The sequence below is a fragment of the Neltuma alba genome, unplaced genomic scaffold (assembly GCF_004799145.2).
Source record: "Neltuma alba isolate B1F8T4 unplaced genomic scaffold, ASM479914v2 tig00010352_pilon, whole genome shotgun sequence".
NCBI lineage: Eukaryota > Viridiplantae > Streptophyta > Magnoliopsida > Fabales > Fabaceae > Neltuma > Neltuma alba.
The window spans coordinates 34,136-106,224 of record NW_021635261.1 but is presented as its reverse complement, the minus strand read 5'-3'; the positions used below and the strand labels follow the sequence as shown (position 1 = coordinate 106,224).

The window sequence follows — 72,089 nt, the reverse complement described above, 5'->3', positions numbered from 1 at the left end:
TAATCTCCCAAAAGGGGATTGAGGTTGGTAAGGCTAAAATTAAAGTTATTTCCTTACTCCCTTACCCCACCTGTCTTAAAGATTTAAGATCCTTCTCAGGGCATGCAGGGTTTTACCAGTAATTTATTAAATATTTTAGTAAAGTTGCCCTACCCCTTTCTATTTTGTTGAAAAAAGATGTGGAATTTAACTTTGATGACAATTGTAGACATGCCTTTGATACTCTTAAATCTATGCTTGTTTCACCTCCAATTTTAACTGTACCTAATTGGGATTTACACTTTGAACTATCATGTGATGCTTCTAATTTTGCAATGGGTGCCATGCTTGGTCAAAATGAGGAGAAGCAATCAAGAGTCATAGCTTATGCCTCTAAAACACTTGATCCAGCTCAAGTTAACTACACCACCACCGAGAAGGAGATGTTTGCTATTGTGTTTACCTTAGTTAAGTCTAGGCAATATCTAATCAATTCTCGAGTTGTTGTGTTTACAGATCAAACAGCTGTCTGTTGTCTACTCAAGAAGCCACAATCCATGCCAAGATTGATAAGGTGGGCTTTGCTTCTGTAAGAGTTTGATATTGAGGACACAAGGGGAGTAGACTCTTCTGAACTCACTTGTGATTCTTTTCCTGATTTCACTTTATGCACTTTGGTTGTTAAAAGAGTCTTGGTATGTTGATATTGTCCATTATCTCATAACTGGACTCACCCCTCCTTTTATGTCTAGATTTCAGGCATAGAAGCTTTGAAGCGAGTACCAACCCTACATATGGGGTGCACCTCATCTGTGGAGAATGTATAGTGACCAAGTTATTAGGAAGTACGTGCCGAATGAAGATTTCAAACCTATCATTTCAGCTTGCCATTTCATGGTTTGTGGGGGTCATTTTAGTGCAAGGAGAATGTTTAGGAAAATCTTAGATTCTGGATTTTATTGGCCAACCCTTTTTAAAGACTCTTTTGCATTTTGTCAGTCTTGTTACAAATGTCAACATTTTGGAGGGTTAGGAAAAATGCATGAGATGCCTCAACAACCTTTATTATTTTGCAAAATCTTTGATATTTGGGGTATTGATTTCATGGGACCCTTTCCTTCATCTTTTGGTTTTGTATATATTTTGTTAGCTGTAGACTATGTGTCCAAGTAGATAGAAGTGATGCCTTCTAGAAAAGGTGATGCCCAAGCTATTTTAGAATTTCTTAAATCAAACATTTTCTATCGGTATGGGATACCTAAGGCTGTAGTGAGTGACAGGGGTACACATTTCTGTAATAGGATTGTAAATAATCTATTTTCAAAATTTAGTGTCACTCATAAAGTCTCTACTGCCTACCATCCCCAAACCAATGGTCAAGCTGAAATTTCAAATAGAGAGGTGAAGCACATACTAGAAAATATGGTAAAGCCTTCCAAGAAAGACTGGAGTTTACATTTGGAAGAAGCATTATGGGCTTACTAGACGGCATACAAATCACCCATTGGCATGTCCCCTTACCGCTTGGTCTTTGGGTGTCACATCCAGAAATATGACATTTAGGGATAGGGATATTGCTAAATAATTAAGGGTCAAAAGTGACAAGGAGAAATAGAAGAATTTTGGTGGAAAGTAATTATTATAATTTTCCAAGCCAATTATAGAAAGTTTGACTAATTAAGGAAAATTGGTCAAGAATAATTATGGAAAAATATTTCCAAGTCTCAGAAAATTAAGAAAAAATAGGACAATGTTCCTTGAGAATTATATGGGATTATAAAATTGGTTTTATGACCAAATCACCCTTAAAGAAATTACAAAGGAATTTAAGGGCGATTTAAACTAGTTTAAGGTCTTTTATTTGGGAAAATTCCAAATAAATATTTTTAAGGAGGATAAAATCCCAAGAATATCCCTATGATATCCCAAGGAATTATAAGAGATTATGGAATTAAAGGAAGACCCTCAAGTATCTAGGATTTTTCCCAATTCTTTTGAAAAGTGAAAAAATCAATAAAGAGAAGGAAAATAGTTTTCCCTTTTTATTTAATTATTGGGAAATTGAATTTGAGCCAAAGAGGGCAATTTGAGAAGATAAAAATGAGAAGAATAATTTATGGATCTGACAAAAAATAATTACAGAGGCCAGAGCACTGTAATTATAGAAAAGAAATTAAACCCGGAGTAAAAGTGCACCCGATAAAGTATTAATCGGAGTCTTACACTTTACTTGGCCTACAAGTTGCCACTTGTCAAGCCTTTAATGGGTGGTAATTAGAGCTTTCCAAGTGTCAAGCTACCAATGGAGAGGATATTGACTTTTGAAATTAATTTCAATTGTCATTAAGTTAATTAAAGGGAAAATGCAAGACTAAGTAGGCACTTGACACCTAGCTCCTCATTAAATGTGGTAGATGAGATATTTTTGGTTCATTAATGATCTCTTCCTTCCCCCTAAATCTGATTATGGTTTGGCCAAGTGAGAAAGGTGAGGGAAAAGAGAGAGCTTGAGGTGGAAACAAGGGAGAATCAACCACTTTGGATCAAGTAAGCTTGGAGTTAAGGTTAGTAGATGATTCTATGTCATCCCTTGCTTGATTCTCTTTAAGTTGTATGGTTGAAAATCATAGTTTTCCTTCTCTTGTGATGCTGGCTGAAACATATATATTGTAGAGGAGGAAGTTTTATGGTTCAATCTTGCTAGAACATTTCAAACTATGGTAGATCCTAGTGGTTACAAGTGGTTGTAGGTTGATTTTGAAGTGTTTTCCTTGCCATGTTGCTTGAGTTTCATTTCGGCCAAAGCTAGATCTGGACCCTAGGATGAGTTTTTCAAAGGTTTGAGACTTTCATTGTGTTCAAAATGAAACATGGTGTAGGGTAAACCTAAAGCACAAGTGTTGGAAGCCATAGAATCAAAGTTGAGATTTTTGGATAATCAACCCTAAGGGTTCGGCCAGATCAAAACTAAAGGAAGGAAATTTATTTTGTTAAATCTAAGTAGATATTTGGAATCTACATGAAAAATTATGTAGGAAAAGGTCAAGAGGGAATTTTTAGGGTTTGTGAAAACCAACTCTAAAAATTCAAGAAACAAAGATGGAAGCTTTAAGGGGTTTAGGAGTTTCTTGAGTTATGTTATTGATTCTTATGTGGAATGGTTAATGAGTCTTGCTGCCATTTTTATGGATTGCCATGTTAGGGTTTGGTATTTGTGGAAGTAAGATAGGAGAACAAGAAAATCAAAGAGCATTGGATTAAGGTAGTAAGATTTAATTGACCTTAATGTTGAATGTTGCATTGATTGCTTTGCAATTTCATGTGCTATTATGTGGTTGAACTAAATGATAAGGATGATGATGATTGTGTAGCTATACTCCTTGCTTTATGTGCCTTGGCTATTGCATGTTAGAGTACTACATGTATGAGGTAAAGTAGTTCCCTATTAATAGCAAAAGGTTGGAATGCTTGTAATTGATGCATGTTAATGTTTTGGTTGATTGATCTTGCTACTGGGATTTTCAAAAATCTCATCCCCTAAATATAATGTAACATTTTAGGGCTTGTAACTCTCAAGAGCAAGCTACAGATTGGAGGCTAAATTATGGTGATACACCATAAAAATTCATGGACATTTGGTTATGTATAATTATCAATGGTTGGTGTTGTAACCCCTAAGCAGGACGTTAGTTTAGAGCCTCGTTTCATTAAGTTACCGAATGAATTTCCACATGAAATTTGGCATGCTTAAATTTCACGTCCTGAGATTCAATTTGATAGTTAACACGTTAAAAATGGCCAAGTATACGATTTTTAATGATTTTTCAAAATTAAAGTTCAGAATCTGGAAAAAGGATTTGTGCCAAATGGACAGAGGTGAATTTCACAAAAACCTGATGCTTTTTCAAATGAAATTGGTTCATAAGCTTATTTTTACTTGAAAGATGATTCAAATAGGTTTTTATAGAATTTTGAACCACTCCATTTGGATTTTTTTGGAATAAGTTATGAATTTTTGAAGTTGGGCCAAACAACTGGATTTTTACCTGATGAACAGTAAAAATCCGAAAATCAACGTTTTTCATGAATTTTGAGCCCAAGACCATCCAATGTGGTCTAAAAATGGTTTTAATTAAACCCTAATTGGATCCGATAGTAAGGTGTGACATTGGGAAAGCTTGCCATTTACCAGTGGAGCTCGAGCACAAGGCCTATTAAGGCAGTTAAGCAGTGCAACTTGAATATAGAGTCTACCAGAAAGGAAAGGAAGTTGCAATTGCAAGAGTTGGAGGAGCTTAGACTTGAAGCCTATGAAAACTCTAGACTCTACAAGGAGAAAAAAAAGTTCGTGCATGACCGGGGAATCCTACGGAAGCATTTCAAAGAGGGAGACCGAGTATTGTTGTACAAAGCCTGGTTCACTTTCAAGCAAGAAAAATTCAACACCTGATGGGACGGGCCCTACACGGTCACAAGAGTTCATAACTTTGGTATGGTTGAGCTTTTACATGAGGAGACTTGAGCCAAACTCAGTCAATGGCCATCTATTAAAGCTCTACCATGAGAATCAAAAGCCTCCTTAATTCCCAAGTTGTTTCTTTCCTTCACTCATTTACTTACTTTTGTGCTATTATTGCTCGTGATATATTCTGTGCACTGGTATGCTATTGAGTATTGGAGAAAAACCCAGTAGTATAGTTGGTTATTTTCCTGTTCAATAAGATCCCTTCTTTATTTTGGTCTCTGCTCTTTCTCATTGTGTGCTTAATTGTTATAGTGCAACAAATTGTTAAATTATCTGTTTTTGATTGATAGAGAAAGTTTGCTACTCTATTTTGTGTGTTGTGGTGCCTTATCATGTGTTTATTGAGCACCTTTTGATCTCATTTTGCACACTTAAAAGTTTCTAAAGTATCCAGCTGCTCCCTTTGTTTATGTGCTTTGGTCCTCTGCTGCTGTGTTGTTTCTGTTTAGTTTTTGGGTGTCTCTAGCTACTTTTGCAGTAGCGAACTTCATCCTTCACTGTGGCGAAGTTGCCCAACTTCTGTTTGTTGCTCTCAGTAAACTTTCATCGTGGCAAACTCCAACTTTTGCCACAGCGAAGCTCACCTAGTTTTGTGTCTTGTTCTCAGGATACTTTCGCCACGGCAAGGTCCCTTTTCTTTCCTTTCTCTTTGTCTTGGGAAGGTTTCGTCACGATGAACTCCTTCCTTTACCACAGGGAAACCCTGGATTCTGCGTAGAACGTTTTACTTAAACCCTACTTTTCAATGTTAAATTACTATTTTGCCCTTTGTAACTGCCAAACCATTTAATTTCTTTAACTCCATTTTCGTCTTTTCACTTCCTTTTAACCTTTAACCTCCCCAAACATCCCCTTCAATTACCATACTCTCAAAACCATTGAGCCCCCCCTCTCCACATTCTCCTTTTTCTTCATTCCTCTCCTTCCCTCTCCTTTACAAATTTCAACGCAGCACCCCTCTCATCTCTCTGGTCTCTCTTTTATTCCCATTCATCTCTTTTGCCTGGTTTTCCCTTTGCTGCTTCACTTAACTTTCTCTACGCAGACCTCTTTTTTGTTGTGGTAAATCCTACCTTTCTTCTTCTTATTCCTTTGCTCTTTCTTTGTTTTGATTTCATTTTCTGTTTAGGGTTTGTTAGTTATTTGTTTAGTTCCTTTGGTTAGTTGTTTAGTTAGGTTGTTTTTGCTGTCAGTTTTCAATTACGTAGCTCTTAGGCTATATAATGATTCATGGTGCATTTTGTTTTTCTGTGATTCCCTTACTCAATTTTGAAAGTTTTTGGTAAATTGAAAACCTATGAATCAATACGTAGTCATTTGCTATTGCCTAGGTTGTTAATTTTGGTTTTTCTGGGGTAGTTTTAGTTACTATCTATTTGGTCTTTGTTTAGTTTGTTTTGTTTGTTGTGTTCAAAGTATGCCTCGTACTAAGAACCCTGTGCCTGTGTCTGAATCTAATTTTGGGGATGAATATACTTTTGAGGAGCTGTATGAAAAGATTGATCAGAAACCTCTTCTTAAGGAGTGACCTTTTCCCTTAGACCCCCCAGATAACCCTTTTGTCCGCCAACTCCGAGCATCCCAATTGACTAATTTGGTCTAGGAGCATTCTATGGGCAATCACCATTTTTACACCTATGCCCGATTTCATGGTTCCATGATCATTGACTTTCACAATGTGCGTGTCCATCGTTCATTTACCGCTAAAAACATCCGCTACCATTACTGCCTTCCTTCTTGTCGCCATTCTGGTTATTCTAAATATAGAGATAACTATCCTTTTGATGATGTTGTCTAAACCTTGTGTCATGAAGGTGCCACTTGGTATCGCCCCCGCACTACAAAACAATACCTAAATCGATCTGAGTTCCGACCTGAGGCTCATTCTTAGCTGCACTTTATCTGCAATAACTTAGTACCAACCACCCACCTAGCCAACGTTCCTAAGGGCCAAGCCCTATACATCTACCTTCTCGTGACTAGCCGATCATTTGACGTAGTTGACACCATTTGCTTAGCTCTACATAATGCCATCAACACCCCCAAACTCACCAATAACATCATTTTCCCCCACCCAGTAGTCACTGACTTTTTTTGCACTACCAATGTCCTTGAGTACAACAATGACAGCTACGTTAAGCCAGTCCCCTTGTCTTGATATGACTACCTTAAACAGCCTATCATTGGACCACCTCCACCCATCCAACTTGTTTATGATGGTGGAATAGCCCATATAGCTGGTACACCAGACCTAGAAGCCCAAGAAGGTCAGGAAGATCAGGAAGCCACTAAACCTGTCACCTTGGACACCCTGGCTGATGATATCGATGAGCTGCCAGAGCATGTCCACCAGTTGCATGTCACTCCTTTGAGAGATGAAGAGGCAGAAGGACCGTGATGCTGTTTAAGATGGAGACCAGTGTTACTACCATCGTGTGGATGCTTTGATTGCTGAACAGTTGAACTTTCTCCTACTTCTGAGGAGGATGACCCTTAGAGAGGAGCTGGGACATTTAGAGTGGGCACTTCTGGTACAAGACCATCTGGGTCTAGGGCGGAGATACTGGAATGCAGCACTAGTTCTTTCTTTGTGTGCTTTGTTTCTTGTTTTTATTTTTGTTTTGAGTTAGTATTGCTGGATACTTGTTAAGCTTTTCGGTATTTTCATTACTTTGCTAGATTGGATGCTAGTTTAATTGTTTGGCTACTGATGGCCTTCTTATTTTGCTGTTATCTTTACAATTGCATTGATCCCCTCCGTTATTTTCACTTATCCTTTTTGTTTTGCCTGCAACCTGTTACCCTTCTCTCTCCTCTTTATGAATTTGATGTGTTGTGCTTCAATTTAAATTGGACTTCACAACTTCCGGTTCACTTATTGATTGGTTTGCATGTACTGGTTTAAACATTGAGGACAATATTGTGTTCAAGTGTGGGGAGGGATCTCTATTTTTAATTTCAGCAAATGCTTCATCATGCATCCATTTTGACTCTTTAGGTGCTTTAGAACTGATCAACTGTTGCATTTTTGAAGTTATTGAAGTTAACTTTCAGGGAAGTTTGAAAAATGCATTGTATTCTGTCTTTCTGCCAACTTCGATATGGCAAACTCCTTCTTTCACCGCGGCAAAGCTCTTCTTTCTCACCTATTTTCACTTCTCGGCCATACTTCACTGCGGCCAACTTATGGTTTCGCCACGACGAAGGAGGCCAGGTACCAGGTCTTCCTTCTTGGCTAATGTTCCCTGCGGCACACTCCTTCCTTCGCCGTGGCGAAGTCTAAAAAAAAAAACCTTAAATGCTTTGTAATTTCATTTTTCTTCCTTCGGAAATCCTCCTGGTTTAGATCCTTAGTACTCCTGGATTTTTAAAAAAATTATAGGAAAATTCAAATTATACTTGTGCTTTTAGAAAACTACCCATACTTTTAAATGATGGTTGAACTTAGAGTAGTCATTCCCCACTGTTTTTGACAAAGAGTAAATGAAGGTATGCTTTGAAAATAGGATTATGCGCTTTTAAACCCTGAGATTGATTAATTGAGATACTAGCCTTGTTGGAAGGATATTTGGGCTGAATTTGTTAAATTGTGTGAATCTGTTTAGTTTCATATTTCTCTAGAACTTGTTTTAGTTCTTAATTGAAGCTTGATAAATCAATATTTTGTGAACATGATAGAGGAATTCGATTCCAAACCCTTATTACCCAAACACAAGCCCAAACACCTTACCATTGCCAACCTCTTTGGACTTTCACTTTGAGTACATGAATACAAATAAATTTTAAATATTTTATTCTGTTTTAACCTTGGATTTTTGTAAAAAAAAAAGGGTGAGAAAAGCCAAAGAAAGAAATAAAATGAATAGTAAAAAAAAAAGAGGAGAAGAAGAAAAAGGAGAGTTGGTATTTCATATATATATAAAAAAATATTATTATTATTAGCTCCTTTCTTTAGGAACGTTTATGTTTATTTCATAGATAGAATAACTGTTATGCTTGTACTCAATTCCACTTTCTCTTTTATTCCATCCATTTCATGTGACCATCACTAAAATTCTTCTTGATTTGCAATTTGTGGTTCTTGTGGTGGAGATGTAGAATTATCACAAGCCTATGGTAGAGACTAGACTGAACAGACTTAGAGTGAAATAATCCCAAGACAAGTGAGTTGAGAGCTAAACACATATCCTTGAGATAAATCTCTTTTACTCAATCTTTTGGATTAAATGTCTATAGTGTTTACTTTCTTAGCATATCTTTGCTTTACCGTTGTCAATCTCCGTGGGAATTTCTTACTAATCTTCTACTATCATCTTTAAGCATATTAGTAATTCTCATTGCACTAGTATCTTTTTGAATCATTTTTTAGCTTTGTCTAGGAGTACAAATGTCTAAGTATGGGGGAATTTGATTGAGATCAAATTGTTTATACTATTTGATAACATTTTCTATGTTTTTGTTACACTTTTTGGCTTATTTTAATGATATTTGTGCCTAATTGAGATTGAGGGTCTTTGTTCTGAGTTAGTGTTATTTGAGGGTAAAATTGTCATATTTATTCATTAATTGCATTTAATTGATTTTTTAGACAATCAATACCTTAAACCATTTCTTTTTATTTCAGGACACTTAAGAAAAAGAGCCAAGAGTGAAGACTAAGGAAGTGCAGCACACAAGATGCAATAACGCCTCTACCAGGTCTCGCCATGACAAAGAAAGGATTCTCCACTTGAAGATCCTTCTCGGCCAAGGTTCATCGCGGCTAACTTCTGTCTTCACCGCGATGAAGGCACCATATCAAGCAGAAGTCTTCTCGGCTAATGCTCACTGCGGTGAACCACTCAAATCAGCAACCTAGACCTGAACCATTTTCAGAAATTTTACCTACCCACTCTCACAAATAGACCCAGTACACCCCAATACCCATTTAGAAACCCTGTTTTCATGTAAATGACATCATTCACTCATACCATAGCCTCCATCTCTATTCTCTCTCATCTTTCTCTCATCTAACCCTAATTTCTTCCATTTTCCACTATCAAACCTCCACCATGGAAAGCTCAGATTCATTCCTAGTTGAGATGCTTCAGATTTCTATGTGTGGCTAGGCGTTTTCCTTCCTCCTGAAGGTGTAGCAATGGCTGGAGTTCAATGAGCTAAGAAGGAGAGTAGTTTAATCCTAGTTCAGCTATAAATTTATGAATTTCTAGGTTTAGAATTTGTATTTTGTAGTTGAACTACTTGATTGTAGTTGTAATCAGCTTTGGATTTTCGTTTGTGTAGTGGATTGGTTATTGTAGAAACTTGAGCTTAAATATATGAAGTTTCATATATGTCAGTTGTAATCTTTTGATTCTCTCTACTCTTATATGGTTATGTTTTGATATTGAGTTGATTTTGATTACATTTGACCTGTTGCATTAATCAATCTTTCTACACACACTAAGAGCACTTATTAGGATCTTGAGAAATTCTGGACTTAAAGAGTACTTTAAGGTTTATCATTTGAAACTTAGTGATTTCTACTCCTATGTCAATTGATTTTGAATTATGACAGCCCGAGCACACTTTCAAGAGGGATTTCATCATTATTTGGTTATTGTTTACCTGCATTCATTACTCATTTCCCTAAAATCTAAAAAATATTTTATTTATCATTCATTTAATTTACTTAATGATTTTGAAAAACCAAAACCCCCTGTTTATGTTCAAGTTTGCATTGCATGACATTTGAGTTAACTTAGGTCCATTTCATTAAGGCTCCGTTTAAGTGAAACGACCCGAGGTTGCACCCTATAGTGCAATCCTTGGATAAAATTTTGATTTAACCTCTAAGGTCTGGAACAAGTTTGGAAAATCAATGGTCGTGACTTGAGGAAGACTTTGGGTAAAGGCCCTTTGTGAGTTTAGGTCGCGACCTTGCTATTTCAGGTTGCGACCTAGAGCCTTTCTGAAACCTTAAATTCCCCTCTTTTCTGGTGAAGTCGCGACCTTACTTACATCTGGTCGCGACCTGACATGAAAGTCAGAGTTTTACTTCGAGTTCACCTCTTTACCCTTACTTATTTACACCCTAATTACCATTTTGCCCTTGAACCTACCCTGAATTCAAGTTCTATTCATTCCAAGACTTAAAACCCTAGGCCTTCCTTTATAAAACCACACTTAACCCCTCTTTTCAATTTCACATCTCATGTTCACCTCTCCTTTCCCCCACAGCTATTTCTTTGCCCAAGTCGCGACTCTCCAATCTTGGATTCTTCAACAGCCGCATCTTTTCAAATTCCCTCTAAAGTCACAACTGCTCAGCCTTTTTTAACAGTTTACTCCTTCCCTAACCGTTCAGTTGTTTCTATTCTTCAGTTTTTGTGATTTCTGAGCGCCTCCACTCTGAAATCCACCTCCTGCGATTCGTGGACAAGCCTCCTCTCCACCCTTGCATTAAGTTCTTCCATCCTTCCACTCTCCCAAGATCTATTTAGTCTTCCCTTTTAATTTTTAGTTTTTCTGTTTTTCTTGTTTAGTTTTCTTTGTTTTTTTAGGGGTAGGTAGTGTGGTTTTTGTTAGGGTTTTCATTTTGGTTGAGTGGAGTATTGCTACGTGTTGAAAATGTTGTTTAACTAGTTTTTGGAGTGCTTGGGATTGCATTTTCTGCAAAAGATTTGGTCTTGAGCAAACTGGTTCGTGCTGCTTTTTCTAAACTTTCTGGGTTTAGGTCGCGACCTTGAACCTTTCTGAATTCAAAAATTTTCCTCTTTCTATTCAAGTCATGACCTGAGCTCATAGAGGAGGTTTTAAACCTCTGATTCACCTCTGTTGTTTCAAAACTACAATTTCTCAATGGATTTTGACTTTACATATTAAGGATTTGCAAGAAATGGATTTTGGGCAATTGAAAATTATGAATACTTGTGTTTTCTCATGATTTCCCTAATGGTTTTAAAATGCAAGTGTCCCAATTCAAAATCTTTGACCGTTTTGCTTAAGTGAGTCTGGCAAGGGGTAACTGTATGCTTGATGTGGGGGAGTACTTGTTTTTTGAGCTTAGTGTTGTTTTTAGTTTCTTTTTTATGGTTGTTTGTTTTGTGTGTTTACTTTGGTTGTTTGTTGCTTGCTTGCTTTACACTCAGATGCCTCACACCAAAAATCCCGAGTCTTCCGGCTCGAAAAAGCTTCACCCTTGTGAGGAGACCAGACTTTCAAGAAAGAAAGCTGTGGAATTATTTGCCAACAGGGGGTAGTTTAAGAGCAGTATTTTCCAGAAACCAAGCAATACAACTTTTATAAGCTTGCTAAGCAGAGAGGCCTTGAGGAACTTATGAAGAAGAGGAACAAGGCCAAGCTAACGTTGGTGAGAGAGTTCTACACTTGCTCTGCCATGAACGGACATATGGGGATCACTTGTAGAGCTAGTAAATTTTTTTTTAACTCGGAAGGCTGTTGAGAAGTTCTACAAGTTGCCCGATATCCCTGTTTACGAGTATTAGGGATGGAAGATGAGACTTATTGAAGTTTCCTGGTAAGAGATTTTCCAACCCATCGGGACAGGGGAAGCTGGGTGGATTATAAAGGAAAGTGGGCGGAGAGTCTTTGAGCACAAGCACATGAATGATAAAGCTAGGATTTGGCTGAACTTTATGGTTTATAATGTGATGCCATCGGCCTACATTTCTGATGTTTTTGAAGAGGGCGCACTCCTTCTACATCTCCTGATGACCAGGCAGTCAATTGACATTCCCATTATTGCCTTGGATCAGATTGATCACTGTATCAGAAATGCTCGAACTCTTATGGTGTTTCCACACTTGATTACCGATATGTGTGCAGCACATGAGATACCAACGCATAGGTCTGACACTCTCTTAGACCCGATCACGACAAGGTGCTATGCTGCCTCCAAAACAAACAGAAAGAGGAAGAGAGGAAAAAGGGTGATTGGGGAAGAACCAGAAGAGGAGGTAGCTGAGGGTGGCTCTAGTTTCAACCTTACCTCCTTGAGTGATCAGATTACCGAACTCAGTCAACAAGTGACAAACCTAAGCGAGGAGTTTGATGCATACAAAGCTATCTCTATGTCTCATGAGTTCAGAAGGTAGAGGTTTATGGAACCTCTGATGTCAGAGATGGCCAGGGCTTTTAAGGTCAACTTTCCCCAAAAGTATAAACAGGCTTTCTAGGAGAACACCAATCCTGCTACAAGTTTTTTTAGTAAGGGTCTGGGGCAATCTTCTAGTGTTGCAGCTGCTGCTCCTACTGATAGTAAGATGCGAGAAGCCAATGTCCAAGCAAGGGAAGATGTCGGGGTAGAAGAGGAAAGAAGAGTGGAGAAGGATTGAAAGCTTTGTTGCTGGAAGCCTTTTGTTTTTTGTTTTGTTTCTGTGTTTTTCTTTTCATTTTGTTGCTCAAACTGGCGAACTTAATACTTAAAAGCTATACTTTGATTTTTTTGTTTTTTACTTTTCTATAATGAATGGTTGGTTTACTGTGTTCTTATTTGTGGTTGTTGCTTTTCTTCTCCCTTTCCTTTTTGACAGTAGGGACACTGTCAAGTTTAAGTGTGGGGGGAGGATTTCATCTTGCTTTGCTGTTTCCCAGTGTTGCTTTAATTCTGTAGTTGTTGCTGAATTGGCAAAAAAAATTTTCAAAATCCAATCTTTCATCATCATTATTTGGCTTTAAATTGATTGTGGATGGTGAATTCCTGTGAATTGGATCATTTCTCTCTGTTTTGATGCTTGCTGAAAGGGATTTTTACTTGTTAAATGTTGGCCAAGCTTTGACAATTTTTGTTGGTAGTTTTTGTGACTTTGTAATATCCCAACTTTTAGGCCTAGAAGTACTAAAAATGGCTTGAATAGGATAGGCTACTAGACCCCTTTTGGGCAGAAGTCCTAAAGATGAGAAAGGAAGTCAAAGCAGTTTTAGGGACTAAACTGCAAAGTGAAAGTTTTCAGGGGCTCAAGTATAATCAAGGCTAGAGGCTCTACTAAAGTCTTAAGGGCCTAAAAAGAGAAAAGGGAGTAGATACAGGCCAAAGGTTAAGTTAGAAACCTCAAAGAGAGGATTGTATGAAGTTGAGTCTAAGCAGGGACTAAACCGTAAATTCAGAAAGTTATGACCAACAGGGGTAAAAATAGAAGAGTATACAGAGAATTCTGAGAAAATCTCAGAAAATGGGAAATAACATTCTAAGTCTCTTCTGTGAAGAGAAAAGACGAAAATACCCCTGAGGCAGATTAAATGGAATTTATGAGGTTATGGCCGGTAAGAAGTATACCATTTGAGGTAATTAATTAAAATAGCAAGAGACCTCAAAAATATATACAAAAATGATATTAAATGGTTGAAAGGTTGTACTAATTTATAAAATTAGTCCCGCAACCAAAAGGCCAGTGGAGTGGCTTTAATAAATTAAAAAGCTGATTATGCCGATAAAAGGGCATTTTAGTAAATGAATTTTTATGCAAGGCTTAAAGGAAGTGCTATGGCCTAAGAAAATTCATAGATATTCTCTAAAATTAAAGGAAATTTATGGAGTAGATAGAAGAATTTTCTGAGCTCCAGAAGGCCATAAAGAAAGCTAGAGAAACATGGGCCAAGTAAATTCAGAGGAAACTTAAGGATTAAGTTTTGATCCAACGGCTAGGATCTAATCTGCCTTCTCCTCCACCATATTTGTGACACTTGGCATCTTCTAGAAGAATGAGGTAAGGATGATGCAATGATGATGTAACAGTTAACTTGAAGTTCCAAGATTGCCCTTACTCTTTCTGTTAGCTACCAAGGGCATTTTGGTCCATTCAACCCAAAGTTTTGGCTATAAATACCCCACCTTCGAAAAGTATTTTGGAAGCTATTTTAGAGGGGAAATTCTGCCAAAATTTAGAGAGAAAAATGTAGGGGTGAAGGCCAAGAAGAAGGAACAAGATTCAAGCTTCAAGATCAAGGTATGTGATGGTTGTAACATCTGATTTGATGCCTATTTCGAATAATTTACTCTTTGTATTTGATTCTGAAATTTTGCATGATTAAAGTTCACTTTGTAAGCTTTAAATCCATGGATAGAAAACTTCATTTGGATATGTGTATGATTTATGGTGATTTTTCAAAATTAGAGTCTAAAATCTAGAAATAGTGTTTAACCTTTGGAAGAGTGTCAAATTTCGTACAATTCTGGTACTGTTCAACATAGAATTGGTTCCTGAAACTATTTTTTCTTTAAATAGAACTTAAGAAGCTTTCAGTGAGACTTGGAGCCACTCAATTTTTATTTTTCTATAATTAATTATGAATTTTCAAAGTTGAGTAAAAATTATGGAATTTCTTCGTGAACAGTACCCGCGAAGCAAAATTTTCAGATTTGATCTTCTTGAATCTAAGGCCATCTAAAGTGGTCCTAATTGACAAGAAATGGATCTTAAGGATGGTAAATGATGAGATTTATGTTAGAAAAGCTAGAAAGAAAACTCTAAAATTAAGAGAAAGAGGTTAAGTTCAAGAGAGATAATCTTCAACCTTATGTAATCTCTTGGTCCTAATAGATTGTATGATCATGTGACTATGTTTAGGACCTTGAAACATCCAAGAGGATGTTTGTTGATGTTAACCGAATGTCCACATGGTTGGAAAGTCAAGGGAATCAAAGAAAAAGTAAGAGGAAAGCTTGAGGTGCAAGGTAGTGAACTTACCTATTGTCATTGCTTGATGTTGTATGCTTGTGTGTTGCTATGTACATGTTATTTGAATGTTATTGTGACATGTTTTAGTTACTATAATTGCTATTCATGATGAGTAGATTATGTGTCCATGGCCATGCATCAAGAAGTTAGCTTTGAGCATGCTAATATGTCACTAATTAACAAGAGAATAAACAAGTTGCATGTAGGGCATTAGCATCCATCTAGCATGATTAATATGGTATTGTTTGCTACTGAGATTCTCCCGAATCTCACCCCCTCCCTAACCAACCATTTAGGTTAATCAATGATGGGCAATAATGGCATGAGAAGCAAAGAGAAGAAAGTGGAGAATTGTTCATGTTAATGAATGATATTATTATTCAATGTGTAATTCTCCTATTATGTAATTTATGTTATGGATGCCTATGATGCCATGTAATTAATTATAATATTTATGGCATGAATGAAAGTGTATGAGCATGAGTAGGAAAGAGTAAGCCCATGTTATATATGCCAAAGAAACAAAAAGAATTAAAGCAAAGAGATGCCAAGAGATAAAAAGTAGGTCCTAGAGCAGGGAGTTTGTAGCTCCAGTTTGACCTATCAAATGAATGAGTTAAGTCATGAGATTTGGCAGTAGTACACATCCCAAGCTTTAAAATGAGAGCTAGATTACCTCAATTGGATGTGTACACAAGGAGATACGAATTTCCAAAGTTAAAGCATAGAATCTGAAAGTTCCAGATTTTATGAAATGAACAGTAATATTTATTGATTAAATTGTACAAATTGGGCAAGGATAAGTCCAATTAGATATTTTTTTCATTAAAGAGTATCAAAATAGCTTTCTGTAGAATTTTAGAACACCTTAATACAATTTTTATGGAATTAGTTATGAATTTTTGAAGTTGGGCTTGCAATCTGGAAGTTAAACAATAAATAGTAACCTGAGTAATTATGTTAAAATTTTAAATCCATGGGCTTGTGTCATGATATGCTTGAACCATAATGCTTACGAATGCATACTTTGAGGGGTTAAAGGTAGGGCGTTTCAGACTTCAGGTCGCAACCTCACTACTTCAGGTCACGATTTGAGGAGTGGCTTTAGCAAGGAAGGGTTCTCTGTGATTTCAAGTTGCGACCTCGTTGATTTTAAGTCGCGACCTCAACCCCCTTTCTTGACTTGGTGTCTTTGTGTACCCAGGTGGTGACCTCACTGTCTTCAGGTCACGACCTGGCCTCTTTTGCTGTGCACCGTTACCCTTCTCTTTGCTTTTTGCATTGCTGTGTAGGAGGAACTTTTATAAGCTACCTTTTCATCTTTTTTAAGCAAACCTTTGCCTTTTTAATATACCCTCATTGCATCAAATAGTCTTTCTTGAAAACCATGTCATCCTTGGACTTTTAAGCATACTAGATTTTGAAAATGATTTTTCTGAAGACTTTATACTCATTTTTGGGATTCAAGTATGTTCTTAAGTGATTATTTTCATCTTTTTAATCCTCATCTTATGGGTTACTTTTGTGATAAGTGTCTTAATGTCTTGTGACTAATGCATATTAATTAAAACTTCTTGTATGAATAATCGAGATGTGAAACCCTTATTGGAAGGATATTTTTGAGCCTTAATTCCTATATTAAGGGATTATTCATGTCGTTTACATTCTCTAGAACTTGTTTTTCCTCTTGGTCAAAATTACGTGTGCATTTATGATTTTGAATATGATAAAGGCATTCTTTTCTATACTTTTTTACCCAAACACAACCCACAACCATCTATCTGTTGCTTAACCATTTTGAGCTCACACTTCTTTCATTTTGTCTACCATTTCGAGTGTTTTGAACAACGATGTTAATTGAGTTGATTCCGTCTCGACAATTACGATTTCCTGATCTTCATGAGTCCTAATTCTACTTTTATTCCAAAGTTTGGAAAAAAGAAAGAGAGAAAAGGATGGAAAAGTGAAGAAATACTTCTTATATATATATAAGCTATAGCAACAAAATAAAGTTAAATAAATCATTCCCTTGGTGGTAAAAGGTTGGGATTTGAACTTCCTTGTCTAAGATTAGATGATATTTAACTCATATTTCTTCAATTCTTGACACTCAAGTTCACCATTTTTTGTTCTATTTAGCCTTTCCATCATTACAACCTTAAAAAGTCCTCTTGATTCTTTTTACATGAATGCTGAATAGTAGTGGAGATTTTAGAGTCATTACAAGCTTATGGTAGAATGTTTACTGCTTGGATGATTGAGAGAAAAGAACCCCAATAAAGAGAGATGAGTGAATCAAACACTTATACCTGTGAGTAAATCTCTGCTGTTCATACATTTAGAGTCAATTGCACCTTGTATCTAATTACTTGGCATTGTTCATGTTATCATTTTTGTATTCCTAAAAGATGTTGATCGATTAGATCTTCAAATCACTTTTAAACATGCTAGTTTCTTTATTTGTAGCTGTACTTTCTTTAGAATGATTCAAATCTTTGTCTAGGAGTACAAAGGTTCAAGTGTGTGGGAGTGATAGAACTCAATCTTTATATGGTTTTCTCAAGTGTTTTGTAATGTTTTGCAACACTTTTACCCTCATTATGCATGCATTTCTATCCATTTGATTACATTGAGTCATGCATTGCATTTTTACTGTTTAAGGGGTAAAATGGGTCATTTTTCTCTCTTCAATTCTAATTGCCTTGATCTGTAATTAGTTGGTGAAGAGAGCCTTTTTAATCGTTCACTTTGGGGTTCTCACTCAAAATTAAGTCCAAGCTATGCAGTATAATGCAAACTCGGGTCGTTTCTCTTTTGGGAGCCTAAATTAATTACCTAAGTTAAACTGAATGCTATGCAAAGTAATGAAAAGGGGTTTTTGGGTTTTTTCATTTAATGAAATGTGCCAAAGTTAAATGCAATGAAAACAAATCTAAGATACTATGTTTTTGGAGTTTTTAAGATAATAATGATGTAATGGAAATGAATGATAGGATTTCTCTTGAAAATGGTTTTGATGCAATCATAGTTCACTTAAATATGGGAGTTTCACAAATCATTAGGTTTTCTTAATCAGAACCTCATTAACTCAATGAGTCCAAAGCTTTCATTAATGAACTCATTAATGAAAGCTTTGTTTAGCATCCCTAATGTGTAAAATTTGAATGATCATGCAATTGGCTTCATGTAACACACAATAAACTCAGCATCCAAACACAACCATGCAAGATAGGAGAGAATAATGATAGCTACAATAAGCATATACGCAACTACATATATTTAAGCTCATAGTTCAACATAAATCAATCCAAAAATACAAATGCTAATCAGTAACCACTGATTACAGAATTAATCAAAGCATCTAACTAAGACTTTACAACTCCTAAACCTAGGAAATCATAAATGCCTAGCTAAAAACTAAAGATTAAAACTAAAACTCCCCTTTAAAGCCTGGGAACTCATGCTACTCCACCATTTTTAAGAGTTGAGAAGCTTAGCTCATCATAGCCTTGGAATCAGCTCCAACCAGAGGTAGATCTTCAGCCATAATGATCAGGAGATGAAAGAAATGAAAGTGGATGAAGAAGAAATGCAGGAAAATGGAAGGTGAAGAAGATGGAGATGGAGGATTAGGGTTTCTGAGGGAGAGATGAGAGAAGATGATGATAGAAACGTAGGTGGTGGCTGAATAATAAGAGTCTGACCTCACCATACCCAAAATAGGGTTTCTAACCCGAAAAATGACGTGTATGGGTCGGTTCCTGGAGGTGGGTAGGTCAGATTTTCCTGAAATGGTCGGGTCTGAAATTTGCTGATACGAGGCATTCGCCGCGGCGAACCATGGCAGAGAGCTATGCTTCTGATGACGATGTTCGCCGTGGTGAACTATGGCAGAGGCTCCGTTTCGCTCTTTGTGCCTTGAGATCTTCAATTCTGGCCCCAATCTCTAGTGTCCTACAATAAAAAGCAACAAATTGAAGTATCAATTGTCCTAGAAATCAATTGAATATAATTAATAACCAATTATGACAATTTAATCCTCAAAAAGACACTAACTTAAAGTAAGGACTCTTAATCTAAATTAAGCACAATTATCATTAAAAAGGGCCAGAAAATACCACAAAATCATGGATAATGTAATGAAAAGATAATAATATCTTGAGCTCAATCAAATTCCCCCACACTTAGACCTTTGTACTCCTGGACAAATCTCAAGAATAATTCAAAGAGATACTAGCACAAAGAGAAATACTACCATGCTTAAAGATGAAAGCAAAAGATTAGTAAGAAACTCTCACAAGGTTGACATCAGTAAATAAGGATGTGCTAAGAAACTGAGCATAATGGACAATTAACTCAAAAGATTGATCAAGAAAGATCTATGTCACGGATAAGTGTTTTACTCTTAACTCACTTGTTTTGGGGTTATTTCACTCCAAGTCTACTCAATCCAATTTCTACCATAGGTTTTTAATAATTCTTCTTCTCCACCACAGGAAGCAAACTTTGTAAATCAAGAGGACTTTTAAGGGTTAGAATTTGAATGAAGGCCAAGTGAAATAAATGGAATGAGAATGAAAATGGAAATGAGTACAAGCATACAAATTATTAAGACAGAATTAATCTAAATAAAAGCAAGGGAAGAAGCTACTTAGTTTTTATTTTATAATTTTTATATCTTTATCCTTTCTTTTCTTTACTTTTTTTTTCTTTCTTTCTTTCTTTCTATTTCTTTTCTTCATCTTTTTTTTTTATATACAACTTCTTCTTCTTCTTCTCTTTTTTTTTATACTACAAATAATTGCATGCATGTACTCAAGATGAAGGTCCAAAGGGGTTTACAATGGTAAAAATGACTGGGTTTGTGTTTGGGAAACGAGGATTTGAAATCGAATGCCTCTATCATTTTTACAAAAAATTGATTCATTAAGCTTTGATTAAGAATTAAGACAAGTTCTAGAGAAATATGAAATAAGCAGATTCACTCAATTTAATAACTTTAGGCCCAAAAATCCTTCCAATAAGGCTAAAATCTCAATTAATCAATCTCAAGAGTTAACAACCACACAGTCATAATTTCAAAGCATATCATCATTTACTATCTGTCAAAAACATGAGAATAACTAGCCCAAGTTCAATCCTCATTTAAAAGCATGGAAAGTTTTCTAAAAGCACTAGTACAATTTGAACTTTTCCAATAATTTTAAAAAGGATGCAGGAGCATAAAGAATCTAAGCCAGGAAAAATTTCTAAAGACCAGTTGAAATTGCAAAGAATTTATTATTAAATTTTTTTTTAAAAGAATTGAACGGGAATCGCCGCGGCAAACTGTTGAGGTTGCCGCGACAAAGGGTGGCAGAAAGGAATCTGGAGAGAGTGTTAGCCTTCGCCGCGGCGAAACATAAGTTGGCCGCGGTGAAAGTATCCCGAGAGCTAATTAACGTGAAAGAAAGGGGGCTTCGCCGCGGCGAAGAAAAATGTTTGCCGTGGCGAAGGGTGGCAGAAACAAAAAATCCTGAGCAATTTTCACTCTTCAGCAACTAAACTCAAAATATTTACAATTCAACCAATTTATCAGTTCAAAAACACCTCAAAATCAGATAGATGCATGGATGCATGAGAAATATTTGCTAGAATCCACAATAAGTCCCTCCCCCACACTTAAACACAACATTGTCCTCAAGGTGTGAATCAATGACAGCAAATACCAAAAGAAGTGCAGGGGTGAAAATCAAACAAAGATCATAACAAACCAATTAGAAAGCATCCATCTAAACAAGTTCAAAACCAACGGAGCACAATAAAGGTTCAGAAATATCTAACCTCAGAACAACAGAACAAATGAAACAAAAGAAAACACAGAAACACATAGACTAAAAACTAAAGCTGCTGCCCAGGATCATCTACCCCGGACCCTGATGGTCCTGTACCGGATGTGCCTGCTCCGTCTATACCCATACTGCTCTGTGGCTCCTCCTCCTCAGCTGGTAAGGCAAAGTTCAACCGGTCCGCGATCAATGCATCAATACGGCGGCGGTAGCGACGATCTCGGTCATATAATGCATCACGGTCCTTTTGCCGCTTAATCTCCCGGAGGAGTGTAACGCGTAACTGGTGAACTTCCTTAGACAGCTCGTCAATGTCATCTGCAAGTGTGTCTAAGGTGACTGGCTGGGAAGGCTCAAGAGCATCTTGGCCTTCCTCGGTTGGCTCAACAGCTGCCTGGCTTGCACTAACATCGTAAACAGGGTGGATAGAAGGGTGGGGTCCAATAGTGGGCTATTTGAGGCGCTCATACCAAAAGAGGGGTGCAGATTCGAAATAGCTGTCAATATCAAATGCAGGTACCCCGCACTTGCAGAAAATGTCAGAGATAAGGTGGGGAAAAATGATGCTATTGGTGAGTTTTTTGGTGTTGACAGAATCATGGAGGGCTGATTGGATAGTTTGAGCTACATCGAAAGTTTTTCCGGTCATGAGGAGAAAAACAATAAGGGCTTGGCATTTAGGAAGGTTCTGGAGATGGGAAGTGGGCAAGATGTTATTGTAGACCAGGTGCAGCCACTGCCTCACCTCAGGCCGGAAATCAGAGCGTTTCAAGTAAAGCTCAACAGTGCGGGGACGATGCCAAGTGGCACCATCCCGGTATAGGGTCTGGACAATTTCATCATAAGGATAATTATCTCTATAATGTGAATAATGGGAATGACAAACCTCAGGAAGCCGGTAGTGGTGGGCTATGTTATATGTGGTGAAGGAATAATTCACACGGTGGTCACGGAAGAGGATGGATAACATGCCATGAAAGCGGGCATAGGTGTAGAAGTGGCGGACAAAGGCATCATTGCCCATTTCTCGTGGGTGAACCAATTCAGTCAATTGGGATTCCTGGAGTCTTTGGACAAAGGGGTGGTCTGGTGGGTCAAGAGGAAAGGGTCTCTCCTTAAGGAGGGGGCGCTTGTCTACTATCTTATAGAGGTCATCATAAGATAAGGCTTCCTTAGAATCAGAGTCAGACACGGGTAAGGGTTCAGGATTTTTGGTACGAGGCATTTTCCTGAAGCAACAAACAACAGAAATACTAAACACAAAGCAAACAACCACAACCTAAACAACCCAGAAGAAAAACCAAAATTACAACCTAAACAGTAGCAAATGGTTAGTTAATGATTCATAGGTTTTCAGAGGACCAAAAGTTTTCAAAATTAAGCAAAGAGATTAAAGAAAAACACAATGTACTATGAATCATTAGATAACCTACAGGCTACGTAACTACAAACTAACAACAAAATAACCCAACCTAACAACACAATACCAGAACAAACAAGCTAACTAACAACTAAACAAAACTAAACTAAAGGAAAGAACAAAAGAAGAGAGAAACATACCACAATGAGAGAGGGAGAGACAGGCGCCCAGCGAAGCAGAGAAAGGGAGAGAGAAAACCGAATAGATAAGGGAGGAGAGAATATAGGGGGGCGACGGTTTAAGAAGGAAGATGGAAGGGAGAGGCCGACCGGTTCAAATGGGGGGAAGAGGGGGTTGCCGCTGGGAGGAGAAAGGCCGAAGTGGAGAATGCAAAGAGTGAGAGGTCAAAAGAGGGGGATGCAGATTGAGGGGGGGTTTAACAGTTTTGGATGAATTGAAATGGGTTAAAAAGGGTTTAATGGAACGGGGGATGAAAAAGACCAAAAAGGGATTAGGAGGGAAGGGTGGGTGAGTCAGAATGGGGGGGCAAAATGGGAAAATCATGCGAAAAATCAGGGAAAAAATGAAACCTTCTAGCGTAGAAACGGCGGGTTCGCCGCGGCGAACCATGCCCGAGACGAAAAACAAAGGGGGAGAAGGACGTTTCGCCGCGGCGAAACCATCCAGAGAGAAACACACAGAGACTGGCAACCTTCACCGTGATGAAACATCACCGAGAGCAACACAAGAGAAAACGAACCACTTTGCTGCGGCGAAGGCTAGGGTTTGCCGCGACGAAGTGTCACAGAGGGCACAGAACAGTACATAAAACACTTAAACATCAGAGAAACATAACACCAAACAACAGACGAAACTGGATACTTTAAAAACTTTAAAGTACAGCAGAAGAGATTAGAAGGTGCTCAATAAATCATGATTAAGCAGTATACCACAGACAAACTTTCTCAATCAATTTGAATTAGATAATTCATTTCAAGCACCAAATCATCAAGCACAAAACAAGATAGGATAGAGATCAAAACTTCCAGGGGGTCTTATTGAATTCAAACAATAACTACACTACTTTCCTACTAAAAAGGGTTTCTCCCCCACACTTATTCAACATACAATGCACAAAACATAGCAAGCTCAATAATTAAGCAAAAGCATGTAAATGAGTGAAGGAAAGAAACCACCAGGGAGCTAAGGAGGCTTTTGGTTCTCATGGTAGAGCTTCAGTTGATGGCCATTAACTTTAAGCTTTGCTCCAGTTTCCTCATTAAGAAGCTCCACCATTCCAAAATTATGCACCTTTGTGACTGTGTAAGGCCCATCCCAACGGGTATTGAACTTTCCTTGCTTGAATGTGAATCTGGCCTTAAACATCAGTACCTTGTCTCCCTCCTTGAAATTCTTCTGTAGGAGACCCTTATCATGCACAAGTTTTGTCTTCTCCTTGTAAAGTCGAGAGTTCTCATAGGCCTCCAATCTTAACTCCTCTAATTCTTGCAGTTGCAACTTCCTCTCCATCCCAGAAGATTTCAAATCCATGTTACATTGTTTGACTGCCCAATATGCTTTATGCTCCAACTCTACTGGTAGGTGGCATGCTTTGCCAAAGACTAAGCGATACGGAGACATTCCAATTGGTGACTTATAAGCAGTTCTATAGGCCCACAATGCTTCCTCTAATCTTAGGCTCCAATCTTTCTTGGACGGTTTGACTATCTTCTCCAGTATCTGTTTCACCTCTCGATTGGACACTTCAGCTTGGCCATTGGTTTGGGGGTGATATGCAGTGGAGACTTTGTGGGTGACGCCAAATTTAGAAAACAAGTTATCTACTACCTTATTATAAAAATGTGTACCTCTATCACTCACCACAGCCCTTGGAATCCCAAACCTATAGAAAATGTTGGACTTAAGAAACTTAAAAACAGCCTGGGCATCATCTTTTCTAGTAGGTACAGCCTCTATCCATTTGGAAACGTAATCAACAGCTAGAAGAATGTATATAAAACCAAAGGACGGAGGAAAGGGACCCATGAAATCAATTCCCCAAACATCAAAAATTTCACAAAAAAGTAAAGGTTGTTGGGGCATTTCGTGTCTTTTACCTAACCCTCCAAAACGTTGACATTTGTCACAGGACGACAAAAATCATAAGAATCTTTAAAAAGGGTTGGCCAATAAAAACCAGAATCTAAAATCTTCCTAGATGTTCTCCTTGCACTGAAATGACCACCACAAACCATGGAATGGCAAGCTGCTATGATAGACTCAAACTCTTCACTAGGCACACACTTTCTTATAACCTGGTCACTACATATCTGCCATAGGTGAGGGGCATCCCAAATGTAGTGTCTCGATTCGCTTCAAAGTTTTTGTGCCTGGAATTTAGACATAAAAGGAGGGGTGAGTCCAGTTATAAGATAATTAACAATATGCGCATACCAAGGCTCTTTAACAACTAAGGCACATAATACTGAATCAGGAAAGGAATCACAGGTGAGTTCAGAAGAGTCTACTCCCCGTGTATCATCAGGTAGTATAAAACCCTTAACCTTAAAACATTATAACACCTCACAAAATCACTACTATGGTAGAAAAGGAAATCCGTTAAAATGAACTACCATAGTAGAAGGAAAATTTCATATTTTTAGAAATTGACTTTCAAACTCGGGTCAACCCGTAATCCGTTGCATGCAACTGAAATCATTCATTTATATCTACTGGGCCTCCGAGCCTCCGGCCTGGGTAACAAAACACATCACATCAGCCCATCTAAAAGATTCCCAACAAAATAATCCAGAGTTTCATAAGACATTAACAATGGCCTCCGGCCAACCAAAATAAAGAGATACATTCTCTCCAGTTTACAACAAGGCCGGGTAATCAAATATTTCAAAAGCAGTCCTAAATGTGGCAATATATACTAGCCATACATATACAAATGCTAGAGGCCTAAAGCTAACCAAGTTCAAGCCTCTGCGTCTCTTCCCGATGGCCCACGCCCGGAACCTTCACCTGAAAACATTGTAAACCACGGGGTGAGACAAAGTCCCAGTAACCAACCTTTCCAATACTAGGTACTACTAAATAGGTGCTCGTGAGGTGTCAAGTGGGGTAGTTCACAAATAATATGTAATGATAGCCACAACAATTCATGCAAGTGCAATGATGCAATCCCATCAACCAAATCCCTCACTTTGGGGGATTTTCAGGAGCCGAACCCGGCCTATCCCTCACTATGGGGGACGTAAGGAGCCATACGAGGCCTATCCCTTACTCTGGGGGACGTAAGGAGCCAAAAGGCCTATCCCTCACTATGGGGGACGTAAAGAGCCAACCATCATGCATTAATGGAGGCCTTACCACGTGGTAGTAAATATCAAAAACTCTCACCAATTCCCAAATCATGCATCATGCTCAAACCTTAATCAAATAGTAATTGAACATCTCATAAGTAACTTCATTCAGTGGCATATCCTTCACAATTTCAAGATTTCATTTATCATCAATCAAAACCCCACAAGACGGTTTTCCTTTTTATACACAACATACAGTTTGAACATAATTACTACTTGGAGCACAAAACATAACTCTACTCACAATACCACAGAAGCAAGTACTAAGGGTTGGAAAGTGGTTACCTCTCGCCTGAGCAAGGAACAACAAACCAACGATGTGGCCCCGTGCACCACCAAGACTCACAATCGGTCTACACAAGCACACAAACACACAACCATCATATATTAGCTTTCAAACTAATAATGTGGCCAAAACAACACTTGGGGACACAAAATTCCTATCTCCCATCAAAACTCTACCCAACTCAAAGGGTATAACTATCATGGCAACACTCCAAGGTCATACCAATCCATTAACACTTTAATTCCTTTCCAAACATCAATTAAAATTCATAACCTCAAGGACCCACTATAGGAATTCTACACCCAAACATCTATTTTGAACAATCGAGGTTCTAACAACAATCTAAACCGATTAAACATCCAATTAAACCCTCCTTAACATAACCCAATTCACAAAACTCAAAATCAACCTCTACATTATCATCCTCAATCCCAAATCACCTATCTCCATAAACCCTAACTCCAAAAATTCAAGATTCTTTAAATCCAAGGAAACTACACCGATTAAATACTTAAACTAACCCAATGCAATCAATTAAACTCAAAACAATCGGTCAAAAACCTTAGTTCCATCACAACTTAGAAAATCCTAGGGTTCCACCAACAATCCTCAGAAATTCTAAGAAAGAAAGTAGATTAGAGGTTAAAATCATTTACTTGAGGTAATGGATCCTTAGAAATGTCTTTTCCAAGCCTCAACACCGAAACCCTAGCAGAGCTCCTTTCTCCACCTTCAGATTTTCTAATTTTCGCACCCCACGACTCTCCGCGATTATATAGATTCGGCACCCTTCGCCGCGGCGAACCCATACCTTCGCCGCGTGTAACACCTCATGTTTAAATCAATTAACTTTCCTTGCGGAAGCATTTGGAATCACTTTTGCAGGCTACAATTGATGAAAAATCAAGTTTGAAAATTTTCATTTACGGGTTACTATTCATTGTCACCTTAAAATGTGACAAACTTCGAAAATTCATAACTAATTGTAGAAAAATTGAAATTGAGTGATTCTAAGTTCTACAGAAAGCTCTTTGGATAAAATTTTGAGGAAAAATAGTTTCTGAACTGATTGCCTTGAAATTCGAGCTCAATTTCCTTTGAAAAAGTTACTGTTCATTTGGTCATTTTCGGATTTTACTGTATTTTTGCCTAACTTTGGAAAGGCATAACTTTCTGCTTGGTTATCGGAATCGGGCAAAATACCCCTCATTTTAAAGATAAATATCAGATCTCTTTGGTTGCCAAATCTTATGACCTAAATCACTCGTTTGATAGGTCAAACTGGAGCTACAAACTCACTGCTCCAGGACTTATGTTTTATCCCTTAACATCTCTTTAATTCTTTTTATTTCTCTGGCATACATAACATGGGCTTACTTTTTCCCATTCATGCTCATATACTTTCATTCATGCCATAAACATCCTAAGCATATACATTGAATTGATGGCATTCATAACATAACTTACAACATAGGAGAATTATACATTGAATAATAATATCAATCATTAGCATTAATAATTCTCCACTTCTTCTCCTTGCTTCTCATGCCCTTAGTGCCCATCATTGATTTGACCTAAATGGTTGGTTAGGGAGAGGGTGAGATTCAGGGGAATCTCAGTAGCAAACAATACCCATAATCATGCTAGATGGATGCTAATGCACTACACGCAACTTGTTTATTCTCTTGTTAATTAGTGACATACTAGCATGCTCAAAGCTAACTTCTTGATGCATGGCCATGGAGACATAATCTACTCATCATAAATAGCAATTACAGTAGCTAAAACATGTCACAACAACATGTAAATAACATGTACACGGCAACACACAAGCATACCACATCAAGCAATGACAATAGGTAAGTTCACTACCTTGCACCTCAAGCCTTCCTCTTTCTTTTCCTTTGACTCCCTTGACTTTCCAACCATGTTAGCTTTCGGTCAATATCATCAAACATCCTCTTGGATGTTCCAAAGGTCCTAAACATAGTCATAATGATCATACAATCTATTAGGACCACTAGATTACATAAAGTTCAAAGCTAGCTCTCTTGAATCTCAACCCTTTCTCTTAGTCTTAGGGTTTTCTTTCTAGCTTTTCTAACATAAATCTCATCATTTCCCATCCTTATGATCCATTTATTGTCAATTAGGACCACTTTAGATGGCCTTAGATTCAAGAAGATCAAATCTGGAAATTTTGGTTCGCGGGTACTGTTCACACAGAATCTGCAGAATTTTTGCTCAACTTTGAAAATTCATAATTAATTCTAGAAAAATCCAAATTGAGTGGTTCCAAGTCTCACTGAAATATCCTTAAGTTAATTTTATAATAAAAATATTTTTAGAAACCAATTCTATGCCGAACAGTACCAGAATTGTACGGAACTCGACACCCTTCCAAAAGCTTAACACTGTTTCCAGATTTCAAACCCTAACTTTGAAAAATCACCATAAATCGTACACATATCCAAATGAAGTGTTCTACCCATGGATTTAAATCTCACAGAGTTTACTTTAAGCATGCAAAATTTCAGAATCAGATACGCACAGTAACTGATCCGAAATAGGCATAAAATCAGGTGCTATAACCATCACATACCTTGTTTTAGAGTTTGATTTGGCTTGGAACCACTTGGCCTTTCTTTCTCCCTCTTCTTTCTCTCTCCAGAAACCATTTTTCAAGAGCTTCCCCATGGATTCCTTATGCTTGGACGAAATGGTAGGGAGGGGAGGGGGTATTTATAGAAAAACAGACTGAATCTGGACCGTTGATCTTAAAAATACGTGGCTCGATCTGGACCGTCCATTTTCTCTTTTGATCTTACGGTGACAAGTGTCCTATGACATCATGCTTACCTCATCATGATGACATCATACTTACATCATCAAGCCACATGTCTTTAATCCGACCGCACACGTGTCTTGCATCCGACTGTACACGTGTCTTCCATCTAGCCGTACACGTAATATTTTCTTTTTCTCATCTAACCGTACACGTGTCACTTTCATGTCCTTTCATCATTTATGGCATTAAAATAGGGAGAAAATAAATGGAAATTCGTGCAAAAATATTTTCTTAATTATTTCTCCACCTATCAAACCAATCTTGCACCGTATCGGATACTTTTCGGGTCTTGACTTACCCTGTACCACCAGGACATGTTCTGACACTATTTTCTCATCTTAATAAGTACATATATGGTGCCACCTTAGAGGAGCAGAGGGAAAAATAATTAGCTCTACTGACAGGCTACTTAACCTTACTGAGTCATGCAGTAGAGATTTCACTATAACGGGTAGACAAAAGACTGTCTAAAATATTCCCATACTGCGTTCTGATTTTTATGCTGTCCATAAATATCTTCTGGTGACTTAGCATGATGACTCGTAGGTGTCATGATTATGCTTGATGACTCAGCATGATGACTCATCGGTGTCATGATTACGCTTGATGACTCAGCATGCTGACTCAGCATCGTCATGATGGCTCTTAGATATTTTCTTTGGTTTTGTCTCTCCTATTTAGGGGACAAAATTATTTAATATTTAACTAGAGCATTTTATTCAATCCAGAGCTCCAAAAATTCATCCAAAAATATCATAAAATTTCTCATATTCTAGAGAAAATCTGTGAATTTTCTCAGGTCATAACTCAACCTGTAGCCCCACTTAAAAATCATTCTTTAAAATGCTCTTTTTCGGCACAACTGGCTTTTAAGTATTCTTAAAGCCATTTTGCTGGTCTTCTGGGGATGAGACTAATTTTATAACTTTCTATAGTCTCTTAGATCATACATCCCAATTTTACCATAATTTTCTGAGGTTTTCTTATGACTCAAACAATTAAATCTACCTCTACATCTCAAATTGAGCCATAAACTTATAAATTCCTTTTAAGTTACCTCAGGGGTATTTTCGTCATCTCTCTTCACAAAAGAGCCTTAGAATATTATTTCCCATTTTCTGGGATTTTCTTAGAATTTTCTAAGTACTTTCCATTTTTACCCCTGATGGCCGTAACTTTCTGAATTTACGGTTTTACCCCTGCTTAGGCTCAACCTCATAAAACCATCTCTTTGAGGCTTCTAACTTAACCTTTGGTTTGTATCTAGCCTCTTTTCTCTTTCTGGGCCTTTGAGACTTTACTGGAGCCTCTAACTTTGATTACACTTTAGCCCATTAAAACTTTCACTTTGCAGTTTAGTCCTTGAAACTGCTTTAACTTCCTTTCTCATCTTTAGGACCTCTACTAAAAAGGGGTCTGGTAGCCTATCCCATTCAGGCTATTTCTAGTACTTATGGTCTTAAAAATTGGGATGTTACACTGCGGCGAACTAACCCCGAGAGGGATTACTCGCCTGAAAACCTGACTTCGCCGCGGCGAACTCCAATCTTCGCCACGGCGAAAGCTTCCCGAGAGGAAACTCTCGCTCGCCCAGAAAAACTTCGCCGTGGCATGCCCTTACCTTCACCGCGGTGAAACCTTCTCGAAAGGGAAGCCTCGCTCACCTGAACAACTTCGCCGCGGCGTCCCCAAGACTTCGCCGCGGCCAAACCTTCCCGAAACACAAAGCCTACCTGGAACCCCTGGTGCGCCGCGACGAACATACCCTGAGAGGGGTACGTTTACCTATTCCTCCAACATACCTCAAATCCAACCCAAGCACCAAGATCAAGATTAAATTGCTAATCTATCCTCAAAATCAACCAAAAGAGGCTATTAAAACCCGATAAAAACTTAGGATGTTACAACTCTCCCCAACTAAGGAATTTTGTCCCCAAAATTCAAGCAATCACACAAAACACCACACAAACAAACACAAACACTTACTAAGAAAACAAGCGAGGGTAATCACGTCGTATCCTTTCCTCTGTCTCCCAGGTGGCATCACCAGGACTCATGCCCTTCCAGAAGACTTTCACCAATCGAATGGTCTTATTCCTCAACTGCTTGTCCTTCACATCAAGGATCCTTTCCGGTTCAGCCTGATAAGTTAGATTGTCATCTAGCTCCACCTCTTCAGGCTCTAAGATGTGAGACAGATCAGGGTGGTACTTCTTGAGTTGGGACACATGAAACACATCATGTACGTTGGACAGGTACGGTGGCAAAGCAACTCGATAGGCTACTTCTCCAATTCTCTCTAGAATTTCAAAGGGTCCAAGAAATCTAGGAGATAACTTTCTCGCTTTAATGGACCTCCCAATACCAGTAGTGGGCGTGACTCTCAAAAACACATGGTCACCCTCACAAAATTCCAATGGTCTCCTCCTCCTATCAGCATAACTCTTTTACCGGCTCTGAGCTGTCAACAACTTCTGCTTGATGACCTCAATCTTCTCTGTGGTGGCATCTACCAAGTCTGGTCCTAAAACCATTCTTTCGCTCAGTTCTGTCCAACAAAGAGGCGATCGACACTTCTGGCCGTAGAGTGCTTCATAAGGGGCCATCTGGATACTGGCATGGTAGCTGTTGTTGTAGGCAAACTCAGCTAAGGGTAGGTGATCAATCCAACTCCCCTTGAATTCAATGGCACAAACTCTCAACATATCCTCTAGCATCTGAATTGTCCGCTCGGTCTGTCTATCGGTCTGTGGGTGATATGCCGTACTGAACTTCAACTTAGTACCCAAAGCCGCATTCACCACTTTCCAGAAGTTAGAAGTAAAGCGTGGATCTCGGTCCGAGACTATACTCGACGGAACACCATGAAGCCTGACGATTTCATCCATATACAACTTGGCCATTCTCTCCAAGATATAATTGACTTTGTAGGGTAAAAAGTGAGCAGATTTTGTCAATTGTCCACCACCACCCAAATAGCATCATACCCTTCGGGTGTCCTCGGCAAACCTACAATAAAGTCCATGGAGATGCTATCCCACTTCCACTGAGGAATTTCTAGCCCTCGTAACAAACCTCCAGGTCATTGATGCTCTATCTTGACCTTCTAGCAAGTTAAACACCGAAGTACAAAGTCAGTCACCTCCTTCTTCATGTTGGGCCACCAATACTGTTGCTTTAGGTCATGGTACATCTTGGTTGCTCCGGGGTGGATGGCGTAACGGCTTCGATGAGCCTCCTCTAGGATAGTTCTTTTAATCTCCTCATCTTGGGGAACACAAATCCGGTTCTTATACTTCAGGATACCCATATCTCCAAGTTCATAGTCCTGTACTGGGCCATCCTCCAATTCTACCTGAATCTTTGCCAACTGATCATCTTCCCATTGAGCCGCTCGTAAATCCTGATAGAATTCATAATCTCTGAGCACTGCACATAAAGTAGCCTGCTCTGATGGTACAATTGGGATCTCTAATAACTCCTCGAGCAAGAATTGTTCCTTTAAACTTATACAGAACACATGCACTGCTTTTCTACTCAGAGCATCTGCTACCACATTTGCTTTTCCAGGATTATACTTAATCTCAAAGTCATAGTCCTTCAGGAACTCCATCCAACGACGCTGCCGGTTGTTCAACTCTTTCTGATCCACCAAGTACTTCAAACTTTTATGGTCACTGAAGACTTCGAACTGGGAGCCATACAGATAATGCCTCCAAATCTTTAGTGCAAAAACTACTGCTGCTAGCTCTAAGTCATGGGTTGGGTAGTTTTCCTCATGTGGCCTCAGCTGCCTGGAAGCATATGCCACCACCTTATTGTTCTGCATTAGCACACAACCCAAACCCTTTAGTGACGCATCAGTGTAAAGAACATAAGGTACTCCGGGGATTGGAAGAGTAAGCACTGGAGCTGTAGTCAACTTGGTCTTCAGCTCTTGGAACGCCGATTCATATTTCTCCGTCCAAACAAACGGTTGATCCTTCTTGGTTAACTTAGTCAATGGCATTGCAATCTGAGAAAAGCCTTGGATGAACCGCCGATAGTAGCCAGCTAATCCCACAAAACTCCGTACCTCAGTTACCGATCTAGGGACTTCCCACTTAAGTACTGCGTCCACCTTGTTAGGATCCACTGCTACTCCCTCAGCTGACACCACATGACCCAAGAACTTCACTTCTTTTAGCCAAAACTCGCACTTTGACAGTTTAGCATACAACTGGTGATCCCTCAATATCCGTAGTGCGATGTGAAGATGCTCTCGATGTTCTTCCTCACTTCTAGAATAAATCAAGATGTCATCGATGAACACTACCACAAATCTGTCCAAATAAGGTCGGAAGATCCGATTCATGTAGTCCATAAAGACAGCTGGAGCATTTGTTAGCCCAAAAGGCATCACCAAAAACTCATAATGTCCATAACGAGTTCGAAAGGCCGTTTTTGAAATGTCTTCTGCTCGAACCCTTAACTGATGGTATCCTGATCTCAGATCAATCTTAGAGAAAACTGATGCTCCGACTAATTGGTCCAATAGGTCATCAATTCTAGGCAACGGGTACTTGTTCTTGATTGTGACCTTGTTCAATTGTCGGTAGTCGATACACAGCCTCAAGCTACCATCTTTCTTCCTCACAAACAAAACCGGCGATCCCCACGGTGACACACTTGGTCGGATAAGTCCCTTTTCTAACAATTCTTCTAGCTGCCTTTTCAACTCGACCAACTCTGAAGGAGACATTCTATAGGGAGCCTTGGAGATTGGGGTGGTTCCCAGAACCAACTCGATGGAGAACTACACTTCTCGCTCCAGAGGTAGTCCTGCAACCTCGTCCGAAAACACTTCGGGGTAGTCCCTTACCACAGCTATCTGTTCAATTCCGCCTGCCTCATCCTCACTAATTGAAAAGAAGACAATGAAGGCCTGGCACCCTTTCCTCACCGCCTTCTCTACTTGAGCAGCTGACAACAAAACTGGACCACTTGACATTTCAGCACATAAGGCACCTACCGAAATTGTCACCAACCTCCTTTTACAATCAAGGATTGCTCCATTGGCCATCAACCAGTTCATGCCAATAATCACGTCGATACCTTTCAGAGGTAGACAAAACAAATCTATTATAGAATCTTGATTCTCAAACTGAAGTGCAAGCTCTAGACACGCTCTTCCAGTTACAACAGTGACTCTAGCAGGAGTAGACACTCTTAAGTCATAAGGTAGCTCAACCACAGGCAAGCTCAACTTCTGAGCACACTCCACAGAAATAAAGGAGTGCGTAGCACCTGAGTCAAATAAAGCAGAAATAACATGTCCCTCAAGTAGAATGTTACCTCGAATCAAGTTTGGAGATGCAGAAGCCTCTTCATTTGTCATCACATAGACACGTCCTGGAACAGTAGAACGACTAGCTTGAGGTGCTGGCTGACTCTCTGGACAGTTTCTGGCAATATGTCCCCACCGGTGGCATCGAAAGCACTCCCAGCATTGTCCCGCATGCCTACCCCCACATCTGGGGCACGGTCCAGTAACACTCGGGGTGGTCACTAAAGAATCTCGACGGGAGCCCTGTCCCCCACCAGTCTGATTGTTTGGATTCTGGCGTCTTTGCATAAAGCCCCTCTGAGCATTCGCCCTCTGATTCTGCCCTTGGTTCCTGTTTCTCCCTGAGCTACTCAAGCTCCCAGAGCTGTATTGACTCCTCTTCCCCACTCCTCCTGTAGGACCAGGATAACGGGCCGCTCTAGCTTGATTCTCAGCCCTCCTTGCCTCTACCACTTCTCTTGTCCTTCTAGCTGCAACCCGCAGCTTCACACACATCTCCTCAAAGGTCTTGACCTCTAACAAGGCCAACTGCTGTTTCAACTCCGGCCTTGCACGGTTCATCAGTTGTTGAGCTAACCAGAGTGAATGATCTTCCGTCTGCCTGGGCACATACTTTGCCAAGTCTATAAACCTTGTGATAAACTGATCCTCATGCATCTCTCCCTGCTTTAAGGAATAAAACAGGAATTGCTTTTCCATTCGCAACTCTTTCGGAAAGAAGTGATCATAGAACATCCGCTTGAAGGTATCCCAGTCCAACTGAGATATATCAGAAGGTCTTGCACTATCCCACCAATGCCTTGCTTGCTCCACTAGATAGGTAACCGCCACTTGTACCTTGAGCGGGGAAAGACAAGGAACAGCAGTAAAGATTGTCTCCATCCGCTCAATCTATTTCTCTGCATCTGATGGTTCCAAACTTCCCTTGAACTGGGGAGGATCATGACGATGCACCTCTCTCCATACCTTGGTGATGTCATTCAGCAACGGAGGGTAAATCACTCCCTCTAAAGTATCTCCTCCTTGGCTAGCCGCTCGATACTCCTCCCTCTGAGGTAAATCTCCAGCTCGATCACCACCTCTAAACCCCCTTCCTCCTTCTCCTTGTGCCTCCATAGTCACCTCATTCTCTCAGTCCTCTTGATTGACCGACTCTTGGTGCTTCCTCGTGAAATCTTCTTCAAACTTCCTCAACCTTTCATCCACCTACCGCCGTCATCATCTCCCTCATTTGTCTAAGAAAGGCCTCATTCTCTTGAGGCAGTCCATTACTGGCTGGATCTGTTTGACGTGTCCGTACCATCCTTCCTCTCCCCAACTAAGGATGGAAACCCTCATTAGTAAAGAAAGAAAGGAAACACAAAAGAAACAGGGAAGGTATGTATGAAGTATGTATATTGCCACTAGGAAAAGAAACAATTTCAAAGAAACAAACCGGCTCTGATACCAATTTGTAAAACCCTTAACCTTAAAACATTATAACTCCTCACAAAATCACTATTATGGTAGAAAAGGAAATCCGTTAAAATGAACTACCATAGTAGAAGGAAAATTTCATATTTTTAGAAATTGACTTTCAAACTCGGGTCAACCCGTAATCCGTTGCATGCAATTGAAATCATTCATTTACATCTACTGGGCCTCCGAGCCTCCAGCCCAGGTAACAAAACACATCACATCAGCCCATCTAAAAGATTCCCAACAAAATAATCCAGAGTTTCATAAGACATTAACAATGGCCTCCGGCCAACCAAAATAAAGAGATACATTCTCTCCAGTTTACAACAAGGCCGGGTAATCAAATATTTCAAAAGCAGTCCTAAATGTGGCAATATATACTAGCCATACATATACAAATGCTAGAGGCCTAAAGCTAACCAAGTTCAAGCCTCTGCGTCTCTTCCCGATGGCCCACGCCCGGAACCTTCACCTGAAAACATTGTAAACCACGGGGTGAGACAAAGTCCCAGTAACCAACCTTTCCAATACTAGGTACTACTAAATAGGTGCTCGTGAGGTGTCAAGTGGGGTAGTTCACAAATAATATGTAATGATAGCCACAACAATTCGTGCAATGATGCAATCCCATCAACCAAATCCCTCACTTTGGGGGATTTTCAGGAGCCGAACCCGGCCTATCCCTCACTATGGGGGACGTAAGGAGCCATACGAGGCCTATCCCTCACTCTGGGGGACGTAAGGAGCCAAAAGGCCTATCCCTCACTATGGGGGACGTAAAGAGCCAACCATCATGCATTAATGGAGGCCTTACCACGTGGTAGTAAATATCAAAAACTCTCACCAATTCCCAAATCATGCATCATGCTCAAACCTTAATCAAATAGTAATTGAACATCTCATAAGTAACTTCATTCAGTGGCATATCCTTCACAATTTCAAGATTTCATTTATCATCAATCAAAACCCCACAAGACGGTTTTCCTTTTTATACACAACATACAGTTTGAACATAATTACTACTTGGAGCACAAAACATAACTCTACTCACAATACCACAGAAGCAAGTACTAAGGGTTGGAAAGTGGTTACCTCTCGCCTGAGCAAGGAACAACAAACCAACGATGTGGCCCCGTGCACCACCAAGACTCACAATCGGTCTACACAAGCACACAAACACACAACCATCATATATTAGCTTTCAAACTAATAATGTGGCCAAAACAACACTTGGGGACACAAAATTCCTATCTCCCATCAAAACTCTACCCAACTCAAAGGGTATAACTATCATGGCAACACTCCAAGGTCATACCAATCCATTAACACTTTAATTCCTTTCCAAACATCAATTAAAATTCATAACCTCAAGGACCCACTATAGGAATTCTACACCCAAACATCTATTTTGAACAATCGAGGTTCTAACAACAATCTAAACCGATTAAACATCCAATTAAACCCTCCTTAACATAACCCAATTCACAAAACTCAAAATCAACCTCTACATTATCATCCTCAATCCCAAATCACCTATCTCCATAAACCCTAACTCCAAAAATTCAAGATTCTTTAAATCCAAGGAAACTACACCGATTAAATACTTAAACTAACCCAATGCAATCAATTAAACTCAAAACAATCGGTCAAAAACCTTAGTTCCATCACAACTTAGAAAATCCTAGGGTTCCACCAACAATCCTCAGAAATTCTAAGAAAGAAAGTAGATTAGAGGTTAAAATCATTTACTTGAGGTAATGGATCCTTAGAAATGTCTTTTCCAAGCCTCAACACCGAAACCCTAGCAGAGCTCCTTTCTCCACCTTCAGATTTTCTAATTTTCGCACCCCACGACTCTCCGCGATTATATAGATTCGGCACCCTTCGCCGCGGCGAACCCATACCTTCGCCGCGTGTAACACCTCATGTTTAAATCAATTAACTTTCCTTGCGGAAGCATTTGGAATCACTTTTGCAGGCTACAATTGATGAAAAATCAAGTTTGAAAATTTTCATTTACGGGTTACTATTCATTGTCACCTTAAAATGTGACAAACTTCGAAAATTCATAACTAATTGTAGAAAAATTGAAATTGAGTGATTCTAAGTTCTACAGAAAGCTCTTTGGATAAAATTTTGAGGAAAAATAGTTTCTGAACTGATTGCCTTGAAATTCGAGCTCAATTTCCTTTGAAAAAGTTACTGTTCATTTGGTCATTTTCGGATTTTACTGTATTTTTGCCTAACTTTGGAAAGGCATAACTTTCTGCTTGGTTATCGGAATCGGGCAAAATACCCCTCATTTTAAAGAGAAATATCAGATCTCTTTGGTTGCCAAATCTTATGACCTAAATCACTCGTTTGATAGGTCAAACTGGAGCTACAAACTCACTGCTCCAGGACTTATGTTTTATCCCTTAACATCTCTTTAATTCTTTTTATTTCTCTGGCATACATAACATGGGCTTACTTTTTCCCATTCATGCTCATATACTTTCATTCATGCCATAAACATCCTAAGCATATACATTGAATTGATGGCATTCATAACATAACTTACAACATAGGAGAATTATACATTGAATAATAATATCAATCATTAGCATTAATAATTCTCCACTTCTTCTCCTTGCTTCTCATGCCCTTAGTGCCCATCATTGATTTGACCTAAATGGTTGGTTAGGGAGAGGGTGAGATTCAGGGGAATCTCAGTAGCAAACAATACCCATAATCATGCTAGATGGATGCTAATGCACTACACGCAACTTGTTTATTCTCTTGTTAATTAGTGACATACTAGCATGCTCAAAGCTAACTTCTTGATGCATGGCCATGGAGACATAATCTACTCATCATAAATAGCAATTACAGTAGCTAAAACATGTCACAACAACATGTAAATAACATGTACACGGCAACACACAAGCATACCACATCAAGCAATGACAATAGGTAAGTTCACTACCTTGCACCTCAAGCCTTCCTCTTTCTTTTCCTTTGACTCCCTTGACTTTCCAACCATGTTAGCTTTCGGTCAATATCATCAAACATCCTCTTGGATGTTCCAAAGGTCCTAAACATAGTCATAATGATCATACAATCTATTAGGACCACTAGATTACATAAAGTTCAAAGCTAGCTCTCTTGAATCTCAACCCTTTCTCTTAGTCTTAGGGTTTTCTTTCTAGCTTTTCTAACATAAATCTCATCATTTCCCATCCTTATGATCCATTTATTGTCAATTAGGACCACTTTAGATGGCCTTAGATTCAAGAAGATCAAATCTGGAAATTTTGGTTCGCGGGTACTGTTCACACAGAATCTGCAGAATTTTTGCTCAACTTTGAAAATTCATAATTAATTCTAGAAAAATCCAAATTGAGTGGTTCCAAGTCTCACTGAAATATCCTTAAGTTAATTTTATAATAAAAATATTTTTAGAAACCAATTCTATGCCGAACAGTACCAGAATTGTACGGAACTCGACACCCTTCCAAAAGCTTAACACTGTTTCCAGATTTCAAACCCTAACTTTGAAAAATCACCATAAATCGTACACATATCCAAATGAAGTGTTCTACCCATGGATTTAAATCTCACAGAGTTTACTTTAAGCATGCAAAATTTCAGAATCAGATACGCACAGTAACTGATCCGAAATAGGCATAAAATCAGGTGCTATAACCATCACATACCTTGTTTTAGAGTTTGATTTGGCTTGGAACCACTTGGCCTTTCTTTCTCCCTCTTCTTTCTCTCTCCAGAAACCATTTTTCAAGAGCTTCCCCATGGATTCCTTATGCTTGGACGAAATGGTAGGGAGGGGAGGGGGTATTTATAGAAAAACAGACTGAATCTGGACCGTTGATCTTAAAAATACGTGGCTCGATCTGGACCGTCCATTTTCTCTTTTGATCTTACGGTGACAAGTGTCCTATGACATCATGCTTACCTCATCATGATGACATCATACTTACATCATCAAGCCACATGTCTTTAATCCGACCGCACACGTGTCTTGCATCCGACTGTACACGTGTCTTCCATCTAGCCGTACACGTAATATTTTCTTTTTCTCATCTAACCGTACACGTGTCACTTTCATGTCCTTTCATCATTTATGGCATTAAAATAGGGAGAAAATAAATGGAAATTCGTGCAAAAATATTTTCTTAATTATTTCTCCACCTATCAAACCAATCTTGCACCGTATCGGATACTTTTCGGGTCTTGACTTACCCTGTACCACCAGGACATGTTCTGACACTATTTTCTCATCTTAATAAGTACATATATGGTGCCACCTTAGAGGAGCAGAGGGAAAAATAATTAGCTCTACTGACAGGCTACTTAACCTTACTGAGTCATGCAGTAGAGATTTCACTATAACGGGTAGACAAAAGACTGTCTAAAATATTCCCATACTGCGTTCTGATTTTTATGCTGTCCATAAATATCTTCTGGTGACTTAGCATGATGACTCGTAGGTGTCATGATTATGCTTGATGACTCAGCATGATGACTCATCGGTGTCATGATTACGCTTGATGACTCAGCATGCTGACTCAGCATCGTCATGATGGCTCTTAGATATTTTCTTTGGTTTTGTCTCTCCTATTTAGGGGACAAAATTATTTAATATTTAACTAGAGCATTTTATTCAATCCAGAGCTCCAAAAATTCATCCAAAAATATCATAAAATTTCTCATATTCTAGAGAAAATCTGTGAATTTTCTCAGGTCATAACTCAACCTGTAGCCCCACTTAAAAATCATTCTTTAAAATGCTCTTTTTCGGCACAACTGGCTTTTAAGTATTCTTAAAGCCATTTTGCTGGTCTTCTGGGGATGAGACTAATTTTATAACTTTCTATAGTCTCTTAGATCATACATCCCAATTTTACCATAATTTTCTGAGGTTTTCTTATGACTCAAACAATTAAATCTACCTCTACATCTCAAATTGAGCCATAAACTTATAAATTCCTTTTAAGTTACCTCAGGGGTATTTTCGTCATCTCTCTTCACAAAAGAGCCTTAGAATATTATTTCCCATTTTCTGGGATTTTCTTAGAATTTTCTAAGTACTTTCCATTTTTACCCCTGATGGCCGTAACTTTCTGAATTTACGGTTTTACCCCTGCTTAGGCTCAACCTCATAAAACCATCTCTTTGAGGCTTCTAACTTAACCTTTGGTTTGTATCTAGCCTCTTTTCTCTTTCTGGGCCTTTGAGACTTTACTGGAGCCTCTAACTTTGATTACACTTTAGCCCATTAAAACTTTCACTTTGCAGTTTAGTCCTTGAAACTGCTTTAACTTCCTTTCTCATCTTTAGGACCTCTACTAAAAAGGGGTCTGGTAGCCTATCCCATTCAGGCTATTTCTAGTACTTATGGTCTTAAAAATTGGGATGTTACACTGCGGCGAACTAACCCCGAGAGGGATTACTCGCCTGAAAACCTGACTTCGCCGCGGCGAACTCCAATCTTCGCCACGGCGAAAGCTTCCCGAGAGGAAACTCTCGCTCGCCCAGAAAAACTTCGCCGTGGCATGCCCTTACCTTCACCGCGGTGAAACCTTCTCGAAAGGGAAGCCTCGCTCACCTGAACAACTTCGCCGCGGCGTCCCCAAGACTTCGCCGCGGCCAAACCTTCCCGAAACACAAAGCCTACCTGGAACCCCTGGTGCGCCGCGACGAACATACCCTGAGAGGGGTACGTTTACCTATTCCTCCAACATACCTCAAATCCAACCCAAGCACCAAGATCAAGATTAAATTGCTAATCTATCCTCAAAATCAACCAAAAGAGGCTATTAAAACCCGATAAAAACTTAGGATGTTACAACTCTCCCCAACTAAGGAATTTTGTCCCCAAAATTCAAGCAATCACACAAAACACCACACAAACAAACACAAACACTTACTAAGAAAACAAGCGAGGGTAATCACGTCGTATCCTTTCCTCTGTCTCCCAGGTGGCATCACCAGGACTCATGCCCTTCCAGAAGACTTTCACCAATCGAATGGTCTTATTCCTCAACTGCTTGTCCTTCACATCAAGGATCCTTTCCGGTTCAGCCTGATAAGTTAGATTGTCATCTAGCTCCACCTCTTCAGGCTCTAAGATGTGAGACAGATCAGGGTGGTACTTCTTGAGTTGGGACACATGAAACACATCATGTACGTTGGACAGGTACGGTGGCAAAGCAACTCGATAGGCTACTTCTCCAATTCTCTCTAGAATTTCAAAGGGTCCAAGAAATCTAGGAGATAACTTTCTCGCTTTAATGGACCTCCCAATACCAGTAGTGGGCGTGACTCTCAAAAACACATGGTCACCCTCACAAAATTCCAATGGTCTCCTCCTCCTATCAGCATAACTCTTTTACCGGCTCTGAGCTGTCAACAACTTCTGCTTGATGACCTCAATCTTCTCTGTGGTGGCATCTACCAAGTCTGGTCCTAAAACCATTCTTTCGCTCAGTTCTGTCCAACAAAGAGGCGATCGACACTTCTGGCCGTAGAGTGCTTCATAAGGGGCCATCTGGATACTGGCATGGTAGCTGTTGTTGTAGGCAAACTCAGCTAAGGGTAGGTGATCAATCCAACTCCCCTTGAATTCAATGGCACAAACTCTCAACATATCCTCTAGCATCTGAATTGTCCGCTCGGTCTGTCTATCGGTCTGTGGGTGATATGCCGTACTGAACTTCAACTTAGTACCCAAAGCCGCATTCACCACTTTCCAGAAGTTAGAAGTAAAGCGTGGATCTCGGTCCGAGACTATACTCGACGGAACACCATGAAGCCTGACGATTTCATCCATATACAACTTGGCCATTCTCTCCAAGATATAATTGACTTTGTAGGGTAAAAAGTGAGCAGATTTTGTCAATTGTCCACCACCACCCAAATAGCATCATACCCTTCGGGTGTCCTCGGCAAACCTACAATAAAGTCCATGGAGATGCTATCCCACTTCCACTGAGGAATTTCTAGCCCTCGTAACAAACCTCCAGGTCATTGATGCTCTATCTTGACCTTCTAGCAAGTTAAACACCGAAGTACAAAGTCAGTCACCTCCTTCTTCATGTTGGGCCACCAATACTGTTGCTTTAGGTCATGGTACATCTTGGTTGCTCCGGGGTGGATGGCGTAACGGCTTCGATGAGCCTCCTCTAGGATAGTTCTTTTAATCTCCTCATCTTGGGGAACACAAATCCGGTTCTTATACTTCAGGATACCCATATCTCCAAGTTCATAGTCCTGTACTGGGCCATCCTCCAATTCTACCTGAATCTTTGCCAACTGATCATCTTCCCATTGAGCCGCTCGTAAATCCTGATAGAATTCATAATCTCTGAGCACTGCACATAAAGTAGCCTGCTCTGATGGTACAATTGGGATCTCTAATAACTCCTCGAGCAAGAATTGTTCCTTTAAACTTATACAGAACACATGCACTGCTTTTCTACTCAGAGCATCTGCTACCACATTTGCTTTTCCAGGATTATACTTAATCTCAAAGTCATAGTCCTTCAGGAACTCCATCCAACGACGCTGCCGGTTGTTCAACTCTTTCTGATCCACCAAGTACTTCAAACTTTTATGGTCACTGAAGACTTCGAACTGGGAGCCATACAGATAATGCCTCCAAATCTTTAGTGCAAAAACTACTGCTGCTAGCTCTAAGTCATGGGTTGGGTAGTTTTCCTCATGTGGCCTCAGCTGCCTGGAAGCATATGCCACCACCTTATTGTTCTGCATTAGCACACAACCCAAACCCTTTAGTGACGCATCAGTGTAAAGAACATAAGGTACTCCGGGGATTGGAAGAGTAAGCACTGGAGCTGTAGTCAACTTGGTCTTCAGCTCTTGGAACGCCGATTCATATTTCTCCGTCCAAACAAACGGTTGATCCTTCTTGGTTAACTTAGTCAATGGCATTGCAATCTGAGAAAAGCCTTGGATGAACCGCCGATAGTAGCCAGCTAATCCCACAAAACTCCGTACCTCAGTTACCGATCTAGGGACTTCCCACTTAAGTACTGCGTCCACCTTGTTAGGATCCACTGCTACTCCCTCAGCTGACACCACATGACCCAAGAACTTCACTTCTTTTAGCCAAAACTCGCACTTTGACAGTTTAGCATACAACTGGTGATCCCTCAATATCCGTAGTGCGATGTGAAGATGCTCTCGATGTTCTTCCTCACTTCTAGAATAAATCAAGATGTCATCGATGAACACTACCACAAATCTGTCCAAATAAGGTCGGAAGATCCGATTCATGTAGTCCATAAAGACAGCTGGAGCATTTGTTAGCCCAAAAGGCATCACCAAAAACTCATAATGTCCATAACGAGTTCGAAAGGCCGTTTTTGAAATGTCTTCTGCTCGAACCCTTAACTGATGGTATCCTGATCTCAGATCAATCTTAGAGAAAACTGATGCTCCGACTAATTGGTCCAATAGGTCATCAATTCTAGGCAACGGGTACTTGTTCTTGATTGTGACCTTGTTCAATTGTCGGTAGTCGATACACAGCCTCAAGCTACCATCTTTCTTCCTCACAAACAAAACCGGCGATCCCCACGGTGACACACTTGGTCGGATAAGTCCCTTTTCTAACAATTCTTCTAGCTGCCTTTTCAACTCGACCAACTCTGAAGGAGACATTCTATAGGGAGCCTTGGAGATTGGGGTGGTTCCCAGAACCAACTCGATGGAGAACTACACTTCTCGCTCCAGAGGTAGTCCTGCAACCTCGTCCGAAAACACTTCGGGGTAGTCCCTTACCACAGCTATCTGTTCAATTCCGCCTGCCTCATCCTCACTAATTGAAAAGAAGACAATGAAGGCCTGGCACCCTTTCCTCACCGCCTTCTCTACTTGAGCAGCTGACAACAAAACTGGACCACTTGACATTTCAGCACATAAGGCACCTACCGAAATTGTCACCAACCTCCTTTTACAATCAAGGATTGCTCCATTGGCCATCAACCAGTTCATGCCAATAATCACGTCGATACCTTTCAGAGGTAGACAAAACAAATCTATTATAGAATCTTGATTCTCAAACTGAAGTGCAAGCTCTAGACACGCTCTTCCAGTTACAACAGTGACTCTAGCAGGAGTAGACACTCTTAAGTCATAAGGTAGCTCAACCACAGGCAAGCTCAACTTCTGAGCACACTCCACAGAAATAAAGGAGTGCGTAGCACCTGAGTCAAATAAAGCAGAAATAACATGTCCCTCAAGTAGAATGTTACCTCGAATCAAGTTTGGAGATGCAGAAGCCTCTTCATTTGTCATCACATAGACACGTCCTGGAACAGTAGAACGACTAGCTTGAGGTGCTGGCTGACTCTCTGGACAGTTTCTGGCAATATGTCCCCACCGGTGGCATCGAAAGCACTCCCAGCATTGTCCCGCATGCCTACCCCCACATCTGGGGCACGGTCCAGTAACACTCGGGGTGGTCACTAAAGAATCTCGACGGGAGCCCTGTCCCCCACCAGTCTGATTGTTTGGATTCTGGCGTCTTTGCATAAAGCCCCTCTGAGCATTCGCCCTCTGATTCTGCCCTTGGTTCCTGTTTCTCCCTGAGCTACTCAAGCTCCCAGAGCTGTATTGACTCCTCTTCCCCACTCCTCCTGTAGGACCAGGATAACGGGCCGCTCTAGCTTGATTCTCAGCCCTCCTTGCCTCTACCACTTCTCTTGTCCTTCTAGCTGCAACCCGCAGCTTCACACACATCTCCTCAAAGGTCTTGACCTCTAACAAGGCCAACTGCTGTTTCAACTCCGGCCTTGCACGGTTCATCAGTTGTTGAGCTAACCAGAGTGAATGATCTTCCGTCTGCCTGGGCACATACTTTGCCAAGTCTATAAACCTTGTGATAAACTGATCCTCATGCATCTCTCCCTGCTTTAAGGAATAAAACAGGAATTGCTTTTCCATTCGCAACTCTTTCGGAAAGAAGTGATCATAGAACATCCGCTTGAAGGTATCCCAGTCCAACTGAGATATATCAGAAGGTCTTGCACTATCCCACCAATGCCTTGCTTGCTCCACTAGATAGGTAACCGCCACTTGTACCTTGAGCGGGGAAAGACAAGGAACAGCAGTAAAGATTGTCTCCATCCGCTCAATCTATTTCTCTGCATCTGATGGTTCCAAACTTCCCTTGAACTGGGGAGGATCATGACGATGCACCTCTCTCCATACCTTGGTGATGTCATTCAGCAACGGAGGGTAAATCACTCCCTCTAAAGTATCTCCTCCTTGGCTAGCCGCTCGATACTCCTCCCTCTGAGGTAAATCTCCAGCTCGATCACCACCTCTAAACCCCCTTCCTCCTTCTCCTTGTGCCTCCATAGTCACCTCATTCTCTCAGTCCTCTTGATTGACCGACTCTTGGTGCTTCCTCGTGAAATCTTCTTCAAACTTCCTCAACCTTTCATCCACTACCGCCGTCATCATCTCCCTCATTTGTCTAAGAAAGGCCTCATTCTCTTGAGGCAGTCCATTACTGGCTGGATCTGTTTGACGTGTCCGTACCATCCTTCCTCTCCCCAACTAAGGATGGAAACCCTCATTAGTAAAGAAAGAAAGGAAACACAAAAGAAACAGGGAAGGTATGTATGAAGTATGTATATTGCCACTAGGAAAAGAAACAATTTCAAAGAAACAAACCGGCTCTGATACCAATTTGTAAAACCCTTAACCTTAAAACATTATAACTCCTCACAAAATCACTATTATGGTAGAAAAGGAAATCCGTTAAAATGAACTACCATAGTAGAAGGAAAATTTCATATTTTTAGAAATTGACTTTCAAACTCGGGTCAACCCGTAATCCGTTGCATGCAATTGAAATCATTCATTTACATCTACTGGGCCTCCGAGCCTCCAGCCCAGGTAACAAAACACATCACATCAGCCCATCTAAAAGATTCCCAACAAAATAATCCAGAGTTTCATAAGACATTAACAATGGCCTCCGGCCAACCAAAATAAAGAGATACATTCTCTCCAGTTTACAACAAGGCCGGGTAATCAAATATTTCAAAAGCAGTCCTAAATGTGGCAATATATACTAGCCATACATATACAAATGCTAGAGGCCTAAAGCTAACCAAGTTCAAGCCTCTGCGTCTCTTCCCGATGGCCCACGCCCGGAACCTTCACCTGAAAACATTGTAAACCACGGGGTGAGACAAAGTCCCAGTAACCAACCTTTCCAATACTAGGTACTACTAAATAGGTGCTCGTGAGGTGTCAAGTGGGGTAGTTCACAAATAATATGTAATGATAGCCACAACAATTCGTGCAATGATGCAATCCCATCAACCAAATCCCTCACTTTGGGGGATTTTCAGGAGCCGAACCCGGCCTATCCCTCACTATAGGGGACGTAAGGAGCCATACGAGGCCTATCCCTCACTCTGGGGGACGTAAGGAGCCAAAAGGCCTATCCCTCACTATGGGGGACGTAAAGAGCCAACCATCATGCATTAATGGAGGCCTTACCACGTGGTAGTAAATATCAAAAACTCTCACCAATTCCCAAATCATGCATCATGCTCAAACCTTAATCAAATAGTAATTGAACATCTCATAAGTAACTTCATTCAGTGGCATATCCTTCACAATTTCAAGATTTCATTTATCATCAATCAAAACCCCACAAGACGGTTTTCCTTTTTATACACAACATACAGTTTGAACATAATTACTACTTGGAGCACAAAACATAACTCTACTCACAATACCACAGAAGCAAGTACTAAGGGTTGGAAAGTGGTTACCTCTCGCCTGAGCAAGGAACAACAAACCAACGATGTGGCCCCGTGCACCACCAAGACTCACAATCGGTCTACACAAGCACACAAACACACAACCATCATATATTAGCTTTCAAACTAATAATGTGGCCAAAACAACACTTGGGGACACAAAATTCCTATCTCCCATCAAAACTCTACCCAACTCAAAGGGTATAACTATCATGGCAACACTCCAAGGTCATACCAATCCATTAACACTTTAATTCCTTTCCAAACATCAATTAAAATTCATAACCTCAAGGACCCACTATAGGAATTCTACACCCAAACATCTATTTTGAACAATCGAGGTTCTAACAACAATCTAAACCGATTAAACATCCAATTAAACCCTCCTTAACATAACCCAATTCACAAAACTCAAAATCAACCTCTACATTATCATCCTCAATCCCAAATCACCTATCTCCATAAACCCTAACTCCAAAAATTCAAGATTCTTTAAATCTAAGGAAACTACACCGATTAAATACTTAAACTAACCCAATGCAATCAATTAAACTCAAAACAATCGGTCAAAAACCTCAGTTCCATCACAACTTAGAAAATCCTAGGGTTCCACCAACAATCCTCAGAAATTCCAAGAAAGAAAGTAGATTAGAGGTTAAAATCACTTACTTGAGGTAATGGATCCTTAGAAATGTCTTTCCCAAGCCTCAACACCGAAACCCTAGCAGAGCTCCTCTCTCCACCTTCAGATTTTCTAATTTTCACACCCCACGACTCTCCCACGATTATATAGATTTGGCACCCTTCGCCGCGGTGAACTAACCCCGAGAGGGATTACTCGCCTGAAAACCTGACTTCGCCACGGCAAACTCCAATCTTTGCGCGGCGAAAGCTTCTCGAGAGGAAACTCTCGCTCGCCCAGAAAAACTTCGCTGCGGCATGCCCTTACTTTCGCCACGGCGAAACCTTCTCGAAAGGGAAGCCTCGCTCACCTGAACAACTTCGCCGCGGCATCCCCAAGACTTCGCCGTGGTGAAACCTTCTCGAAACACAAAGCCTACCTGGAACCCCTGGTGCGCCGCGGCGAACATACCCTGAGAGGGGTACGTTCACCTATTCCTCTAACATACCTCAAATCCAACCCAAGCACTAAGATCAAGATTAAATTGCTAATCTATCCTCAAAATCAACCAAAAGAGGCTATTAAAACCCGATAAAAACTTAGGATGTTACAGGTAGCCTACTTAAGTGATCGGCTACATGGTTCTCTGCCCCTACTCGATCCTTTATTTCAATGTCAAATTCCTGGAGAAGTAATGCCCACCTAATCAATCTTGGCTTAGATTGTGGTTTCTTGAGAAGATAGCGAACAGCTGCATGATCAGTGAAAACAGTCACATGAGAATTCAACAAGTAAGGCCTAAACTTTTCTAAAGCGAAAACAACTGCAAATAGCTCTTTTTCTGTTGTTGTATGGTTGACTTGAGCTGCATCCAGTGTTTTTGAAGCATAGGCAATGACTCTTGAGAGCTTCTCCTCCTTCTAGCCTAATATAGCTCCTACAGCAAAATTAGAAGCGTCACATGAAATCTCAAAGGGCAAAGTCCAGTTAGGTGCAACTAGAATAGGAGGAGAAATGAGTTTAGACTTTAAATCATCAAAAGCAACTCTACAAGAATCATCAAAATCAAATTTCACATCTTTTTGTAAAAGCTTTGAGAGAGGTAAAGCAATCTTGCTAAAATCTTTTATAAACCGCCTATAAAATCCCGCGTGACCCAAGAATGATCTAATATCTTTAACACAAGCAGGATAAGGCAAAGAAGATATAACCTCAATCTTAGCTTTATCAACTTCAATTCCCTTTTTAGAAATCAAATGTCCTAGCACTATCCCTTCATTGACCATAAAATGACACTTTTCAAAGTTTAAAATCAAATTCTTTTCAATGCATCTTTCTAAAACTTTTTCAAGACTAGCAAGACAATCATCAAAAGAACCACCATAAATAGTAAAATCATCCATAAAGACTTCTATACATTCCTCTAAGAAATCACAGAATATAGCCATCATACAACGTTGGAAAGTCCCTGGAGCATTACATAACCCAAAAGGCATCCTACGATAGGCGAAGGTACCAAAAGGGCATGTGAAAGTAGTTTTATCTTGGTCCTCTGGTGCAATAGGTACTTGAAAGTACCCAGAGAAACCATCTAGAAAACAGTAATGAGATTTGCCTGCAAGTCTCTTAAGCATCTGGTCTATGAAAGGAAGAGGGAAATGATCTTTTCGTGTGGCATCATTGAGTTTTCTATAATCTATGCACACATGCCAGGAATTCTGAACTCTTGTAGGAATAAGCTCATCCCTATCATTTCTAACCACAGTAACCCCACTCTTTTTAGGCACTACATGTATTGGACTAACCCACTCACTATCAGATATGGGATAGATGATCCCAGCACTTAGAAGTTTGGTAATTTCCTTCTTAACCACATCAAGAATCAGGGGGTTTAGTCTTCTCTGGGGTTGTCTCACTAATTTGGAACCTTCACTAAGCAGGATCCTATGTGTGCAAATGGCTGGACTAATTCCCGGAATGTCCGCTAAAGTCCACCCAATAGCCCTCTTATACTCTCTCAATACAATAAGGAGTCTTTCTTCCTCAACCTTAGACAGGGAGTTAGCTATAATGATAGGTAATCGCTTATCAGACTCTAGAAAAGCATACTTCATAGTAGGGGGTAGGGGTTTCAAATCAAGAGCAGGTGGTTGCACAATAGAGGGAATCAAATTATGAAGTTCAAGAGAGAACAGATTACTCCCCTTTCCTTCAACCAGTGAGAGTTCAGATCCCATGTGGCTAGCTTTACCATCTCCAACTTTTCCAAGCATTGAACCAACATCAAGTTGATCCATCACAGCAACTGCCTTGGATGAATTCTTCTGCATACCTAAGTCATCACTGGATAACAAGTCATTCAAATATCTCATGGTATGAAAAGAATCAAAAGTAGACAAGTTAGGAGATGTAAGGGATTGAGAATAATCCTTCAACTCAAGGTGTCTCTGCATCATATGAGCAGGTGGAATCGCTGAAAGTGGACTATCTTCGTTCTCTTCAGTCAAGCATGTTCGCTGAGGGGAACCAGCTTCATCAATTGCCACTGCAGTATCAGCCTCCAATATGCTAGAATCACCTAAAACATCAACAGAAAACCTTTCTCCAAGAGAATCAACACTGACAATAGAAGGGATGGAACTCATATGCGAATCAGTAGATGAAACAGTGAATGTTTGTGGAATGGACAGTATGCAATTAACTACTGTACAGTTAAGGCATGTTATATCACCTCCACATGAGCAAGTAGAAGGAAAAGATTAAAGAGATGAAAAAGAAGAAATAGTGTCATCCTCATCAGTAGAATCACTAAAGGAATCATCTTGCAATTCAAACTCAGAACAAGCATCATCAATAGCAATATCAATCATATTAACACCCAAAAGAGAATAGTCTTCATAAGGATACTTCATTGCTTCATACATGTTAAAACAAACCTTATGATCTCCTACTTCCATAGTGATGGTACCCTCTTTCATGCTAATCATAGTGTTAGTAGTCCTCAAGAAAGGTCTACCAAGAATCAGTGTGGTGTCATGAACAAGCTCAGAAGACATGTCAAGTACATAAAAATCAGCAGGAAAGACCAAATCCTTAACCTGGACCAAAATATCCTCTATGATGCCTTCCGGATACCTAATAGTCCTATTAGCTAACTGGAGTACTACAGTGGTTGACTTAAGAGTCTTGACTCCTAGTGAAGTGTATACAGACTTAGGCATGACATTAATAGCTGCCCCTAGATCTAACAAGGCTCCCCCTATAGAAACTTTTCCTATAGTGCAAGGGATAGTGAAGGATCCAGGGTCTTAGCATTTCACAGGGATTTGAGGTTTAAACAGGGCAGACACATTTGAGCTCACTTGGACTCTTTCATTTGGTCTAAACTTTCTCTTATGGGTGCACAAGTCTTTAAGGTATTTAGCATAAGCAGGAACTCTCTTAACAAGATCAAGAAAAGGAATATTAACTTCCACTCTACTAAACAAATCAATAATATCTTTTTCATACTTAGTTTCAGTCTTTCTTTTGCTTATCAAGTATGAATTAGGAAAAGGAAGGTCCTTGAGATTTACCTCTTTATCATTCAGCTTATCGGCTCCATACTTGGCTCAGATTCCACATTTATCTCCTTGTCATCATGTTCCTTTGAGGCTTCTTTCAGCTTTAGCCTCTTCTCCTTGGAGCTTTCAGAATGCTTCACTTTTGTAGGTGCTTGTGGCAGCTCATCACATAAGATCTCCTCATCTATAACTTCATCCTCCTCTTCTCTGAATTTCACTTGCTTCCCACTCCTAAGGGTAATAGCATTCAAGCCCTTAGGATTGATAACAGTGTTGGAGGGGATTGCGCCACTGCTCCTTGCTTGTTGCTCACTCATGTTGTTGGACAACTGAGTTACATAGGAGTTGATGTTCTCAGATTTAGTCTCCTATTGCTCCATCCTCTTTTCCAAAGCACTAAATCTAGCATCATTCTTGGATGAGTCTTGTTGAATTAGTGAAGCTAAGGAGTTGAACTGAGTGGCATTAGTAGTCCTTTCTTCCTTCATTAAGGTCATCATATTTTGTAGGAGTTGATTAGTTTCATCCTTAGGTGGGACAGTTAGGGCTTGAGATTGGTTTTGGAACTGGTTTGGAGATGGACCAGCTCCTCCACTCTTCTGAAATCTGTTTGGAGGTCTACTATCATCATTCCTCCAGCCCAATCGAGGGTTTGCTTTCCATCCCTCGTTGTAAGTGTTGGAGTAAGGGTCCCACTTTTGATTTGGAGGGCATTGGAAGACTACAGACACTTTCTCATAGCGGCCTGGACAAACGCTAGAAATATGCATGACTGATCCACATGTTTCACAACTAGGCGCTGTAATGTCCATAGGAGCGGATGGGCAATGCACACTCATATTCTTCAATTCAGTAGTGATCAAAGACAATTGAGATGTCACTTGGCTTCCCAAAGAATCTACTTTTGATTCCAGAGTGTCCATTCTCCTACTGTGCGTCGAAGCAGCTCCCACCTCATGCACTCCTCTAGTATCTCTCACACCATGTTGTTGATGATTCAGGGCCATCTTCTTTATCAAATCCCAAGCCTCGTCAGTAGTGGAGTCTATCAAAGATCCTCCTGATGCAGCATCCAACATTCCCTTCTCTTGGTTCTTCAACCTATCATAGAAGTACTGCACCAATTGTTCATTTGGGATTTGATGATGTGGGCACCTTGAAAGTAGGTCCTGGAATCTATTCCAGTAATCGTAGAGAGATTCGTCATAGTCTTGCTTGGCAGAATAAATTTCCTTCCTCATTGATGAAGTACGAGAAGCCGAAAAGTATTTCTCCAGAAATGCCTTTCTTAAGTTCCCCCAACTGTGGTATGCATCAGCTACATGTCTTGGGAGGCTCATGTACCATTCCCTAGCTTTTCCTTCCAAGGATAGATGAAAAACCTTCCAAAGCACTTGGTCCAATGATACTCCCACAGGCTTCATACTCTGACAAATCATGGAAAGAGATTGCAGATGGAGGTATGGGTCTTCTCCTATCAAGCCATGAAATTTGGGAAGAGAGTTAATCAATAAACCTTTAATCTCAAAGTTAACTTTAAAATTTGGACAAGCCGCAGTAAAAGGATCAAAATTTACATCAGAAGTTGTGGCTTCTCTAATTGTCCTTCTCCTAGGGTTTCCATTATTTTCTCCTACTCTCTCTTGTTCTCCATTACCTCTATTGCCTCCATTCCTCATTTGGTTGACAATGGGATTAGGATTAGGTTGGTTTTGTGGTAATTCAGCCATTATCTCTTGGTTAGTAGGCTCACTCTCACTACTAGATAGGCTAGATTCCACAGAAATATTCTCTTTCTCAATCACCAACTCACTTGTCCCCTCAATTCTTTTCTCTCTTCTTATCTCTCTGAGTCTTCTCTCAATCTCAGGGTTATAGGGTACAAGTTTTGTTTTTCGTGGCATGCAAGATAAAAGTCACAAGAGAAAGAGCAAACAAAATTGACTTGCAGCACATAAAGTCAACTAAAAGCATGTAATGTGATGAATGCAAGTGTATGGATAAGTATGCAAGTGTATGGGTGAGTATGAGTATGTATGCACAGTAAAAGAAGCAAAAAGTGTAAGTTTCAAAATTTTCCAGAAGGGTTCACCGCGGAGAAATCAGAGGTTGGCTACGGCGAAGGTTGACAGAGGCGACCAGATATCTGAGTGCAGGGAGTTGGCGCAGCGAAAGAGAATGTTTGCTGCGGCGAAGTTATCCCGAGAGGAATCCTTCGGTTTTTCAAAGAGTTGGCCGCGGTGAAAGTTGACAGAATGCTTATCAGATACTGGACTCCACTGATGCAACGTGAGATATGCTGAAAATCAAGAAAATCAGTATATTTGTTTGTATTTCCAAAAATTTTGATGCTATGCAAGATGAAAACCTATACTATGAACAAATATGCAACTAAACTACCTAAGATGCTACCCAAAAAGATCAAAACTTCAATTGTCAATCAAATAGCACAAGCTAATCTAGAGAACCAATTTCTTGGCTCCCTGGCAACGACGCCACTTGAAGAGAGCCTTTTAATCATTCACTTTGGGGTTCTCACGCAAAATTAAGTCCAAGCTATGCAGTATAATGCAAACTCAGGTCGTTTCTCTTTTAGGAGCCTAAATTAATTACCTAAGTTAAACTGAATGCTATGCAAAGTAATGAAAAGGGGTTTTTGGGTTTTTGTCATTTAATGAAATGTGCCAAAGTTAAATGCAATGAAAACAAATTTAAGATACTATGTTTTTGGAGTTTTTAAGATAATAATTATGTAATGGAAATGAATGATAGGATTTCTCTTGAAAATAGTTTTGATGCAATCATAGTTCACTTAAATATGGGAGTTTCACAAATCATTACTAGGTTTTCTTAATCAGAACCTCATTAACTCAATGAGTCCAAAGCTTTCATTAATGAACTCATTAATGAAAGCTTTCTTTAGCATCCCTAATGTGTAAGATTTGAATGATCATGCAATTGGCTTAATGTAACACACAATAAACTTAGCATCCAAACACAACTATGCAAAATAGGAGAGAATAATGATAGTTACAATAAGCATATATGCAACTACATATATTTAAGCTCATAGTTCAACATAAATCAATCCAAAAATACAAATGCTAATCAGTAACCACTGATTACAGAATTAATCAAAGCATCTAACTAAGACTTTACAACTCTTAAACCTAGGAAATCATAAATGCCTAGCTAAAAACTAAAGATTAAAACTAAAACTCCCCTTTGAAGCCTGGGAACTCATGCTACTCCACCATTTTCAAGAGTTGAGAAGCTTAGCTCATCATAGCCTTGGAAACAGCTCCAACCAGATGTAGATCTTCAGCCATAATGATTAGGAGATGAAAGAAATGAAAGTGGATAAAGAAGAAATGCAGGAAAATGGAAGGTGAAGAAGATGGAGATGGAGGATTAGGGTTTCTGAGGGAGAGATGAGAGAAGATGATGATAGAAACGTAGGTGGCGGCTGAATAATAAGAGTCTGACCTCACCATACCCAAAATAGGGTTTCTAACCCGAAAATGATGTGTATGGGTCGGTTCCTGGAGGTGGGTAGGTCAGATTTTCCCGAAATGGTCGGGTCTGAAATTTGCTGATACAAGGCGTTCGCCGCGGCGAACTATGGCAGAGGCTCCTTTTCGCTCTTTGTGCCTTGAGATCTTCAATTCTGGCCCTAATCTCTAGTGTCCTACAATAAAAAGCAACAAATTAAAGTATCAATTGTCCTAGAAATCAATTGAATACAATTAATAACCAATTATGACAATTTAATCCTCAAAAAGACACTAACTTAAAGTAAGGACTCTTAATCTAAATTAAGCACAATTATCATTAAAAAGGGCCAGAAAATACCACAAAATCATGGATAATGTAATGAAAAGATAATAATATCTTGAGCTCAATTAGTTGGTCTTTACAAAGCTCTTTGTTGTGATTTTCAGGCAATTGGAGAAGGACCCAATAACCAAGATGGAGCATGGATGGAGCCAAAATGTTACAAGGACCAAAACATAAGAGTTTAGAGTATTCTGCCTCCCCAGGTTGCAATATAGACTTCTGAGGTCACGACCTGGATGCCCTTTCAATGAAACTACGCGTTTTGGACCTGAGCCAAGATGAAAGCTCTCTATCTTCCGAGGTCGCGACATGAAACTTATGAAGTCGTGACCTGAACCCCCAAAGTCATGACCTAACACTCCTGAGGTCACGACCTGAGTGTGTTAAGTGAAGCTGTACGTTTTGGAATAGGTTTCTGAACTTCTATACTTAAGGGGGGCAGCCACCACGAATGGACACTCTTCCATTCTGCAGATTTACAGTAGGTTGAGCCACCATCATCTCCTCTTAAGTTTCTATTGATCCTATACCCAAAACTTCTATTTTTCTTCATCGCTTTATTATTTTCTGCATTTCAAACCAATCAAACCACTCCAACACCCTTCTTCTCTATTTTTCTAACTTCATTTTTAGCTTTAACCATGGTTGTTCATTCTTGGTGATGGAGGACGAAGCTTGAGCTCAAGGACTTAATTGGGGAGTTTTTCTATAGTCTAAACCTGTGCTTAATGTTGTGTTGAATATTTCTAGATTTAGGAACTTTCTACACTTGTATTAGACTTGGTTTATGATTGTAAATCTAGTGTTTAGACCATTTTATTGCATTTGGATTGGATGATGTTAATTTTGATTAATAATAATATTTCAGTTTGAATCCTTGTGTTCAGTTTGATTTTCAGTGATTATTGTTGATTAATCTGTGTGCTTGGTATTCTATGCTTGTCGATTGACATTCAGAGGGCATTTACATCATCCGTTCATCTACACTCTAAGTGGTTTTTCAACATTGTCTTAAGAGATGTTAATTAATTTTGATTAAAGTAAGTTTTCATTAATTAAGACATTGGACCCAAGTGATTTACTTAGGAAATTCTTCAGACTTAGGTTTTCTAAAACTTCCAATCATTTTAAAGAGCAGTGATGGCTGAGTTTTCATCATCAAGAGACTGTTTAACCATAATTCCCTTTTAATCCAAAACATTTCTTCATTCATTGAAAATACCAAAAACAGTTTATTCTCTGTACTTTTCATTTATTACACCACCTTAATCAATTGAAACCCCCTTTTTCTTCACCCAGATTTACAATGCTTTTGATAACCAATCTAGACTAGGATTTCCAATAGTAAGCTCCTTGAGAAGAATGACTGATTGCACCCTATACTGTATTTTTCTGGTGCAATTCACTTTTTTGATGATTCGAAAGGCGATAGTCGACCTCGATCAAATACTGACTCAAAACAGAAATAAAACAAGAAACAAAGCAAATAAAGAGAGAACTACTGCTGCATCCTAGTGTCATCTGCCCCAGACCCAGATGTTCTTGTACTAGAAGTTCCCGCTCCTGATGTCCCGGCTCCGCTCTAAGGGTCATCCTCCTTAAGGGGTAGGAGGAAGTTCAACCGATCAATGTAACATCCAAAGTTTTGGGCCTAGAAGTACCAGTAATAGCTTGAATTAGATAGGCTATCAGACCCTTTTTTAGCAGAAGTCCCAAAGATGAGAAAGGAAGTCAAAGTAGTTTCAGGGACTAAATTGCAAAATAAAAGTTTTAAGGGGCTAAAGTGTAATAAAGTTAGAGACTCCAGTAAAGTCTCGAAGGCCCAGAGAGAGAGAAAAGAGACTAGACACAAGCCAAAGGTTAAGTTAGAAACCTCAAAGAGAGGATTAATGAAGTTAAGTCCAAGTAGGGACTAAACTGTAAATTCCGAAAGTTATGACCAACAGGGGTAAAAATGGAAGAGGGTACAGAAAATTCTAAGAAAAATCCTAGAAAATAGAAAATAATATTCTAAGACTCTTCTATGAAGAGAAAAGAAGAAAATACCCCTGAGGCAGCTTAAATGGAATTTATGAGGTTGTGACCGGTAAAAAGTATACCGTTTGAGGTAATTATTTGAAATAGCAAGAGACCTCAAAAATGTATACAAAAATGAGGTTAAATGGTTGAAAGGTTGTACTAATTTATAAAATTAGTCCCGCAACCAAAAGGCCAGTAGAGTGGCTTTAAGAAATAAAGAGCCGGTTTTGCCGATAAAAGGGTATTTTAGTAAATGAATTTTATGCAAGGCTTAAAGGAAGTGTTATGGGCTAAGAAAATTCATAGATACTCTCTAGAATTAAAGAGAATTTATGGATCTAACAGAAAATAATTACAGAGGCCAGAGCACTGTAATTATAGAAAAGAAGTTAAACCCGAAGTAAAAGTGCACCGATAAAGTATTAATCAGAGTCCTGCATTTTACTTGGGCCACAAGTCGCCACTTGTCAAGCCTTTAATGGATGGTAATTAAAGCTTTTCAAGTGTCAAGCTACTAATGGAGAGGATCTTGACTTTGGAATTTAATTACATTATGATTTAAGTTAATTAAGAGAGAGGATTAAGATTAAGTAGGCTAATGACACTTGGCATAACATTAATAACGGTTGGTGGGATATTTTGTACACATTAATGAGCTTCTTCTCCCCCTAATTGCTGATGGAATTTCATCCAAGTGAGAGGAAGAGGGAAAAGAGAGGGTTTTGAAGGAGAACCAAGGAAAAGCTATCAACTTTGGTCATCAATCAAGGATTCAAGGTGAGATCTTGGTTCTAGATGTATTCTTGTCTTATTTTTCTTCTCTTTTAAGGTTGAAAAATCTATCTTCTCTCCCCTTTAATGGCTGGTCAAAATGGTTGATGAGTGGGGAAGGGAGTTTGGTTGTTAGATCTTGCTAGAACACCTCAAAGTATGGTAGATCTAAGTGGATCTATGTGAAAATTGGAAGAATTATGTACTGATTTGATGGCTTTTGTGAATTAGTTACTGTTCATATCTGGTTCTGAAATTTGGCATGCTTAAAGTACACTTTGTGAGCTTTAAATCCATGGGTAGAACACTTCATTTGGATATGTGTACGATTTATGGTGATTTTTCAAAGTTAGGGTTTGAAATCTGGAAACAGTGTTAAGCTTTTGGAAGGGTGTCGAGTTTCGTACAATTCTGGTACTATTCGGCATAGAATTGGTTCCTGAAACTATTTTTCCTTTAAATTTAAATTAATAATATTTCAGTGAGACTTGGAAGCACTCAATTTGGATGTTTATAGATTTAATTATGAATTTTCAAAGTTGAGCAAAAATTCTGGAGATTCTGTGTGAACAGTACCCACGAACCAAAATTTCCAGATTTGATATTCTTGAATCTAAAGCCATCTAAAGTGGTCCTAATTGATAGGAAATAGATCATAAGGATGTAAAATGATAAGATTTATATTAGAAAAGTTAGAAAGAAAACCCTAAGACTAAGAGAAAGGGGTTGAGGTTCAAGAAAGCTAGTCTTGAACTTTATGTAATCTAATGGTCCTAATGGATTGTGTCATCATTATGGTTATGTTTAGGACCTTTGGAACATCCAAGAGGATGTTTAGTGATGTTGACCAAATGCCCACATGGTTGGAAAGTTAAGGGAGTCAAAGGGTAGTGAACTTACCCTTTATGTGCTTGACATGGTATGCTTATGTATTGGTTTGTATTTGTTGTTTGAATGATGTTGTGACATGATGATTGTTGCTGGAAATGCTATTTTTAATATGTTCCCATGGCCATGCATTTTTATACCAAGCATAAAGCATGATGGCATGTCACTAGTTAACTTAAGTTTATGAAAAACTACATACCATACACTAGCATCCATCTTGTGCATGTATGTGGTAATGTTTGCTACTGAGATTCCCCCGAATCTCACACCCTCCCTAACCAACCATTTAGGTCAATCAATGATGGGTACTAAGGGCATGAGAAGCAAGGAGAAGAAGTGGAGAATTATTAATGCTAATGATTGATATTATTATTCAATGTATAATTCTCCTATGTTGTAAGTTATGTTATGAATGCCATCAATTCAGTGTATGTGCTTAGGATGTTTATGGCATGAATGAAAGTATATGAGTATGAATGGGAAAAAGTAAGCCCATGTTAGGTATGCCAAAGAAATAAAAAGAATTAAAGTAAAGAGATATTAAGGGATAAAACGTAGGTCCTGAAGCAGTTAATTTCAAGCTTCAGTTCGACCTATCATATGAATGAGTCAAGATACGGAATTTGGTACACTTATAATTCATATCCCAAGCTTTAAAATGAGTGGTAAATCATATCATTTGGATGTGTATACAACGAGATATGAATTTTTGAAGTTAAGGTGCAGAATCTGGGAAGTGCAGATTTTTACCAAATGAATAGTAATTTTAATCCAATAAACTGTACGTTTTCAGTGAGGATGAGTTTAGTTGAATATTTTTTCCTTAAAGAGAATTGAAAGAGATTTCCGTAGAATTTTGGAACACCTCCATACGATTTTTCTAGAATTAGTTATGATTTTTCAAAGTTGGACCTGCAATCTGAAAACTGGACAGTGAACAGTAATTTTCCGAAAATTAACGTCCAAATTGAAATTTTTAAGCTTAAGACCATCCAAAGTGGCCTGGAATGGTTCTAAATGAATGCTAAGGTATTATATAAGTAAGGTGTGATAGTCAACAATTAAAGCATCCACACGACGGCAGTAGCACTGGTCTCGATCATAAAGAGCATCGTAATCCTTCTGCCTCTTCATCTCTCGAAGGAGTGTGACACGCAACTAGTAGACATGCTTGGCCAGCTCATCAATATCATCAGTTAGGGTGTCTAAGGTGATAGGTTTAGGGGCTTCCTGATCTTCCTGGCCTTCTTGGCCCTCTTAGGCTGGTACACCAGCTCTGTAGGCTACTCCAACGTCATAGATAAGTTGGATGGGAGGAGGTGGGCCAATGACAGGTTGTTTAAGGCAGTCATATCGTAATAAGGGGGCTAGCTTGAAGTAGCTGTCATTGTTGTACTCAAGGACATTGGCAGCGTGGAAAAGGTTAGTGACTAAGTAGGGAAAAATGATGCTATTGGTGAGTTTGGGAGTGTTGATGGCATCATGCAGAGTTGAGTAAATGGTGTCGGCTATGTCAAATGATTGGCTAGTTATGAAAAGGTAGATGTATAAGGCTTGGCACTTAGGGATGTTGGCTAGGTGGGTGGTAGGTACTAAGTTGTTACAGACAAAGTGTAGCCAAAGACGAGCCTCAGGTTGGAACTCGAATCACTTTAGGTATTTTTCTATAGTACGGGGGCGATACCAAGTGGCACCTTCATGACACAGGGTTTGATCAACATCGTCAAAAGGATAGTTATCTCTATATTCAGAATAATCAGAATGGTGATAAGGTGGAAGCAGTAATAGTAACGGATGTTTTTAGTAGTAAAGGAACGGTGGACACGGACAATGAGAAAAGTCAATGATCATAGAACCATAGAATCGGGCATAGGTGTAGAAATGGCAAACAAAAGTGTCATTGCCTATGGAATCCTCCTGGACTAAACCGGTCAATTGGGATGCTTAGAGTTGGCAGACAAAAGGGTTATCTGGAGGGTCTAGGGGAAAAGGTCGCCCCTTAAGAAGAGGTCTCTGATCAATCTTTTCATACAGCTCCTCAAAAGTATACTCATCCCCAAAATCAAATTCAGACACAAGTGTAGGGTTCTTAGTACAAGGCATTCTCTGAACATAACAAATAAAACACACTAAACAAACACTAAACAGACAGCAACTAAAACTACCCCAGGAAAACCAAAATTAACAAACTAGGTAATAGCAAATGGCTATGTAATGATTCAGAGGTTTTCAATTTACCAAAAAATTTCACAGTTGAGTAAAGAAATCAAGGAAAAACAAAATGCACCATCAATCATTAGATAACCTAAGGGCTATGCAACTAAAAACTGAATTTAAAAACAACCCACCCAACAACTAACCAAAGGAACTAAATAGAAAAGCAACAGAAATTATAGAAGAAATAAAGACAAAAAGGAGGAGGAGGAAGAAGAAGAAGAAAGAAAGAAAGAAAGAAACTTACCAAAACAGGGGAGTCTTACATAGATAGAGTAGACAGAGGGATAGGGATCAATGGAGAAGACAAAATAATGGGGTGTGAAAGAGAAGAGGGGGAGCAAAACTGGAACTTGGAGACGGAAAAGGGTTTCGGTTGAATGTAGGAGGGGGAAGGAGGAAGGAGATGAAAGAAGAGATAGGAGAGTGTGGAAAGGGGAAGGGAGGTCGACGGTTTGGAGAATGCAAAGGGGAAGTGGCGGTTTTGGAGAGTTGAATGAAGATTAATGGTAGTGGGGAGGTGAAAAGACAAAAATGGAGTTAAGGAATTTGAATAGGTAGGTAGTTATGAAGGGTAAAATGGTAAAAGCACATGGAGAAATAGGGTCAAAGCTCACCCAGTTTGTGCAAATTCAGGTTTTGCCACGGCAAAATTAACATTCACCCCAGCAAAACCATATCGAGAGGTTAAAAGAGGAAGGAAAGGGGCCTTGCCACGATGAAACTAGAAGTTTGCTGCAATGAAAGTGTCCTGAGAGCAACACACTGAAACTAGGTAAACTTTGCCATAGTGAAAGTTAGAGTTTGCCATGACAAAGGTATACTGAAAGCAACATACACAAGTTCGGCATCTTTGCCGTGGCAAAGGATGAAGTTCGCTGCGGCGAAAATAGCCAGAGACACCCAAAAACTAAGTAAAAACAACACAGTAGCAAAGGAACAAAGGTGCACAAATAAAAGGGGCAACTGGATACTTCAGAAACTTTTAAGTGCATAAAATGAGATCAAAAGGTGCTCAATAAGCTACGATAAAGCAATACAACACACAAAATAGAGTAGCAAACTTTCTCCATCAATTAAAAACAGATAACTTATCAATTTGCCACACTATATCAATTAAGCACACAAGGAGGAAGAGCAAAGATCAAAAGCAAAAAGGGAATCTTCTTGAATAGAAAAATTACTAACTACACTAAAACTATACTATTGAGATGGTTTCTCCCCAACACTTAATCAACATACTAATGCACAGAATATATCATGAGCAATAATAGGGCAAAAGTAAGTAAATGAGTGAAGGAAAGAAACAATCTAGGAGTTAAGGAGGCTTTTGATTCTCATGGTAAAGCTTCAATAGATGGCCAATGACTTTGAATCTAGCTCCAGTCTCCTCATACAAAAGCTCAACCATGCCAAAGTTGTGTACTCTTATGACATTGTAGGGCCCATCCCATCGGGTGTTGAATTTCCCTTGCTTGAAAGTGAGCCGGGCCTTGTACAATAGTACTCAGTTGCCTTCTTTAAAGTGCTTTCGTAGGAGTCCCCAGTCATGCACGAACTTTGTTTTCTCTTTGTAGAGTTTGGAGCTTTCATAAGCTTCAAGTCTAAGCTCCTCCAACTCTTGCAGCTGCAACTTCCTCTCTATTCCAGAAGACTCTACATTCATGTTGTACTGCTTGACTACCCAATAGGCCTTATGCTCAAGCTCCACTGGTAAATGGCAAGCTTTCCCAAAGACTAAGCGATAAGGAGACATGCTAATGGGTGATTTGTATGCAGTCTGGTAAGCCCAAAGCGCTTCTTCCAAGTGTAAACTCTAGTCTTTCTTGGAGGGCTTCACTATATTTTCCAGTATGTGCTTCACCTCTCTATTTGAAATTTCAGCTTGAATATTGGTGTGGGGTTGATAGGCAATGGAGACTTTGTGAGTGACACCAAATTTTGAAAATAGATTATCTACAATCCTATTACAAAGATGTGTATACCTGTCACTCACTACAGCCTTAGGGATCCTGTACCTACAGAAAATGTTTGATTTAAGAAATTTTGAAACAGCTTGGGCATCATCTTTTCTAGAAGGTATTGCTTCTATCCATTTAGACACATAATCTATAGCTAACAAAATATATACAAAACCAAAGGATAAAGGAAAGGGTCCCATGAAATCAATACCCAAACATCAAAGATTTCAGAAAACAATAAAGACTGTTGAGGCATCTCATGCTTTTTCCTAACCCTTCAAAATGTTGACATTTATCACAGGACCGACAAAATGTAAAAGAGACTTTAAAAAGGGTTGGCCAATAAAATCTAGAATTTAAGATTTTCCTAGATGTTCTCCTTGTACTAAAATGACCCCCACAAACCATGGAATAGCAAGCTGAAATGATGGGCTCAAAATCTTCATTCGGCATGCACTTCCTAATAACTTGATCACTACATATTCTCCATAGATGAGGTGCATCCCATATATAGTGTTGGGACTCACTTCTAAGCTTCTGTACCTGAAATCTAGACATAAAAGGAGGGGTGAGTCCAGTCATGAGATAATTGACAATATCAGCATACCAAGGCTATTTAACAACCATAGCACATAAAGTGGAATCAGGAAAAGAATCATAAGTGAGTTCAGAAGAGTCTACTCCTCTTGTGTCCTCTCGTAGCCTACTTAGGTGATCAGTTACTTAATTCACTACCCCGACTCGATCTTTTATCTCAATATCGAACTCTTGTAGTAGCAAAGCCCACCTTATCAATCTTGGCTTGGATTGTGGCTTCTTGAGTAGATAGCAGACAGCCGCATGATCTGTAAACACAACCACTCGAGAATTGATTAGATATTGTCTAAACTTATCTAAGGCAAAAACAATAGCAAACATCCCCTTCTTGGTGGTGGTATAGTTGACTTGAGTTGAGTCAAGTGTTTTAGAAGCATAAGCTATAACTCTGGATTGCTTCTCCTCTTTTTGACCAAGCATGGCACCTTCTGCAATATTAGAAGCATCACATGATAGTTCAAAGTGTAGATCCCAGTTAGGTGCAGTTAAAATGGGAGGTGAAACAAGCATAGATTTAAGAGTATCAAAGGCATGTCTACAATTGTCATCAAAGTTAAACTCCACATCTTTTTTCAACAAGGTAGATAGGGGTAAGGGAACTTTACTAAAATCTTTAATAAATCACCGGTAAAACCCTGCATGCCCTAAGAAGGATCTCAAATCTTTAAGATAGGTGGGCTAAAGAAGTGAGAAAATAACTTCAATCTTAGCCTTACCGACCTCAATCCCCTTTGGGGAGATTAGGTGGCCTAAAACTATCCCACTATCTACCATAAAATGACATTTCTCAAAATTTAAGACCAACTTCTTATCTATGCACCTCTCAAGAGCCTGCTTTAGGCTATTCAGGCACTCATCAAAACTCTCCCCATAGACTGTAAAGTCATCCATAAAGACTTCCATGTTTTCCTCAAGGAGATCACTAAAAATCACCATCATACACCTTTGAAAGGTGCCTGGAGCGTTACCTAACCCAAATGGCATCCTATAATAAGTGAAGGCACTAAAGGTGTATGTAAATGTGGTTTTGTCTTGATCCTCGGGGGCTATAGGAACTTGGAAATAAACTGAAAAGCCATCTAAAAAGCAATAGTGTGACTTGCTGAAAAGCCTCTCTGACATTTGATCTATAAAAAGGATAGGGAAGTGATCTTTTTGTGTGGCATCATTAAGTTTTCTATAGTCTATGCACACACGCCATGAATTTTGCACCCTTGTAGGGATAAGCTCATCCCCTTCATTCACGCCATGAATTTTGCACCCTTGTAGGGATAAGCTCATCCCCTTCATTCTTAACCACTGTTACCCTGCTCTTTTTGGGTACTACGTGTACCGGACTGACCCATTCACTATGAGAAATAGGATAGATAATCCCTGTGCTCAAAAGCTTAGTAATCTCCTTCTTAACCACATCAAGGATAAGAGGGTTAGTCATCTTTGGGGTTACCTCATTGGTTTTGATCCCTCACTAAGAAGAATCCTATATGTGCAAATAGCTGGACTAATTCCAGGAATATCCACTAAGATCCACCCTATTGCCCTCTTATGCTCCCTTAAAACAGATAAGAGTCTATCTTCCTCACCCTCAGACAGTGAGTTAGCAATAATAACAGGTAATTGTTCATTAGACTCCAGGAAAGCATATTTCAGGGTAGGGGGTAGGGGTTTCAAATCAAGGATGGGTGGTTGCACAACAGAAGGGATCAGTTTATGAAGTTCAAGAGAGAACAGATTACTCCCCTTTCCTTCAGCCAATGACAGCTCTGGTTGAATATGATCAGCTTTACAATCACCCTCCTCTCCAAGCGTTAAACCAACTTCAAGTTGATCTACAGCAGCAACCACCTTGGAGGGATTCTTCTCTATACCATTATTCTCTGTTTCAGCATCAGCTTCCGCAATGTTAGAGCAATCTGAAATATCAATAGAAAACCTTTCCCTAAGGGAATCATCGAATTCATAATTTGAATTCAAATCAGTAGCTGATATAGAGGATGTATGGGGGATGGAAAGCATGTAATTAACTACAGTACAATTAAGGCATGTCACATTACTACCACATGAACAAGTAGAAAGAAATGAATAAAGAGATGAAAAAGAAGAAACAGATTCATCTTTATCAGTAGAATCAGTTGAGTAAAGATCAGAGTAAAAAGAATCATTTTGCAATTCAATTTCAAAGCAAGCATCCTCAACAACAATGTCTATCATGTTAACACCTAAAAGTGAATAGTCCTCATAAGGATGTTTCATTGCTTTATACATGTTAAAAGAAACCTTATTATTGCCTACTTCCATTGTAATGGTGCCCTCTTTCATGCTAATCATGGTATTAGCAGTCCTTAAGAAAGGTTGACCAAGGATTAGTGTGGTGTCATTTACAAGCTCAGAAGACATGTCAAGCACATAAAAATCAGCAGGAAAAACCAAATCCTTAACTTGGACCAAAATATCCTCAATAATGCCCTCAGGGTACCTAATAGTCCTATCAGCTAGTTGGAGCACAACAGTAGTAGACTTGAGAGTCTTGACTCCTAGTGAAGTGTAGATAGACTTAGGCATGACACTAATGGCTACTCTTAGATCTAGCAGGGCTCCCCCTATAGTGACTTTTCCTATAGTGCAAGGGACAGTGAAAGATCTAGGGTCTTGGTATTTTACTGGGATTTGGGGTTTAAACAAGGCAGACACATTAGAGGGTAGTTGGACTCTTTCATTAGGTTTATATCTCCTCTTTTGTGTAGATAGCTCTTTTGGAACTTTTGCATGTTTAGGAATCTTTTTAATCAGGTCAAGCAAGGGGATGTTTGGATGCTCAAGTAGAATTTGGAACATTCCAAAAACTTGGAGATCCAACTACAAGAAGACAAGTAGTTTGATACAACATTGTTTTGTTCCTTTTGGACTTTATTTTCTTTTTGTGATTAGAATTTGCCATAGGGAACCGGATAAATCTTGATTTGAATTGCTACCTTTTCTTTTACTCTTGTTCCTTCTTTTTTTTGACTTCTACCTTCCTAAAAGTCTCAAGTAACTCATGATCTTGCCTTTTATTGACTATTTTTACATTTTTCAAGTAAGAATAAGGAAAAGGTAGTTCATTGATGTTTACCTCCTTACCTTCCTTACTCAAGGCTCCATGCTTGCTTAGTTCAGATTCCTTTGTATTTCTCTTACCATCATGCTTGGTAGTGGACTCCTTCCATTGCAATTTCATCTCCTTGGAGCTTTTAGACTTCTTGACCTCTTAAGGTGGTGATGGCAATTACTCATCATAAGTGATCTCCTTATCAACAGCCTCATCCTCCTCTTCATTAAAATTTACTTGCTTCCCACTTTGAAGAGTGATAGCATTCAAACCCTTAGTGTTTATAATAGTGTTGGAGGGGATAGTGCCACTGCTCCTAGCTTGCTCGTCACTCATGTTATTAGATAACTGAGTTGCATATGAATTGATATTCTCAGCCTTTGTCTCCCAATACTCCATCCTTTTTCCTAGGACACTAAATCTGGTATCATTTTTAGAAGAGTCTTGTTGAATCAAAGAAGCCAAAGAGTTGAGCTAATTGGCATTGGAAGTCCTTTCTTCTTTCATCAAAGCCATCATATTATGCAGGAGTTGATTTGTGTCTTCTTTCAGAGGATTGGTTAAGGCCTAAGGTTAGTTTAGGAACTGGTTTGAGGATGAACCAGCTCCTCCACTCTTCTGAAATCTGTTTAGAGGTCTACTCTCTTCATTCCTCCAACCAAATCAAAGGTTTGCTTTCCAACCCTCATTATAAGTATTAAAGTAAGGGTCCCACTTCTGATTTGGACGACCCTGGAAAACCACAGATACCTCTTCATACCGGCCTAGACAGACACTGGAAATATGCATAACCGAACCACAAGTCTCACAACTGGGGGCAGTAATATCCATAGGGGTTGGTGGTCTATGCACACTCATACTTTTCAACTCTACAGTGATCAAGGATAATTGAGAAGTCACTTTGCTTTCTAGAGAATCAACCTTTGATTCCAAGGTGTCCATTCTTCTGTTGTGAACTGTAGAAGCTCCCAACTCATGTACCGCTCTAGTGTCTCTTACACCATATTGCTGATGATTCAAGGCCATTTTCTTGATCAGATCCCAGGCCTCTTTAGCAGTAGAGTCTATCAAAGATCCTCTTGATGCAGCATCTAACATACCCTTCTCTTGGTTTTTCAACCCATCATAAAAATATTGCACCAGTTGTTCATCCAGAATTTGATGGTGTGGGCATCTTGAGAGTAGGTCTTGGAATTTGTTTCAATAGTCATAAAGAGACTCATCATAATCTTGCTTATCTAAATAGATCTCCTTTCTCATTGATGAAGTTTGAGAAGCCGAAAAGTATTTCTCCAAGAATGCTTTCCTTAAGTTGCCCCAACTATGATATGTATCAGCCACATGCCTTGGAAGGCTCATATACCACTCTCGAGCTTTACCCTCCAATGATAAATGGAAGACCTTCCACAGCACTTGGTCCAATGATGCTCCCACAGGCTTCATGCTCTGATAAACCATAGAAAGAGATTGCAAATGAAGATAAGGATCTTCTCCTGTCAAGCCATGAAATTTTAGAAGTGAGTTAATCAATAAACCTTTAATTTCAAACTTAACTTTAAAATTTGGACATACAGCAGTAAAAGGGGTCAAAACTGACATCAGATGTGGTGGCTTCCCTAATTGTTCTTCTTCTAGGATGCCTATTATTTTCTCCCACTCTCTCTTGTTCTCTATTCCCTCCGTTGCCACCATTCCTCACTTGGTTAGCATTAGGGTTAGGATTAGGTGGGTTAGGTGGTAAATTAGCCATGATCTCTTCTTCAATTGGTTCACTCTCACTACTAGATAGGCTAGATTCCACAGAGATGTTTTCTTGTTCAACCACTAATTCACTTGTCCCCTCAACTCTCTTCTCTCTTCTTATCTCTCTAAGTCTTCTCTCAATCTTAGGGTTAAAGGGTACAAGCTTTGTTTTTCATGGCATGCAAGAATAAAATCACAGAGAAAGAGCAAACAAAATTGACTTACAGCACACAAAGTCAGATAAAAGTATGAATTGTGATGGATGCAAGTGTATGTATGAGTATGGTTATGTATGCACAAAAAGAAAGGGAAAAAGTTCAAGTTTCAAAACTTGTCCAGAAGGGTTCACAGCTGTGAAAGCAGAAGTATGCCGCGACAAAGGTATGTTGAGACAGTCTGTGAGCTTAATGTAGCAGGTTTGTCGTGGTGAAAGTAGAAGTTGGCCGTAGTGAAGGTGTCCCAAGAGGAATTCTCTTGAATTTTTGCTAGTTGGTCGCAGCGAAAGTAGGGGTTCATAGCGGTGAAAGGTCACAGAGAGCAAGACAGAGTTCTGGATGATGCAGATGTAGAGTAAAAATGCAAAAGGTATAGAAATCAGTATATTTGTTTGTATTTCCAAAAGTTTTGATGCTATGCAAAATGGAAACCTCTACTATGAACAAGTATGCACCTTAACTATCTAAAATGCAATCTAAGAAGGCTCAAAACCTCAATTAACATAAAAATGACACAAGCTAACCTAGAGAACCAATTTCTTAGCTCCCCGGTAATGACGCCATTTGATTTTCACAACATTATGTTGACCTTAGAGGTTAAATCAAAATTTTTATCCAAGAATTGCACTATAGGATGTCGTTTCACTTAAACAGAGCCTTAACGAAATGGACCTAAACTAACTTAAATGTCATGCAATGCAAACTTGAACATAAACAAGGGGTTTTGGTTTTTTTCCCGAAAACATTAAGTAAATTGAACTGCATGATAAACAAAATATTTTTGGATTTTAGGGAAATGAGTAATGAGTGATGATAAACAAATAACTAAACAATGATGAAGATCCTCTTGAAAGTGTGCTCAGGCTGTCATAGTTCAAAATCAATTGATATAGGAGTAGAAATCACTAAGTTTCAAAATGATAAACCTTAAATTACTCTTTAAGTCTAGGATCTTAATCAATGAACTCCATTTCTCAAGATCTTGTGAATTGCTCTTAGTGTGTGTAGAAAGATTGATTAATGGAACAGGTCAAATGCAATCAAAATCAACTCAATATCAAGACACAACAGTGTAAGAGTAGAGAGAATCAAAAGATCACAACTGACATACATGATACTTCATATATTTAAGCTCAAAAGTTCTATAATAACCAATCCACTACACAAATGAATATCTAAAGCTGATTACAACTATAATCAGGTAGTTCAGCTGCAAATTACAAATCCTAAACCTAGAAATTAATAAATTCATAGCTAAACTAGGATAAATCTACTCCCCTTCTTAGCTCATTGAACTCCAGCCATTGCTACACCTTCAAGAGGAAGGAAAACGCCTAGCCACACATAGAAATCTGAAGCATCTCAACTAGGAATGAATCTAAGCTTCCTATGGTGGAGGTTTGACAGTGGAAAATGGAAGAAATTAGGGTTAGATGAGAGAAAGATGAGAGAGAATAGAGATGGAGGCTGTGGTATGAGTGTATGATGTCACTTGCACAAAAATAGGGTTTTTAAATCGGTAATGAGATGTACTGGATCAGTTTGTGTGAATGGGTAGGTAAATTTTCTGAAAATGGTTCATGTGTGGGTTGCTGATTCGAGGGGTTCGTCACGGTAAAGGTATGGTTTCGCTACGGCAAACCATGGCCGAGAGCTCTTCTGCTTGCTGATGTGTCTTCGCCGTGGTGAAGATAGAGGTTGGCCATAATGAACCTTCCAAAGGAATCTTCAGGTGGAAAATCCTTGCTTTGTCATGGCAAAACCTGGTAGAGGCATTGTTGGGTCATGTGTGCTGCACTTCTTTAGTCTTCACTTTTGGCTCTCCTTCCTGAGTGTCCTAAAATAAAAAGCAATGGTTTGAGGTATTGATTGTCCCAAAAATCAATTGAATGCAATTAATGAATAAATATGGTAATTTTTACCTCAAACAACACTAACTTAGAACAAAGACTCTCAATCTCAATTAAGCACAAATATCATTAAAATGAGCCAAAAAGTGTAACGAAAAACCTAGAAAATGCCATCAAATAATATAAAGAATTTGAGCTCAATCAACATATCATCACAAAGTCCATATTATTCCTTTAGCCCAACACCAATTCCTTACCCTTTTCCATGGATGAGTTACCTCCTATTTGAGATATAATTTAACATAGAGGGAATGAGATTTCATAGAAATCTCAGTAGCAATGAACTATAATCATCATGTAAATCAAGCAAAGCATAATATAACATGTATTAAACTTTAAGACATCCTCAAGTCATATAAAATCATATTTTGCATCATGTCAAAAGAGGAACATCAACACTTTCACACTAACGTATTTCTATGTATTAGCCAAAATACAATCAAATGTGATCAAATCAACAATTACCACTACGTAGGTTTCTTAATTCAAGCAATCAACATAATCACATTAAACAAGCAAGATAAACAATCAAATTATAATTCAATGCTACCTCTTAGTCCTTGTACAATTTGGTCTCCTTAAGAGAAAATGATTCTCCTTGTTTTCTCTCCTCAAAGCCTATTAATCCAAGCATAAATACAAACTATATTAACAATTATACAACTAAAATTCAACACTCAGCCATAAACCTACCTAATTCCCCTTTTTTCTTTATTTTTTTTAAAAAAATTGTTCCTCCTTTGAATTCAAAAATCTCTTGCTTATTCCTACACAATTTTTCATGTAGAATTCAAATATCTAATTAGATTTATGAAAATCAAATTCCTCCCCTCTTAATCTGTCTTGGCCGAATAGGGGTATTTTGGTTTTCAAAAATTTTATTTTTGATTCCAATGATTTTAAACACTTCACTTTAGTATATTCCTACATAAAACACATTTTAAATCCATTGGAATTACCAAATTATAGCAAAACAATTTCCTGCACCAAGAACTCCTCTTGGCCAAAATGGTGCTTAAAGGAACCTAAGTTGATTTTCATCCAAAAATCAATCCATACACCACTTAAACATGCTTATCCCACATCATATTTAAGGTTTCTATCCTTCCCTGATGGCCAAGCATTTAGACAGAAATTGTGTAGCATTTTCCCTTGAATTTTCATGCCAAAACCTAACCAAAACAAGCTTTAATCTTAGCT

At 39.2% G+C, this 72,089-nt stretch overlaps 2 protein-coding genes across 2 annotated transcripts; both read right to left on the bottom strand.

The window, feature by feature from the left end:
* Positions 1–33,668: 33,668 nt before the first annotated feature.
* On the bottom strand, positions 33,669–35,081 carry LOC114755943 (uncharacterized). The gene has a single exon (XM_028944838.1). The coding sequence runs from the start codon at positions 35,079–35,081 to the stop codon at positions 33,669–33,671; it is 1,413 nt and encodes a 470-aa protein (XP_028800671.1).
* A 9,312-nt stretch (positions 35,082–44,393) lies between these two features.
* LOC114755942 (uncharacterized) lies at positions 44,394–45,806 on the bottom strand. The gene has a single exon (XM_028944837.1). It carries the CDS (start codon positions 45,804–45,806, stop codon positions 44,394–44,396), a length of 1,413 nt encoding a protein of 470 aa, XP_028800670.1.
* Between the last annotated feature and the right edge of the window lie 26,283 nt (positions 45,807–72,089).

Bases quoted from the DNA above. Each gene is read 5' to 3' on its own strand.
- LOC114755943 (XM_028944838.1), bottom strand. From the start codon at position 35,081: ATGGAGACAATCTTTACTGCTGTTCCTTGTCTTTCCCCGCTCAAGGTA.
- LOC114755942 (XM_028944837.1), bottom strand. From the start codon at position 45,806: ATGGAGACAATCTTTACTGCTGTTCCTTGTCTTTCCCCGCTCAAGGTA.